The sequence below is a fragment of the Harmonia axyridis genome, chromosome 1 (assembly GCF_914767665.1).
Source record: "Harmonia axyridis chromosome 1, icHarAxyr1.1, whole genome shotgun sequence".
Lineage (NCBI taxonomy): Eukaryota > Metazoa > Arthropoda > Insecta > Coleoptera > Coccinellidae > Harmonia > Harmonia axyridis.
This window is the reverse complement of record NC_059501.1, coordinates 5,806,522-5,878,610: the sequence shown is the minus strand read 5'-3', so window position 1 is coordinate 5,878,610 and position 72,089 is coordinate 5,806,522. Positions and strand designations below refer to the sequence as shown.

General features: G+C 34.9%; 1 long non-coding RNA gene and 1 other non-coding gene across 2 annotated transcripts; one reads left to right on the top strand and one right to left on the bottom strand.

Annotated features, from left to right (window-relative positions):
- Positions 1-24,261: 24,261 nt before the first annotated feature.
- Positions 24,262-67,010, bottom strand: LOC123670735. Its single transcript, XR_006745978.1, has 3 exons — positions 66,897-67,010; positions 59,061-59,112; positions 24,262-24,445 (listed from the first exon to the last, which is right to left on the bottom strand). It is a non-coding gene; the product is annotated as an uncharacterized LOC123670735 (long non-coding RNA).
- Positions 32,720-32,792, top strand: Trnar-ccu. Its single transcript has one exon. It is a non-coding gene; the product is annotated as a tRNA-Arg (tRNA).
- Positions 67,011-72,089: the final 5,079 nt, after the last annotated feature.

Genomic DNA, 72,089 nt, shown 5'->3' with positions numbered 1-72,089 from the left:
TTTCCGACTCCAAATCACTCAAAGAATAATACCCTGAATTTGTTCGCAGTATAATGAGAAGTCCCATTCACGCAAAAATAATTCGAATTGAGGTTTTCACAAACCAACGCGACAAATGCGAATTTTCGTACGCATCTGAGTCTAGATCCTACGAATTTATTATCGATTGATAATTTCATAATAGGTAGCACCTAATATCAATCGATAATTTGACAATCGATTGATTATCGATTGATAATTCTTTAGATATCAATCGGAAGTACCGATTATCGATTGATATTATCAATCTACAGCTTGATAATCGATTGATTATGATTGCATATCTATTGATAGTTTGATAATCTGTAGTACTCACGATCAAACTATCAATCGATAATAAATTAGTAGGATCCAGACTTCGCATTGGCCGCGTTGGTATGTGGAAGCCTTCATTGCACGATTTTGCGTCACCCCGTCGACCACCCATGGGTCTGGTCGTTTTCGCCTCGTTCTGCCGGCGAACGACCTTGCGTCGATCGTCGCTGAACATTTCATGCCCGGCATGCTTGTCCGTACAAATTAATTTATGCTGATTGGGTAGACCGCTCTTGTCGATACATTTCTCAATTATGTCGTTGGGACTTTTCATTTGGCGGGCCGCCGGCTCCGCGCGTTTGGGGTTCCGCGACAGATTGGATGCGGATCATGGCTTCCGTTTGGTGGTAGGGGATAGTGGAAAAATCGGTGGGAAAATATAGACCTTGCGGGTTTTGAAAACGATTATCGGGTTTTTATATGTAATCGGTCGTTTTTTCGTATCCTCGTGGGATACACGGTTGGAATGGAGTTTGCGTTATTCGAAGTTTTTCAAGTGCAATTTTTATTGTATTTAATAAAAATTGCATCAAGTACTGTAACGAAATCAAATCTGATTAATTGAGTTCAATTAGCGTTTGATTTGATGAAATGATAATCGAAAGAAGCAATATTGTATTAGGCAAAAATTGCCCCAGACAAAAATTGCACTAGGCAAAAATTGCAAATTGAGTTGAATTTTGAATACCTACCATACGAAATGAGATCTTTACTAGACAAAAAAAATTGCACTGGGTATATTTTGTACTAATTCAAATTTGCGGAGGGAAAATGAATCACATAACTACTAATTGATGGAATAAAATTTGTCTTAACTGATATTTTACGGAATTAAAATTGAATTCACTTAACTAAATCCTTATAAACATCTTCGCTTCCAATATTTTCAAATCTGCAATTTAAAATAGAATTCAAATCGAGAAGATAGATTTAAATCGACTGTCCAATGAAGATATTATTACTTTACTCTTACGTTATTGAGGATTTTAATCCAACGATCATTCAATCTTTCATGTTCAGAGAAATATAATTTAGATTAGTTGCACTAAGAAAAGAAAAAATTGCACTGATCTGGACGATAAGAACATGGTATGGAATGGAAATAAAAAAAAATCATAAATGATGCTTATCGAATTGATTTCTGTCAAGATATTCTCCGAAATATACTTTGGTAACAAGAAAAAAATTCCCCCACACATGCTCATTATCGGATTTTCAGTTATTAAATTGTAAATAGGATTTGCATTTTCTGAAACGAGAAACACCATTCTCAATAATGTAATTGCACTAGATCAAAATTATAAGTAGATATCAAATAAAAGAAGAACTTTATTCATCAATTCGCCAATTGCACCCTTGCATACCACTGTATATAGTTGTAAATAAGGTCTTCTAGGGCACAATTAGTGCTCAAAAGCTCCTGACATTACGTGAGTGCTTTCCCCATTTCGGTATCGATATTCTGCTTGAATTTTTTATGTGCGAATCTAATCGAAATCTACAATCATAACTTTTTGCAACAGAACAGGATAAACAAGCCGTCAACGCGGCAGATGACAAGAGCATACCTATATCTACAGAGTTCGAGGATGCAAAATAAGATGGCTTACTAAAGTTGTCCGTAACGTTGCTAAGGCAGGTTCAAGATTGTTCCTCGAATTGTGGCCTTCTCTTGAATGCGGAGGCGACCGGTATATTTATGTTCCGGAATGGACTGAAAAATATGGGAGCGTCATCCACAATACAGTTGGTCGATTGTTAGAAGAGACCGTGTAGGACTGCAGAATGCAGTACTATGAGCGTTTCTGCAGATGGAATGCAGATATTATTGAGTTTACATTATTGAGTTACATTGATGCAAGTTGTACCGATTTTAGGTTTTGAAGATATAAGATACATTGTTGAATATTACAAATGAATTATTTTATCTATACGACTGCCTCATTTTGAGCTATTTGACCACTGAATTTGGTCCATTTGCGTTAAGTAAGAAAACTTAAATATCAGTTGGTACGTAACGCATTTTTTCGGAGAAGAATTCAAACTCTATGAACTTATACTTTAACAATAATCGGCACTCTTTCTTCTATATAAAGAAATCACTCATTTCGACCAAACACATCAAATACCAACCGAAAAATTCACTTGAAAAAAATAGTTTATAAACCAACTGGATAGAAGTCAAGTGGTTATTAATGTATTAAACATATTTCGATGGTATTGAGGCAATTCATATCAACTAGGATATTTTCAGTTTAGTTTCACAAAATTTAATCACAGCATTGTGTTCATTCTGTGTCTCTTCGTTGAGAACAAGCTGTATTAGGTACATTTTACATTTTCCCCAAAAAGAAAATATTTCCAAGACCAGAGCATGGTCACTTCAGCTTCAAATTGTAACACCGAGCCCACACAATAATTTCAGTATCCTTATAGAATTCAAGGTAGAGAGAAGAACGTCGAGGAGTCTTTGCTGATTTGTGACGTAATACTGTTACATCCTCCTCAGAGGAGACTAAGTGATCTTCAAAATGATTCGATGGATCTGAGCCCATTTTTGGGCTTGAGAAAGAACATTAGAAAGTATCAGTTCAGAAATGCAAGCTTAGGAATACTCTAGTTGAGAAGGTACACCTGAACTTGCACAAACGAAAAAATCCGTGGAATCTCCTTTGTCCTATCTAAAGAAGCTCATCAAACCTCCACGAGCTGAGCTCGCAGGTTTATTGCAGGAATGCAACAGCACCCTGCCGATACCTTCTGTACACCAGATGAAATTTTCATACGCTACAAATAGGAGAAAGCTGAACATTATGTACACTGTGCAAATGTCCAAAATTGGCCATCCTAAGAAACAGAATTCTTGGCAAGCCAGTTGTTATACCTCTTGAAGCACAGTATATACCTATGTACAATTAACAAAATCTAATTCAATCTAGGAATAAGGAAAGGTCTATCTCCAGGAGTGGACGAATAGAGGCTGACGGAGAAGAGATGAAGAGAATTCAATCTAAAGCCTCCTTTGAAGATGTAACAAAATACTATAATTATACTGAATTCATCCTCTGAACTTGCTCACCATGTATCTCCATTTCTGAACAACCTTTATTACATTTTCCCCAAAATAAGAGAACTACAACCTCAAGTTGTATCACCCTGCGGCTTATATATACCGAATTTCTATCAATCCAAGAGTACCCAATATACATACCCTCCACCACACAATAACAGGAATATTCCCGCACATATCGTTCCAATTCCTGCAAACATACCCTTCGACAAATCCCCATCCTGCGCCGGCAAGGTCTCCTTCTTGCATCTTTCAGTACGTCGTAACGTGTACGTAATAAAAAGTTTCCATATATTTCTGACAAACCGTTCCAAAGTTCCGCACGACTTTATATATGTTGCATGTGTTCACCCCCCCTCCCCCCTTTTTCCGCTGCATTTGCCGCCGCCCCCCCGGAAAAACTGCGGAAAATTCGAGTGCGCGATAATTTCGCCCGGCTCCCTCAGATCCGACAAGTCGGCGAGAACAAACAAGATAAGGAGGGGGGGCAGGAGGTGCGGAGAGGGGGGAAAGGCGAGATGAGTTCTCTCGCGTATAAAACGGAGATGTGCTTTCCGGCGAATGTATTTTGTCTGAGGGAAAATGAAGACATTTCCAGTCTGAGCCGTTCGGTGGCTTATCGCTCCCGCCGAAACCGAGGGAATTTTCCCCGAGGAAAATTCGTCGGAGGAAAAAGCTCGGATGGGAGAGGTCTTATACACGGTCTGGTTTTTCCACGGTTTCGTCGTTTTTTGGACGGGACGACGATGGCTGATGGTCTTGTGTTTTATCTGTATATATGTCTGTGTAGTTTTGTTGAATTTTTACTTTGTATTTTATTATCTGTTGGTCTTTTTGTTTTTGGTTGATTTTGTTTTGACTTCCTTTATTGGTTTCTTATCATCATCGTTCTTAGCGAATTTATGTCTTCCCTTGCTTTGGAGATAAAACCGTTATTATTTCGTCCAAAGAACAAAAATTTTCGTTTCTTCAACGCAAGTTGTTTTGTATGGTTAGGTTTGACATTTCTATGAAATGTTTTTCATTATATTCAATTTTGAACAACGGACAAAACTTGACAACTAAAAACATTTCAGGGTAGCTTGAGACATAAATGCAAGTTATGGGAAATTTGGAGAGATATCCAAGTAACACATCCAGAAATCCTTTTTTTTATATTTTCTGGTTATTTTTTCCAAATTTTCAATATTTGACAAAACTTTGCAACAACGAACGTGTTGTGATTTTTGGCAAAATACTTATAACGTGACTGAAGATCGTGGAATTTTGTTTAAGAGTTACCTTTGAAGGCCTGGAACTTTTGAATTTTGATAACATATGATATGTACCTGTTATCTGAACTGATCTCTATAATTTCGTCATAATGTCTGTAGTTTTCGGAGCTTCGAGTTTTCCAAGCTTCGTACAAAAATTAGCAGCGCCCGAACCATGGAAAATTTATGCAGAATACACAAAACTGTAGATTGCCCATTTTTTTTATGATTTAACTACTGAAAGTCTGTCATTTCGACATACAAAAAAGAAGAAGCCTTCGTGGAAAAACAGGAGGCAATAGCAAAAAAGTTTTTGCCTGAACACTAAAAGCTCGAATGCTCCTGCAGGGGAGAAACAAAAATATAAGAATCATGCCATTCGAAAGCGAAGGTTGTGTGTTTTCAGCATCCTCTTATCTGAAACATTCTTTATGATACCACAGAAAGGAATGGTGAGGATCGAGCCTTATCAGCTCACGTATTTTTTATTTCCGTGTGATTTTTCTTCCCTTAGAAATATTTTTAACAATGAGTTAGAAATCATTCAATATTAAATCGGTAATATCAATATTCAGACTCCTTCATTGTGAAACAAGAAAAAACCCATAGAAAAGAACTATAGGTTATATAAATTGAAATTATTTTATATAGCAAACATTAAATAAAATGTTTGTAAATAAAAAAAAACTCTTATAGGCTGAATCTTTCCATTTAGTTGTGTAGTCAAACGTGTTAATAAAGTGCTTTTGGAAAGCCTCGAAAACGCATCAAGAACGTCCATCTGTTACTTGCATACATAACCTATTTCGAAAAAATAATCATCAGTAAGCCTCTATATCCGGTTCATCATTGAATAAAAACGTTAATTAATGGTAACCATCATGGTGTGCCATAAACAAGACCGTCAAACAAAAAAAACGTGTACACGCGTATCGCCCAATCGGATCGACGCGATAACTTCAATTTTTTTGTCTCAGTACGCGGACCGGCCTGTCCCGTAAAAAAAATTAATAGAGTCCGTAGTCGGGTCAATTAAAACCGGAGTCCGGAGGCCTAATTCGACTAATTAAACGACGAACGACGGTCGATCGTACGTCCTGCCGACGTGTTTTACCGTTCGACATTTCGTTTTTTACGATCGCTTTATCTTGTACTCGACGACCGGGTACACCTTCGCGATTTTTGACGCGCGCCCGCCGTTTTTGGGTCATTGCCGTCCCGCCAACCCAACGAATTAATTGTAGAGCTCATTGCCGATCTTAATTAGGCACTCGAGATTGCAAGCTTTAATGGTATTGCGAATTTTTTGATATGTGGGTTTATTCGTAGAAATTGCACTAGGTGTAGTGGAATTTGCACGAAGTATAGGGGAATTTGCACGAAGTATATGGGAATTTGCACGAAGTATATGGGAATTTGCACGGAGTATAGGGGAATTTACACGGAGTATATGGGAATTTGTACGAAGTACATGGGAATTTGCACGAAGTTTATGGGAACTTGCACGAAGTAAAGCGGAATTTGCACGGAGTATATGGGAATTTTCACGGAGCAAATGGGAATTTGCACGAAGTACAGTAAAATTTTCACTAGGTATAGTGGAATTCGCCCAAGGTTCAGTGGAATTTCCACTAAGTATAGTGGAAATTGCACTAAGTATAGTGGAAATTGCATTAGGTATAGTAAATTGCACTGTGTAAATTGGAATATACAAGACAGCGAAATTTTCACAAAATGAACTCAATAGAATTCGTTAAGAATATAGTGAATTAAAAATTAATATAGAGGTTTTGTAAATAGGTCCTTTTGAAATTTCCTTTTCCTGAGAAGTTGCAAATTTAATTAATTAGAATTCAAGTCATCAAAAATTTCATGTAAATTACATCATCAGGGTTTTTGCACCAAACTACTTCGTAACTTTGAATTTTTCATCTAGAATTTTGTCAAATTTAATAATAGTGATTAAAAAAGCTGTTACACGTTGTTGGACCTGTTGTACCAAACTGCAGCGTAATTTAAATTTATTCGTAAAGTGCAAAATGAAAATTTGCTGAGAAGCTGATATTTATCTTTGTGAATTGCATATTTTGAGAGGAATTTATGATAAGTTTCAAGAATATATGATTAATTCATGAAATCATCTAAAATCTCAACATGATAAGATGTACCTAATCAAGGAAAATTGAATATTTCTTTTTAAAAATCTGAATTTTCTATAATTGTGATGACGCGGTCGATATAAAACTTTTCATATGATCAATTACTTTATATTTGCTCGCCAAAATCTCAACTCAGTCTATCTTTAGTCACTGAAATACTGAGTTTTTATTTTTCGATATCCTGCATGAATTATCTATGGTTACGATAACGCAATCGGCTATTCATATTTACGTATAATCTTGACTCCATCGAAGAATAATCTATGCCTAAAGCTATGAATCTATGAATTCAAGTAGGTATCATTTATATTAATTGTTGAGTAATTTTCATGTAGGTACAATAATTTTAAAACAGAAACTCTTCACGATCTCCTCTATCTTATTTCATTGAATTATTTAAGATAATATAACTATTTTTCTCGCCAAATTATGCTCAAAATATTTGAATAGCTTAAGCTATCACATTCATAACAAATAACGAAAGAATATTCATAGCAGCAATCCTATTACAAAGTCCAACCAAAAATAAAAGAAACAAAGAATCTGAACTCATCTTTCACTACAACCCCCCAAGATTAAATTTTCATTATTACAAACGAATGCAAATAGACCGCATTATATTCGAGGCGAAATTCCCATGCAAATCCCGCAACAGCGTAAACATATTTTCCTTAGGAAAACTGCTTTTCCCGTGTGTATAACAATAACCCCCCCAGTTACTAAAAAGCGGGAGCCCAAAATGTTCTTCCACCACTTTGGCCTATTCCAACATGGAGGAAATATCATATCCCGCCGAGTTTTTCGGATGCTCCCATCAATGTACGCCATACAATGTAGGCCGTTTTATTGTACAATTTTTCTCCATGTCTGGGATTCACGAGAGTGACGCGTGTAATGGCGTAAAGGAAGTCAAGCGGAAAAGTATACGAGGGGAAAATGTCCTGTATAATTTATGGATTGAACAGAGTTTCGATGTAAGTTTTAATAAGGACTCATGTGTTTTTTATCCTCTTATACATTTTATGGAGTGGACTAAGGGAGAAAATATAGGCGGATTTTACTGTTTCCGCTGGTTGAAGAACTAAAACCGTGAAATTATATTAATTGGAACTAATGCAACGCTACAAGTTTATATATGAAGAAAATTTGAAAGAAGTAAGCTGATTTTCTAAAAAAAAATTGTATCAATAAGGAAAATACACTATTTGGGGATTTATTTCTCGAAAATAATAACGGCTAAACGTCTACCCTTTGAGCTCACAACACTCAATAAGTTCAAGAGGGATTACCACCACGTGGTTTTTCCCGTACTTATCTGTCAAACTTTGGTATCCATTCATTTCGTCTTGGGCGCTCCAGCAACGAACAAACTTTGTACGGTGTACGAAGTTGTGCATTCACTTCATTTTCTTTCTTTTTTCGAAGCAAATATGTAGAGGGTAGCACTGTACGACGACTTTCAAGAAATTATAGTTTTACCTCTTTCGTAATGAATTTTGATAGTTTTTTTTTCAATATTATTTTTGATAATATTCCAAAAATATATTAGTGTTTTGTACAAAGTATCTATAATCAATATTTTTGCGGTTAACGAAGTTACCAATTTTTTTTTTCAATTCGCAAATAAAAAATATTTACTTTTTTCAATGTAGATTATATTGTTTGCGGTAATTATGTGAAAACCCCATAAAAATTGGTGATTTGTAAGAAGGAATAATTTTAATTTTGTTTTGAACTCAGCAGCCACGTCGTGGTATTCAAATAATTCTCAATATTTCAATAACAATAGATCAGATCTTGTTGATATTTCGTTTGGTGATATAAAACCACAATATTGAACTTTTTATTTTATTTTTTTATTACTTCATTAACCATTGAACATTCAAGCAAAATATCGAAAAATTATGAAATGAGAAGGAACCTTGCAAAAAAAAATTATTTATTGAAGTCATTGTATGAAAGAACAGAAAATATCAACTTTTTTGAAATAAATTAAATTACTATAAATCATAACAAAATAAAAAATAATGTTTCTTAATATTGAGAAACCTCCAGGATTTGTTTGATTTCATAATTTTCCATCCAGGATCTAAGACACATGAGGCATCTTATAGATTTGTTGCCTAACCTGTTGCAGGTTTTTGTAACATTAAGAGCAGCTCTGGAAAATTATCTTTAAACAGGTGCTGAAGATGATGGCGTTGATGAAAAATCCTTGGACATTTTGGCCAAGTTTACAAAGATATTTCTGAAACTACCAAAATCTACCATAGATTTCATACAAATGTGACAACACTACTAAGTCACACTGGTCCATGCTTCAGTCTCTCTGCATTCGGGGAATCCCCTTATTTAGTCGAAGCTTGCACGAGATTGGAGAAATAATGCCGTGCGACACGTGAATATCAAGCTCAAGTAATATAAAGTAGCTTGATATCGAGTTAACAATAAATATCTAAAATCAATTTAAGTTAAGCTCAAGTATGTAATTTTTTACGAGCTTGATTTTCAAGTCAAGTAGTTGGTTAAAATGTCAAGCTACTTGGCTTGATGAATCCCTAGTTTATTCTGAATTTCAGGAGAATGGTATCATCAAAACTTTCCATCTCATATAAGAGTTCTGTGGTCTCCTTTAGAAGTATGAATCAAAAGCTCGTTATATCAAGTCAGTAATTCTCTAGAATTTTCAACAAAAGGATTTATTTCATTGTTAATTATTCAAGTCCCATAGGAAATTATTAAGAATTTTTATCTCGTAGGTATAACCATTGAAGTGTGTCAATCAACATGTGTATACAACACCCAAAATCAACGGAGGTCGTACAAAATACCAATCTCGATATTTCCGGTTATCATACACTCTTAACTCAACGGCATTATTTGTACGATATCTAGAGAGGGTTAAAACCATCAAGAATAAACCATTCTAATCCGGCAGACAGAGCGATACGCCCGAATCGTCCATTTATCCATATCTTACATTTCCTACAATCCCGTCATTCTATCTATAATCCGTTTCCCAGTTATAATTTCTATAGCGGGCCCGACCCCGGTCTGAACCCTGGGTAACCCCGTCCGTCGGATGGAATTGTCATAAGCTCGTCGGATGTCTCCCATCGCTTGCCGAAAGTTTGCTCTATACGGTTTATTGCATCCGAAGCAATTCTCTTTCGGGGATTCGCTTTGGTTGCTTCACCACGATTCGGGTAAACTATGGAGTTGAAGAGGAGATTAAGCATTCGGGCAAAGTTTAAGTCGAATTGCTGGATAATTCTCTGGCAACTGACATGGACCGTCGAAGTTGGATGTCTGCGAGGATATTCGTCTGGTTTTTATGTGCAGATTTCGCAAGATTAACATGATTTGTTCGTTATGTGGGGAGTGTTCGTTTAGGTTGAAAGTTGCTTTATCGCTACAAAGAACAAAGAATTCAAACAATTACATAAAGCAGAATAATAAAAAATGAACTGACTTACATCAATAAATATTCTAGTGGTTACTTTACTTATACCTGTACAAATTTCACCCTAGTCGAAATTGCTGTTTTTTTTTGTTTCGATATTTTGCTTGAATTTTCTGTAGTCTAGTTCTGATATGATGTTCAACAACTTTAATCGAGCATAAGTAATTGAATTGCTTTGTTGGTTTTATGATCACGGTTTTTTGGTTCGGGTGAACATGAAATTTTGCATGGAGCTTTAAATTATTATTAAACATATTCCCATTTCATTTCGAGCTTTGAAATCATAACGAAACATAATTTCGAATATTCACGGAACTCCTAGTATGATTTTTCCCATTATCAAACCGGGGCATACGAACATACCTTGAACATTTCAATTACTAGGTTCAAGACTCATCGTGTTTACAGACGGTTGAATAAAATTGATTCGTTTTCAGTGATTCTAACCTTATCGTTCGTTTGAGATCAACTCCGGCTCAAGATTTCAGAGCAATCACTTTGGAGAACGACTGTTCAAAAAGTTATGCAAAGTCACAAAAAAAACTCTAACAGAAAGGAAAATGAACAAAATCCCATACAATTGAATTATTGATACCTAATTATTGAGTCGATCGATTCCAAAAGTGATTGAAACATGAACCATCTGAAAACAATGAAAAATTATCAGAAATACAAAATATGTGCCATATATTTACAAAAACTCCAGGTTTTTCTTTACAGATAATTATTGTATTTCTGAATTGAAATTTTTTAACAATTCATTGATAGAATTTTTGTTTTTTTCAATTCTATTCAGATTATATGAATTTGATATTCAATTTCTAGAATGCTAATTGAGTTCAAAAAATGAATAACGAAATTGATATCAAACAGGCTATTGAAGAAATGAGCCAGAAATTTGCCATAATTCGACAGAGTCTATTTAAAAAAATGAATCCATTGTTGTCTGCACTTCTGTAATTTTTTAAATGTAAATTACCCTTTACTCATCGTAAAATAAAAACAATTTGATAATTTCACAATATTATGATAATTTCACAATAATTTTCATATTTGTTTGCATTTGAGAATGTTGGAATATACACTAATAGCGTGGGAATAAGGCAAAAAGCGTGTTAACCACGTCAACGGCGTGGGAATTGCCCCAAAAGCGTGGTAATCACGCCGACGGCGTGACGTATGGAGACCTTTAGCAACCCTTATCGGTTTTTCACGGAACAAAACGTCGCCTTCCCGTCAAGTTGAATTTCCTCAATCTCGCAAACGTTCGGCTTGTGAAAATAACCGGAAACTTAAGGAGGTATCGAGTTTTTCCTCACGTGCGAAAATATCGTTGCATCAGTGCTGTCGAACACGTAAAGGTCAATCTGACGGAGGAATGGCCCTGGGGCAAGCTACAACAATGCACGGCTTGTGCCACTCCCCAAAGTGGCATGGCGCCTTTTCAATCTTCGCGAGCCACATTGAATCCTTATCGAACAATGGGACTATAGGAGGGGTTAGTGCAGGCCTGGAATGCCGTGCTCGAAACGTGGGTTCAAATGCGTCAGGGATAAGGAAGGGCAGGTTTATGGGATGCAGTCTTGCGTTTTTACCATACCATGCATGATACCAGGTATACAAGGTGGTTCATATTGAACAGTCCCGTCAGTTATTATGAAATTTTCCGTAGAACAGGTCAATTTTTAATTATGGGGGCTGCGGATGGTGGGCACGACATCTTGTGAGTGCAAAACCCTCTGAGAATTGTAAATATACTGGGTTTTTCCAAATTAGAAGTGAACTTTCAAGAAGGTGTTAGTAACGCTCATTTGCTGTCGATTGAGTCATATTCATTGATAACCGAAAATAAACAGTTTCCGAGATATCTGAGTTCTTGCATTTTTAAAAAATTTCTCACCTCACTTAATTTTTCGTCCATTTTCTACGTTGAATAAGTTTGATTCAAATTTTGGAGTATTTCTATCAGGAAAAGATATGATATGTATAAAAAAGTAAAACCATACTGTATTAAATGTTGGATGAGAATTAGTATGATTTGAAAATTGGTATATGAAGAAAAGAATACCTAGTAAATTTCTAATAACGGGTTTTTTTTTCGAGGTATATAACCGAGTATATAACTTTAAATTGGCATTACTGTTCAAGATGGCGACCGATTCAACAGCTGTCAAGTGATATTCTCAGTTTGGTTTGGCAATTCATCATGAATAGACTCACGCCTGAACAACGCTTGCAAATAGTGCAATTTCATTTCGAAAATAATGGTTCTCTGCGGAGTAAGTATCGCGCACTACGACCATTTTATTTTGTTTAGCGATGAAGCGCACTTCTGGTTGAATGGCTACGTCAACAAACAAAACTGCCGCATTTGGAGTGAAGCTAATCCTCAAGTGTATGTCGAAACACCGTTACATCCAGAAAAACTGACTGTTTGGTGCGCTTTATGGGCTGGTGGAATCATTGGTCCGTACTTCTCCAAAAACGATGATGGCCAGAACGTTACAGTCAATGGTGATCGTTATAGAGCCATGATTACTAACTTTTTCATTCCTGAATTGAACAACCATGATGTCCAGGAGCTGTGGTTCCAACAAGACGGCGCAACATGTCAAACAGCTCGTGCCACAATCGATTTATTGAAAGACACGTTTGGTGACCGCCTAATTTCACGTTTTGGACCTATGAATTGGCCTCCAAGATCTTGTGATTTAACACCGCTAGACTACTTTCTGTGGAGCTATGTAAAGTCATTGGTCTATGCGGATAAGCCACAAACCCTTGACCATTTGGAAGACAACATTCGCCGTGTTATTGCCGATATACGGCCACAAATGTTGGACAAAGTCATCGAAAATTGGACATCCAGACTGGACTACATCATAAGCCAGAAATCATATTTAAAATGTAATGCCACAAGATTATCTCGCGGATAAATAAAATTCATCTCAATCGAATAATCCATCGTTGTTTTATTGCAAGTTAAAGTTCTATAGCTCTAAAAAAGATACCCTTTATAAATTTGCCTGCAACTTTCGGATTCCACAATTTTTGTATCACAAAATTATTTTAAAAACTTGCCAAATTCCTTCTTCATCTTCCAAAAAAGTTATTGTCAGAATGCAAGCTCTTGTTTTGTTTCAGCAGATTTTGATTGGAAAGGGGAAAGAAGCAAAGAAAGGAAAGTAACGAATTTAATATTTTTTATTGCAATTAAACTCAAAATGTGAATAGAGAATGTATTCATAAATTATGTTTGAAATGATCTCCACCATTCCTCATACAAGCATGTGCCCTCTTTCTTATTTCTTCAGTTGTTACTTTGCACCTGAAATTTACTTTCAATCTTCTCGCTGCTTCGTTTATTCTAAAGGTTTTAGATCCGGACATCTCGATGGTCACGGAAATGAAAATTATAATCGAATTTGGTCAACGAAGAAAAAATTGACGAAAAATGAAGTGAAGTGAGAAATCTTCTCACTCGGATATCTCGTAAACTGTTGATTTTCCACTAAATATGGCTCAAACGACCGCAAATGATTCATGCTAACACGTCCTCCAAAGTTCACGTCTAATTCAGAAACACTCTGTCTTTGTACAACATTTCCTATCACATTCTGTATATTTATGTTGATAAGTTTGTTGTTATTTTTCGAACAAAATAATGAAATTATTGTACAAAAATTCAAATAATGCCTAGAAGCAAGGCCGTACCCAGAGGGGTTCAGAGATCTTGAAACCCCCTGAAATTATGCGGAAATAAGTATGTATCTACAAACGCATGTTATCATTTATCGAAGAAAATGAAATTTACTACCAGTAAGTGAAGTCATTCAGAATTTAATTTATCAATTGAACTGGAATCTGGCCTTGCTAATGTATCACAAGAAACATCTGTGGAAACAGTAAGCCTACTACGGCCTAGGCCAACAGCATAGCTCTGGCTTACGTATTCTCATCAATGGCTTGTAGAATAATTCACTGAAACGAGCAGATTAGATGAGCCATCGCAAAACAGCTGTTGAGCTCACGTCATTGCTGTTTTCGGATATTCGAATCGTCTTCGATATCTATAAGCAACATAAACAAAGTACCTACCTAATATCCACATTACATCAGTTGTTGATAAAACGTGGTGAAAGTTGATGACACAATCGTTGGCAGACCTCGTTGAAAAATTAATGAAAGAAAGCCGCTCCAACTTCTGTATATCCAGTATGATGAAATTCGAAAAAAAAAACGCTGTTTCAATATTACCCCACCTAATTGTCTACGGCTCGACCCGCTCCCACGCAAACAATTGGGCTCTTCAGCTGTCACGAGTCAGTGACGTATAAATTCGTTCTGTATATTTACCTTAATAACTGACATAATCCACACCTATTTGGAGAGTGGCGTGTTGTTTGCTCCTTCTGTTTGTCGGAGACGTTCGCCATTAACCTTTCCAAATAAGGGTTGATTGGTGTCTTTCTGGGTGGGTGAATTGGGCGTAAATTGTATTATTCGCACGTTCGGTCGACATGCGATGGAGGAGACTAGATCTATTTATTTTGATTCGGCAGAAATTTCTCCATGCAATTTTGAAGAGAAAACATGGTTTTACGGCGAGTGAAAGAAGCATATTACGCAAGACTAGAAAAACTTAAATAAATCGAAAGAGCATTAAGATCAAAACACCAAGCACAAGAGTGCAGGGCTTCAGTAACAATTTTTGAAGAAGATAGGAATTCACGGCTTGGCCTGATTTTGAAGCTACTTAGTTTCTTAATCTAAAGTCAAGTCAAATATTTATTTATCAAGTACTTGAATCATATCAAGCTACTTGATTTTGAACAGTTTGAGCATGATGAAATGAAAAGTAACCTTGCATAAAACACTTTTATTTATTAAACTTATTTCATAAAAGAACAGAAAATATCAACTTTTTTTGAAATAGAAACATAAATTAAATCAATATAAATCATAACAAAATAGAAAAATCAGTTTCTTAATATTGAGAAACCTCCAGGATCTAAGACACATGAGGCATGTTATAGATTTGTCGCCTAACCTATAGCGGGTTTTTGTAACTGTGAGAGCAGCTCTGGAAAATTGTCTTTCAGCAGGAGCTGAAGATGCTGGCGTTGATGAAAAATCCTTGGCCATTTTGACCAAGTTTGGAAAGATATTTCTGAAACTACCAAAATCTTCCAATAGATTTCATAGAAATGTGAGAAAACTACTGATAAAGTCACACTGGCGAATGCTTCAGTCTCTCGGCTCTCGAGGAATTCCCTTATTTCATCTAAGCGCGCACGAGATTGCCGTGCAAGGTGTCCATATCAAGTTCAAGTAATATCAAGTAGCTTGATATCAAGTCAAGCAATAATTATCTAAAATCAAGTCAAGCTCAAGTATGTAATTTTTCACGAGCTGGATTTTCAAGTCAAGTAGTTTGTTAAAAATGTAAAGCTACATGGCTTAATGAATACCTAAAAGGAATGCTTACTTTCCTTTCAACCTTCAGTGATTGACAAAAACTATATCAAACCAGTTTACAAATCGAAGCAAAACTGTGACTAGTACCTACTAAGAAAGTGAAGGAAAAAAATCTACCCGTTTTCATGGCTAGCATTTATAGGACACCTAGATATGACAAATGACACTATGTTATACATATCCATCACATTGGTAGTAAAATCATTATAGGTTCCCGCATCGAACCCTGTGGGACACCACACAAAACAGGGAAGAAACCGGATGATCCGCCTCTCACCAGAACTCTCTGGAACCTATAACTCTAATGTAGGGTCCAAAGAAGATTGAAGCAATTGAGTCAAAGCATAATAAGATAATTCAGAACATAATAATTCCTGAACAAGAGTATCAAATCCCTTAGCAAAACAATATGTCTATGAGTATCGTAGTTTGTTTATATAATATTAGTTTAGTATGTTGTTCACATAACGTTTCGTCTACAGCAAACTACTGAACTCATGCTAAAAATTACGGGATTTATAGCATTAGTATAGTAGGTTTTGCACATAATTTTTCGTCTGCAATAAACTATAGAGTAGAGTTAATGCAGTGGGATAATATAACTATTTCGTTTTTAAGGGACCAATTTCCAATTTCTTCATATTGCCTACGATGTGAAAGTTGCTCCAAAATATTCAGTGTGGACAGAATTGTGTGTAATCACACAAAGAACGTTTTAGCAGGACTTTTCTCGTTCGAATTGCAGCAGCAATAAATCTCCACGTATCATCGCTCGGAAGGTCGATCTTACGAAGTCAACGACTCGCATCCCAAAATAACCAATTAGCAAATGCACCGATCAAGACGTCCGAGCTCGAAATACCCCATCAATACCCACAAATATACCCAGCCACGAACGACAACAACAATATCCACACACATCAGCTCCGCAAATCCAAACTGATATCTAACTTAATCCTTTTACCGCTAGCGTCGGGATTGTTTATCCTCTCGCGAAATTGAATTAATCCTCCTCCAGACGTACCCGCCCCCTGCCACCCCTGGCCCCCCGCTCGTGTCTCCGTTGCACGTCCGCGTGCATCGAAAAATCCCAAGTCCCACGCTTATTTAAATCGGCTTAAGTAAATTGTCCGGTTTATAACGTTATTTGCCCAGTTGGCTCTCCCCGCGCGTCTCTGTCATACGACTGCAGGGGCGTACGAGAAAGTGGTGAAATTTCAATCATTCAGTTCGTGAAATCCTAAATAATATCTTCCTTTCAAATGCATGGGTCCGAGTTGGTAGAAGTTCAAAACGATTAAAATGAGGACTGTAACAAATAGGACTAACAAGCGCCAATTTATATTCAACACAATAAAATATTGGTGAATTGCAAGAAGTTTCTGACTTTTCTGCATTTTAGATACACTAAGCAACGTCATTTTTGGCAACGTCGCTATTTTTTGAGAGAATATCTATTTTGTTCAGTAATCATTTAGCTATAGCGACGAGAATTTACAGTTTGAGTGACATCTTCTTCATTTTCAGAGAAATAGAGACCAATCATCCGACCAGACCAAATTGCACACCATACATTACAGTTAATTTTTGTGGATGTGATGCTCTCAGCAGTCACATGATGATTGCCCCTACCCTTACGAAAATTTTGCTTGTTTATACAGCCACCGAGTGAAAAATGAGCTTCGTCACTGAAGATGCAAAATATGCCATAGCTTGCCGAGAGAGAGGTCCGAATTTTGGGCGCGCCAAAACGCCAAGTGCTGTGAAATCTGGACTGCGACATGGGTAACCCAGTATAATTATTATGACGGCGTCGATAAGTAGATAATATTGGAGGTGGTAGAATCTTTAAGCGAGGCCTTAGTCTCAACAACCACTAACCAGTAAACAAGACCTAATTCCTTGGCAACAAATACCGTAAGTAATCCAAAAAATCTGGATCAATCAAAAATGTGTTCTGAAATAAAAAGAGATTTCAGTATCGTTATGAGTTCATTACTCTGCTGAAAACAATGCTGTAATGAGTTTATTGCAGCATTATTTTCAGTTATATTTTTCGTTTTGTGGTTGTCTACACTGACTTCCGATCCTATCAAATTTCAAGACATTTCACTTGTCAATGTAATTTAATTTGGATATAGTTAGCGAAATGATTCACAACATTATTCGCAATTTTCATCAATTCTGGTTGTGTAAATCGTTCTCGTCAGACATAATTCACGAATTTAATGCGTAATTATAAATTATTTCAAAATTTGAAACGTACGATTCAAATTCAAATTCCGTGATCTGTCAATTATCGTAACAGTCACACCAACTGCCAAGATACAATACAAAAGCACTGGGATGTATAATTTGAATTTTGCATCGAATTTCGACAATATTTCACAAAACTTGAATGAAATTATAAAATATCGTCTAATACTCGTTGGAGAAGACAATTCCAACACTCATGCGTTCGAATTTCGCATTCGTGTTGAAATAGGAGCCAATTCTGCAACTTGTTTTAGAATATGCTATTATATGAGACAGATTATACTTAATGAAAGCTATCGTTGAATAGAAAGTTGTCAGGAAAAAAAGGTTCAAATTTTTTTCTCACTTTTTCAAAATCGAGAAAAAAAATTGTTTGTTCGAATTTCGCCGCACGCCACTGTACAGGAGACACAATAACTCCTCCATTTTATTTCCTGCATAAACATGCAACCATTCCCGGTCCACGTAAGTTCGGTTTTCTGGTGCCAATTTGCTGTGTTTGCGATGGGATTCCGTATGTTGGTTAATGCCAGCATTTTCGGCGGTTGACCCTGTCCGCGGACGAGATATGGGCTCGTTTGAAGCTGGACGACTTCGACACTAGGAGTTATTGGACGGAGCCGGACGGAGAATTTGGATTAATCTTAATTCCGACGACGTTGTTTGAGTTTACGACAGTCCGAGCTGTATAACTCTGCAAACATCTTAGTAGAAATGCACAACGGCGCACCGCAAAACCCCCAATACCCTGCACTGACCCAAGAACATGATGGTATATCTGTAGAAGTTACTGGTGGACTTACACTCAAAATTATTCAGGAACAAGATCGACTACTTTCGAAAATCGAAAAACTAGTTCTCGAGAACTTTCAAGAATCGAATGATCACTCGAGAGTTCATTGAAATTGTCCGAAGCAGTTAATGTAAGACTTAATACATCTAATGAAAAAAGTTACATTTGTCTAGCATAATTTAGCGACGTTCATAGTACTTACACTTCCTGCCAAATATCAAAATAATACGTCGAATAGTTTTAGTGTAGTGTAGTGAATATTTGTATATTCATCTCACTTCCGACGTCGAAGTCGAAAATATTCCTACGCCTTTGATGGCGGCTTCTGAATAAAGATTTGAGGCATGCCTCGATCCACGATCATCTCCTCGAGAAGGCCAAAGGGCGAACTGCAATTATTTTGCACTATTTGGGTTAATCGGGAAGCTGGAATAGTTTTGGCTTTGTTGTGATTTAGTGGTCGCGTGTACTGTATCCCGACTGTCTCGTGTAAGTTTGTCTTCGTGTTCGTATAAACTTTTTTCGGAAAGCCTTTCCAATTTGTTTATCGACTTAATAACAACCAGAAGGCGAAATGTATTTAGCGGGACCGAGTGAGTCGTCTCAAATTCCTGAGGTAAATGAAAATATTCGAAGTACTTGTAACATTTTAAATTTTTTAATAAGTCAGCAACCTTTTTTCGAGTCATTCCTATGAGGATAAATTAAACATAAACAATGTTACTAGCCGTCACTGGTTCTAAACTAACTGTCCTTTTAGAGTGGTATTTAAATTAATTCAATTCACGTGAGATCAACGTTTTCAATTCTGTCTAGAAAGACAGACCAAAGTGCTTCAACACCTCTAACGTCATTCGGTGCCACCCAATTAACAGCTCCCTTGTTTAGACGACATCGCGGGCATCTTCATCAACGAAACATGGAACAGCGCCAAACGTAAACACCATCTCCATCAGACCCAAAGATTTAATTCGACATCAACAGTCCTGTCTAAACTAAATCCGTCGGCGACCAAAAACATCTCGGGTCGAAAATAATTCCAAGAAGCGTATGCAGATTGGTCGTCGTTTTAAGATGACGTAAGGATATACGAGATGTAGGTGCTTGGTGAGCGGAGTGAATTGGTCCAGCAGCGGTCTTGCAGTCGATGTGTAATATGTAAATGTAAAACGTTGATGAGGTTGGGTTGGTTTGTAATAGGACTCGATGGGTGATAAATCAATTTAGATATGACAATTGGACGAACACTTTGTATGCCGAATTACGCTCGTTTATTTAGTGCTCTGACGCGTTTCGACGACGCTGCGATTTCATTGGTGTAAATTACACAGTTGTTCCATAATTGTCGATATAAAGCAGTGGCTTTTTTTCGTAGACCCCTTACATAGCTCTACTGGTTTTTGTGGACCCTCGCAATAAATACTAACTGACAAAGAAACTGCAGGAGCTGTTCAAATTTAAATTTATTTTTGGTGGAACATAGATAGTACAGCAAGGATTAAATGATTGTAATTTGGAAGAAAAAACGAAGGATTTACATTCTTTTTAATAAATTTGTTAATAATGTGTTTGTCCACTGCGATCGTCTATACACTTCCCAACACGTTGATGCAATAAGATGGTCTATTTCTTCTTGAGAGATACTATCTCAAACTACCTGTACTTCATGTCTCAGAGCCGCCAGAGTCCGTGGGGGATGGGGTAAATTTCCATGCGTTTTACCCATGATGTCCCGAACATGCTCTATGGGCGAAAAATCGGGGAATTTGGGCGGCCATGGCGAAATAATGACATGGGTCGCTTCAAAAAAGTTCAAACTAACTGTGGCAACATGCGGTCGGGCATTATCTTGCTGAATTAATGGATTATAAGCTGGTTAAGGTTAGGGAGAATATATGTCTCCACTATTTCTTGAAGGTCCGCTGTCATGTTACCCCGAATAAAGACTCAAGGTAACCTACTTGCATGTGCAATAGCACCCCATACCATAACGCCTAGTGTCCGGTGTACATGCCGCTCAACATCAAACTGAGGTTCACGTCTTTCCCCCCCGACGTCGTCTAACCCTTCTTCGGCCATCATGTTCACCCAAGAAAAATTGAGATTCATCAAAAAAGACGACCTGATGCCATTCCACATTTCAATGCTGACGTTCTCTGAACCACTGTAATCGTTGCCGGCGATGCTCAACGGTCAGAGGTAACACAAGATGGGGTCGATAATGCTGCAGTCCAAAAGTCCAAAAAAAAACCTTATCCGGCGATGAACCGTTCGGACAGTTACAGGATGGCCTTGTTCTCCTAACCACCCATCAGCCAAAGATCGAATTGTCGCGAATTGGTCTCTTATGACCATAAGTCTTAGACGTCGATCTTGTCGATCGATTTGTTCCCCTTCGACGTCCGGTGCCTACTCTTCTTCGATTTTGGGCATTATCAAACCAAGCTTGACAAAATTTCATAACAGTTGTTGGATTTTTGTCATATATAATGTTATGGGATATAATCCTTTTCTGGGAGAATAAACAATATTGCGTCGCAAAATGTTTAAAAAGTACTGCTCCAGCTATCTAACTGGGTTTTCCTGAGATTTCAAGCAAGTATCAAGTTAAATATTTCTCGAAAAAATAGCACACATCCTCCTCCTATTCGAGCAATTGTACCAACAAAAGTGGCTATTCTTTAAATGCCCACCATTAAAAGCAAGATCCTCTCAACGCAAAAATGAAAATAACCGGACTAAACAAGACAATTCCCATTTTCTCATTCCTACAGCAATTCCCGTCTATACAGACCGAAACATTCTGTACGTACCGAGTCTCTCAATCTAAATTATCATCGTAACGGACGAATTATGCAAAATGGATGCAATGAAATTAAATGAAGGAATAATTCAATCACGAGACCGTATCCAGCTCTAATCGAATTAATGAGTCGCCGGCTTTTTTTTAGCAGTGTATAAAATAATGATAATCTTTCGAACTGAACTGTTATCCTTGAGAAGAGTTACTTTCATGAAATCGACTTTTATGCCGCAATAAGTATGTCTCATTTTATGATTTTGGAATTATTCCAGAGACGAAATGTCTACCCTATACTAATTCATATTTGTGTAGTGCAATTTCTATTGTATGTTTACTACGTCGAAATTCTCGAAGAAAATTCAAACCCCATAAGACGCCAATGTTTTCGATTTGGAAAATTTACTTTTCCGGCATGAGTAAGTCATCAAAATTCATTCATATTGGTTTTTGAAATAGTTAGTTACACTTTAGGTCGTACCTAGGTAAATTCAGGCTTAAAATCGACATACACCCTTTAAATCAATCAAATTTACTCCAGCATTGACCAGAATTGTTGCAGATTTCGGAAAAAATCATAGGTATTATTCATATTCAAAAATTGCAACAATATGCGGAATTTTCCCAACATTTCCCAGTTCAATATTTAAAGAAATAGCGACAATTTTCAAAATGTTCCTAAACAGTGTTCCTGGGCACTGGGATTGCATTCGAAAAATGTTATTAATAGAAAAAACATCCTTAACTTTTGATATTGGTTGCAATTTCAGAAAAAATAGTATATGTGAATTACATTCTCGAACGCCAACAATTTACATCACCGAAAAAGTATTGCTTTTACTACTAGATATGCAATATACTATTTTTTCATAGTATTATTTCTGAAAACGAATCTGATGTGAGCTATAGCCCCTACTGTGGTATAATTTGAAATGTTTTATATCAGTACTTACATAATGATATCATTTCTTGTCGTAAGTGCACTATTTTTAAAAAACATACAGACTTGCGGACAGTATATGCTCCAGTTGTTTGAATATGCCATTGAAAATACTGTGAGATAATTATTATGCACCCTGAACACCTGATATTGGTTCTGAAACTTCCTGGATGTAGGCACAAATTGTGATTCACTGAAATAATTCTACTGAACGTCAAAATAATCAAATTTGACGTCTGTCTAAAAACTTTATGACACGGTTAGATCTGTTGTCACTGAATTTCAATATTTTTTGTTCTCATATTCTTTTTTTATTTTCTTTGGTTTTCGTGAAACGATCAGAATGATTTATCAAATATTCCTTGGAATTATTATTTCATTCATTATAAGCAGAATTTCATTTAAATCCAAACGATAGTCTTGTAATTTTGAAAACAGCCTCTAAAAAGACAATTCAAGTCACTAGGATTTACCGATCGGAAGTTATCGTGTTTGAGGACGAACGGACGGACAGTTCTGAATTCGACCATTAACGAATAAAAATTTGACAATGAACACGTCAAAATTCAACTGGGAATTAATTTTAAACGGTCAATATTTATGTTGAAAATGAAACCTTCCACGAATAAGTCGAAAAATGATATTTATTCATGATAAATTCATTGATTTCGCAGGGAAATAGATAGATATCCACATTTATATAAACATCGTAATAATATAAGTATAAACATTCAAATCAAAAATTACCCAAAAAGGAAAAATTTAGATGGAATATAAACGCTAATAATTAATAATAATGAACTTTCTCAGCAACCTTTCAAACATATTTGAACCAGCTCATTTTTAATAAAAACAACAAATCCCTGAATTATTTCGAAGAAATGCAAATTACCCATTTTGGACTTTATATATATATATTTATTTATATATATCATAATTATAGAAAGTAGATAATGTTGCTGAAGTATCAAATTAATCTTAAAAAATATTCCTCTTTATTGGGAAACGAGATCTAATTTGAAGATATAACAATAGCTTCTACTAGAAATTTGTATGAATGATGCGAATAAAAAAATTCAAATACAATTTATTTCAGTATTAATACAAACAAATAGTACCTACTTGCTGAATCGAAATATTCCTATGAATATTGAATTTTTTCATTCAAAATCATTATATTCCCAATATTACGGTGATAAGTCCAATAGAAAATTGATGATAATAATTGAATAAATGATGAAGTAGTATAAATAGATAATAAATAATAATAATAAGTTTATTCGTTCGAAAATTACAAATAAACTTATATAACATAGTATATAATACTGAGCAATATAAATTATTGTAAAACAAAATTAATAACATATTTAAATCATAAATAGGTATAATAAATGAATGTATAATAAAGAAGTATAAAATAAAACACCTGGAATAAATATTTCCCAAAAATACTAATTAATTCATCCAATAAATGAAGCAATAAATAAATAAAATAATTCAACCGGATAAAAAATAATAGAGTAACTTTTCCAAAGTTAAGGGGAAAATCAATAAAAATTTTGAGCCCCCCTGCGGGTTGTAGGCTCAGCCGACCCTGATTCCATCAAAATTCCATCCCAAATTGTATACAGCGTGCGCACACTCGAATCTATTCAAAGTGCAGCGTGAAAAATAAATGAAACAACTCACCTCTCTCCGTTGCCTCGAAAACGGCGGCGACCGGAACCCCCACGTGGAGCTCGACGGCCCGAACGACGGAGACGACGCCCTGAGGACGACGTCGACGACGCGTCTGTTCAACTGCGCGGACCTGTCCGTCCCAGCGCGACACTGAACGCACTCCCGAAAACAACCGCACTTTCCGAAAAACGTCCAACACCTGAAAAAGGAAAAAAGTATTAGTTTTCATTTATAAATTTCAATAAGAATTGAATTAAAAGAGCATAACAAATATACGGATTGTCAGAAAATAGTAATTATGAAAATTCATGAATTGAATAAATTTTATGTTATATTAAAAAATATAGAAACTACAGAATTGGAATATAATTAATTACAAATAATTACTCCAGGGGGATAAATAAGGAACATTAATTTTCGCAGAAGGTGAAAAAGGTATAAATAAAATAGAAAAACTTAACAAATACAAAGGTTAAAAACAGTATGAAAATTCAATGAATGAATTGAAGAAAATAGATCTCACCAAATAGGTTAAAAATCTAAATATTTAAATAAATATAATCATTAAAATAAATATAATAAATTATTTCAGAGTCTGGCGGTGAACCTTTTTTTTGGCCTATTAACACAGCCAGATAATTCACGTAAATATGAGTTTTTCTGGGAAAGGCCGAGAAAGGTCAATTTTTATTAAGGTGATTACAAATTGTTAAATCTTAAATAGCAATATGGTTCGAGTGGCTCATATTATTTTGAGAGTTTTGCAACTACATTTAAAATAATCCAAAAAATATATACAGGGTGTATATAAATATTTGCGAAAAAAATTAGGGGATGATTCCTTGTGAAAAAAATAGGGTGGAACTTTTTTCTTGATCCTCCCCTTGATCAGCCCCTTAAGGGTGGCGCCCGAAAAATAGTTTTTAATTTCGGAAAAGTTCATAAAAACGGTGAAATTTAGCGAGAGATTACAACAGACCTTATTTGTTAAGATTGAATCAGTCTTTCCAAATTGAATTTTCTCATTGAAAAATATGAATGCAGAAAAAGTTGTCGCAAAACAAGTTTGAGGGGTGGCTTTTTCCAGCCCTTAGAATTCCAGCAGCACCACCAAAAGTTTTTTTCAATGCCTTCTCGCTATGGGTTCCAAGGCTTGTCTTGATTTTCAAGCTACTTGGTTTTTCAATCTCAAGTCAAGTCAAGTATTTATTTATCATGTACTTGAATCATATCTAGCTACTTGATTTTTGGATTGATTTTTAGTTGAGTAGTGTCATATCAATAAAAAAAATAATGAAATGAGAAGGAACCTTGCAAACAACACTTTTCTTTACTAAACTTAACATATAAAAGTTCCGAAAATATCAACTATTAAAATATACACATGAATTCAATCATAACAAAAAATAAAAAAATAAAGTTTCTCCATATTGAAAAACCTCCAGGTTTGTTTGATTTCATAATTTTCCATCCAGGATCTAAGACACATGAGGCATCTTATAGATTTATCGCCTAACCTATTGCAGGTTTTTGTAACTGTAAAAGCAGCTCTGGAAAATTGTCTTTCAACAGCAGCTGAAGATGAGGACGTTGATAAAAAATCCTTGGCCAGTTTGGAAAGATATTTCTGAAAATACCAAAATCTTCCAATAGATTTCATAGAAATGTAAGAAAACTACTAATAAAGTCACACTGGCGAATGCTTCAGTTTCTCGGCGCTCGAGGAATCCCCATATTTAGTCTGAGCGCTCAGGTTATTGCAGAAATATATGCCCTGCGATGCGTGCATATCCAGCTCAAGTAATATCAAGTAGCTTGATATCAAGTCAAGCAATAAATATTTAAAATCAAGTGAAGCTCAAGTAATTTTTCACGAGAATGATTTTCAAGTCAAGCTACTTGGCTTATTATCATTTTTGTGAATAATTATATTATTCATTTCCAATATAATTTTCACAATTTAATTTTTTTTTTTCATAAATAAACAAACAAAAATAATGTTTTAACGCTTTCAACATCAGCTTCAAACGTTCCAAGTGGAGGGTCGACAAATTAATTAACGTATCCAGCTAGCATCCCATCTCTCGAAAATAATTTAATCTGTCTGAACGTTTTATAAAACTTGCGAAGCGCGAAATTTGTCGAATTAAAATGCAGACAGTATAAATCCCGAACTGCATGTTCTGACGGTATGGCCACTTAAAAATGTTTCGTTTATGTTTTAGTTTCATCAACTCTATCTTTTACGTCCGGTTTATTTGAGCGAATCTCTCGACGGTCTCCGGGAATGGTTCAATTTTGTTTTGCTTTGGGATACGCGAAGTTCAGTAGTCTACTTGATAAATTGCATCTACTGGGAAAATGGGTTTGATGCATTCGGATGCAAAATGACGGATTTGAATTTGGCCTGATGCTCTCCTCTTTTTATAAGGTCACTTAATAATTTTATTTCTTGTCCTTGATGGAATATGATATTAGAGACGTTTAAGAAGAGGTTGTAATCCTTGCAAAAGTGCATTTCGTGAAGATGCTTTAATTTATTTGAGACGATTGTCCTGACTGCGGTAGTTTTGTATTTATTTAGACGACTTCATTCATGTTTTATTTACATATTTTTATTTTTATTTCAATATACTAAGACACCCAAAATGTAACTACTACTATTATACAGTAAAGAATTTTTTACAATCCTTTATCGTTATTTTGTCTTAACTGCTACTGATTTGGAGAAAAAATTCCAAATAATTCTCTAGTAATCCTCAGAAAATCCAAGTTACTATGAAAAGATATATTTAGTAAGCTGCGATCAATAAATTATTTATAAGTTTTGATTCTTTTTTACCCAATCTGTAGCGAAGATTAAAGATTCGATAAACTGGTAAAATCATCACAAAAAAATATTTAGTTTTGCGAAATGTGACTACAAAATTCTCCCTATTTTTGTAGTGAATTTCAACAATTTCAATGTGTTTTTAAGCGTGTATTGTTCCATTTTTGGTAATTCGGTAGTTTTTACTTGTCAAATGTCAAAAGACGACAGCTTCAAAAAATTACAGATGCCTGATAGCGGTTTAGATATTCAAAATGAAACCTCTTATTGGAAAATTATTTCTCTATTTCAGTATCGTAATGAGTTCATTACAGTTCCAGAAACAGTGCTGTAATGAACCCATTACAGCATTGTTTTCAGTTATATTTTTCGTTTTGTGGTTGTCTTCACAGACTTCCAATCCTATCAAATTTCAACACACATCAATTGTCAATATGATATAATTTGGATAAAGTGAAATTATTTGAGACATTATTCGCAATTTCTCTTGATTCTGTTGGTGTTTAATCGATTTCGGCAGAAATAATTCACGAATTTAATGCGTAATTGTAAATTATTGCAAAATTCGAAACTTACGATTCATATTCAGATTCCGTAATCTGTCAATTTTCGTAACAGTCACACCAACTGTCAAGATACAATACAAAAGTTACCAGGATGTATACCTAATCTGAATTTTTCATTGAATTTCGACAATTTTCCACAAAACTTGACTGAAATAGAGAAAATATCGTCTAATACTCGTTGCAGAAGGCAATTCCAACACTCACGCGTTCGAATTTCGCATTCGTGTTGGAATAGGAGCCCATTCTACAACTTGTTTTAGAATATACTATTTCGAATCTAATTTGATGGAAACTCTCTGCACAATCTCTGAGTGCTGAATATGCAGTATCCAGCCACTCAACGGCGCCAAAGACGATCTCCTTTGGCAGTTCAAGAAAAACACAAAGTTCAGTACAGGTTCGGCGTCAGTTGAAATCAGCGATTACGATGCTAATGTCAGATCGTATGGTCAGGGATCGGTTGTAAAATACGAAATGTATGCGTTTTCAGCGGGCGTTGAGGGCGTTTGAACGTTCCGGATCTGGCCCAACGGGCGGATGCCGTTTGCAATTGGCGAGGAGAAAAAAAAAGATCGTTCAGATCGGGCAAATATCGGCGGGGCAAAGCAGGATCGGGGCATTTATCGGATTGAAGAACCGAAAGACGTTCCACTATTTTAACGTGGTCTGTTACTTGAAAATGGACTGCATTAGCTGATTGGACTCTTGTAGGGATTGCTTCGTATCACGTTAGCTGATTTGGTGAATTTAGTTTTCCAATTCGTTTCTGATATTTTGCAGAGGTTCAATTTTGTTTATTATCACTAAGGCATATTTCGGTTCGTCGAAGAAATGGCCAAAATTAGTCGCCACCATTTTCCAAATAATAGTTACTTAGCTAGTTAGTTAGCTGAAGTTGGATGAAGACATTATTACTATATGAGTGTGTAAGTTGCAAATTGTTTAAATTTACAGCATTATTTTCAGTTATATTGTTCGTTTTGTGGTTGTCTACACAGACTTCCGATCCAATCAGAATTCAACACACGTCAAGTGTCAATATAATATAATTTGGAATTAGTGAAATGATTTTCGACATTATTCCCAATTTCTTTCAATTATTTTGGTTATAAATCGACTTCGTCAGACATAATTCACGAATTTAATGCGTAATTATGAATTATTTCGAAATACAAAACGTACGATTAAATTCAAATTCCATAATCTGTCAATTTTCGTAACAGTCACACCAACTGCCAAGATACAATACAAAAGTCACTAGGATATATAATCTGAATTTTTCATTGAATTTCGACAATATTTCACCAAACATGACTGAAATAGAGAAAATATCGTATAATACTCGTTGCAGAAGGGCCATTCTGCAACGAGTATTATACGATATTTTCTCTATTTCAGTCATGTTTGGTGAAATATTGTCGAAATTCAATGCAAAATTCAAATTATATATCCTAGTGACTTTTGTATTGTATAGAATAATATATTATTAACGAACTTATGTCATTAAACGATTCGGAGTAAGTACGTTAATAATATCTATATTCTATACTTGTTACGTAAATAACTATTTGGTACCACAAATTTCCTCTATTTCGCTCTTAGTTTCAATGTGACGCATTTTCGAATATATTTTTCGGTATCATTTTCATGATCACACATTATTTTAACATAACCTAACCTAACCTAACCATTGTCCAAAGATATACGCTCGAACCTTTGATGCGGATCACCTGAGTTCGAGTCCAACGTTTTCCGATAGTTTTTCATTTTGATGGTAAACGTTTTTTTAACAATTCACGAGAAAATTAATTAATCATAGTGCAAAATTGTATGTTTTTCTTTGGCCGTGGTACCTTACCGTCCGGTCTCGAACGATATCGATCCCGTCTGGCGTCAGTCAGAATGCACTCGCCTGCCTACACAAGACTTGCATAACAACGTCGTTTCGGAAATTCATTCCAATCTCTAGAATTTGTGTGCGCGCAACGTTTTACGATCCGGTTAGCGGAATTCTTCCGAATTGGGGTCGTGCGCGGGTTGAAGGGTTGGGATTGAAGGATTTCAGCCAAAGAAAACTTCAGTGTAGCTTTGCTGATACGGAATATTTGGTAGCTGAAAAAATCTCCATTTGAAGCTGATATCATTGGATAAGCAAGAGAAGGAGGTCATATGGAACTGCTCAGTCTCTAAACCCAAAGATTTTAATATCGGAGTACCACAGGGTTCTATACTGTCACCAATAATATTATACGCTGCACACAATGCGATATTCCATAATGCCAACTCAGATAAGACCTCCTAAGTCGCGACCTAAATAGATTTTGGGGACGAAGATGACTTCGTGAGAGCCTTCCCAAGTTGATGTTATTCATACAGATTTTTCCAAAGTGAACAGAAAACTTCGAGTTCACTTTTTTGGTTTCACATTGACTTGGTTCATGGTACTCTCTGGTGTTCCACAGGGGTTTCTACTTGGTCCAAAGCTACTCATCATTTTCATAAACGATATTTGTTTTAATTGTCATGTTTTTTCCTCCATTATGTAGATTACTATAAATTGTTTCATCGAATTAGATCTGTTAGGATTGTTCGGATCTTCAGGGTGATATTCATAGATTGAATGGTTGGTGTTCTGAAATCTCATCATCTCTAAATGTCTCTGGTTTCCCAAATTCGGCAGTTGTTTCAGAAAAAAACAAAAAATACCATGAAATGGATTTGAGCTTTTGAAAATTGAAATTGTGTGAGATAACTGTGGAGTTGAAGAAGGCAGTGTATTCACAATATTGGTTGACCAAGGCATCTTCGATGCCGAACGCTATTTAAGCGGAGTGAACAGAATTTTTAGCTTGGATATGTGACAATGGATGGAAAATAAATTCACTACAATCCTAGTTCAAAAAGAGCGTTAGCTGAGTAGTCGGAGAAAGCTGTCCAAGGTGACCAAAATTATAGAAATCAGTTGGAAAGGATAGGACATCCGTATATTGCTTATTGACTATCTTGAAAAAGGGATATTCGGTAATACATAACGTTATTGGATCGATTGAGTGCAGGAATTAAGGAAAAACCTCCTCAAATGCAAATGAACAAAATTTATAATCATTCATAAAGATAATACTTTGTGTCACAAATCGACGAAAAGTGTTGTCAAATCAAAACGAATTGCACTTCTAACTACATAACCACCAAGCTTATTCTCGCAGTAAATATGTGGATAATCACTTTTTGGAGACCTCAAAAGAATGCTCCAGGAAAGAAATTTGCTCTAATGAAGGAGGGATTGGTCGCAGTTCTAAAATCTACTTTTAGGGGTGACTTAGTGGTCACATAGGAACGAGGAAGAATCTTCTAACAATTGATGTGTAGTAGTTGAGTTAAAATATTGATAAGATTGCTGTGGATCTGCCTGCAATCCAAATCTCTCCTGAAATATGATGGTTTCGTAGAAACTCGAACTTATAGGAAGTGATAAAAAAGAAGTATATTCTGGCAATTCTAAGTTTTCAGAGAATTATTCCTTCTCGTCATCACCCTGATTCCAGACAATTCGGACAGAGACTTACACTCTTTAAAATCCGATCTATTATATGTGACACAGTTGCGAAAATTGAACCAATTTCATCTTGCACAGCATCCAGAATAACTCTCATCAACTAACGAAAATTGAAACAGTCCTATCCCGGATCCTTCCTCATCTCCTCCAGCATCCGAAAGTAGGTTCATCGTCACGGAATCGCCATGATCTCATCTTCTAATCGGAAATTCTCGTAAGGCCATATCCTTCAGCATCTATAAGTCAGGAGAAACGCCTGCCGAATTCTTATCTCGTCCTTCCACGATCTTCTATCCTGGCCCCCGGAAATACTGGCAGTAATCCTTTATTAGCTCTGTTCCGAAAGTTGAGGTCCAATTTCCTCATTGTCCACGAACCAGGTCATAATCCTTGGACTAATATCGGTATGTCTGGATTATCTAATCTACTTAGGTATATAAGACGCGGCCGGGTTCCGTAAATAAGGAAGAGAGGGGGGATACGGGGGTTTATTGGTATTGGGGAAGTAGAATGGGAGGGAAGAGCAGCACCTTTTGTGTTATTTATTCAGGACACGCAGGTCGAGGGGTAAAGGGTGGATTAATAATAACTATGAGAAAGAAGATGGCGAAGGGAGCTTTTTGTTTATTATTTTTATTAATGAATTTTTAGGGTGGGTTTGAATGAAGAGAACATAACAGAAAAGTACTTAGACGATGAAGAAGTTTTTGTGAATTTTTCAGTAGTAATATCCCTAGGTCATTGATGATTTTATTTGATCGGAATTGGAAGATATTGATGTGAACGAAATTTATTTTCAACAAGATGAAACTATCGTAATTCTACAAGAAAAGATCGGAAATGAATTTCGTTAGTGTAAATGTTCGAAACAGATAGTATGAATAAACCTACCTACCTCTACCTTGGGTAGACTTGAAATGAATTCGCAAAACTTAGAGAAACTAATTGATTATTAGCTAATCATCATCAATATTAAACCTTCAACCAACAAAATGCAACTATAAAAACTATATAAAAATATAAAACCGCACAGATCCGATAAAATACCTAGTTATTTTATCACAATGAGCTTTCTTGTTGAGAAAGTAAGGTCCAGAAATATATCATTTTCTAAATACAGGATGATCAAAAATGGGAATGAAAACCATCTGAATATTCCTGACAGCGGCAAAGCTAGGGGACAGGAGAGGCCCGCCCCCCCCTAATATTTTGCTGCCTCCCCACCTGAAATTTGACATACTAAGGCTAAAATAATCACAAAATCAGCAGAACTATAATTTGACTCAATTTTTCAATCAAAATATTTATTGAAAATACGGAATGGATTATTATGTAATAAGGAACAATATAAATATGTTCCAACGGGCCACAATAAAAAAAACTCAGGCCCCCCTGTTTTTGAAAGCTGTCGACGCCACTGATTAGGTACTGATATTCACGAGGTATATAGATACTACGAACAACCGATTGTAGTTTATTACACGCAGAATGAATACATGAACATCAACCGTAATATCCATCGCCCCAGTGGCCTAATGGATAAGGCATCGGCCTCCTAAGCCGGGGATTGTGGGTTCGAGTCCCATCTGGGGTACACAATTTTTTTAACATATTCATTCTCAATTTTTTTATGTGTTCGTTATTAAAATTTGCGACTTTTCTAATTAATGAAAACATCTGAGACAAGTATGGAGCATCTTGAAGCAAAGCACTAGCTCTATTGACTGAGGAATATTCAACATTTTTTTTCAGAATTGGGAGCACTATTTTATTTTGTCTTTAATTTGTAATTTTTACATAAACATTGTTGGAAAAATTATATTTCTGAAGAAACATTAATAAGGATGTTCCTAAATTGAAGATACAAAAAAACTGACAGATTCCTCAGGTCAATTTGAGAAAAAAGAGTCCTGTAAACATGTGCCCGTAAACAATTTGTTTTCAAGATACCTAAAGTTAATTTTTCGATTTCTCATGGCACCTTCCTTTCACAAGATATTCAATATTTAACATTTAGCATAGATAATCCTAATTCAATTTGAAATTTTAATCATTTGATTGTGATCAATCTACAGAGTGATATTTTTTTGGAACAGTATATCCGCTTCTTTCAACTAGAACTTTTTTTTTTGGTGGACCACTGGTAGTTTGGAAAAATGTGAAGAGAAACTTTGGTTCAGTACTACAGATTTTAGTGTCTTGTAGTTTCATCGTATCTGCTACCGATTTCGAGAAAAAAATGTCGAACAATTCTCTCGTAATCTTCAGAAAAATCAAAATTATTATAAAGATACAGTTAGTAATCTGCGATGAAAAAATTAATTATAAGTTTCAGTACTATTTTACCCAATCTGTAGCGAAGATTAATAAACTACGATTCGATAAACTGGTATGTAATCATCACAAAAAAGTAAGACTACAAGAAACACCGTGTATTTCCAAAACAAAGTGTTTGCGGGCCCTTGTTTTTTCTAAATTATACAGGAATTCTCTCACTTTTATTTGTACCACCAATTGAGGAACACCCTGTATGAATAAATATATCAAATAAAATGCTTAAAAAATTGACAGTTTAATTATATTTCTTCTTTGCAATTCCATAAATAACAATTGCTTCGCTACACAGTAGCTTCTTCAGATTCCACATTTTATAACTGCAAGTGCATAACTGATTTTGATAATTCAATATTTGTACCTATTGCAAAAACTTCAACAATTATAAACCCTCCCACATTCAAAATCACCCTGTATAATAATCAAAACTAAGTAGATATTCAATCCAATTAATTCCGACGAAACCCATCAACTCGCAAACGTCATCCGAAATTGCAAAAATAAACTACCACAATCCCACACTCCATCCAAACAAGAAAAAAAAACCGGACCACACACGCTCTCGACCGGTCACCACCACCGTATTACCCAAATCGAAAATTTCGAAATATCAGCCCGAACGATCGTAGCGCAATCGTCGAAAATCGCGTCCCCGCATTTCAACGCGATATTCGCGCTTATTCCAATCGGCAAAATCCGCAGATTACAGCGGTCTTTACGACCTAATGAGAAAATCTTAATTAAACCGACGGGATTTTTACAGTCGATTCTCGCGAGGTATTCGACGAGTCGTCCGATTATCGTAAAGTCGGGTACTTTATTGCTGCGAGGTTCTCGGGTATACGCGGTGGACGGAGGTGGTACCTGGGAGAAGAGAGATCATGATGTCGACAATTACTATGCTAATGCGCGAGATGCTGGCGGTACCAATCGTATAAGGGATTAGATCTCGGATTGAGATTTAAAACGATTGGGTTTGGCATTTGCTTCGCGAGGTGTCGCAGAAATGGTTCGTTCCATTAGGGATTCACGGATTGGCTTGATTTTCAAGCTACTTGGCTTGACTTGATTTCGAGTCAAGCAAAATTCAAGTAGTAATTTTTCAATCACAAGTCAAAAACATAAACTTACTCTGCCATATAATAGAATGAAGAAGACACAGCAAGGTCCAAACTATATATGTATAAAATTATACAATAAACTACCCGATGATTTCATACAGCTGAACGAGAGAAATTTCCACAAACGTGTGAAGGGACTACTCCTAGAGAGGACAATATACAGCCTCAATGAATTTTTAAATTGTTGTTGATTCGTGATGTTCTAATTTATTGAATTGTGAACGTACGTATATTAGGATTTAAGAAATAGTTTGTTTTTTTTGACGAACCGTGTAATTTTATTGATGGTGAACATTTATAATATACACACTTGATTATCATCTTTATGTACATGTATAAATAAATTATTATTATTATTATTAAGTATTCATTTATCGAGATACTTGATTTGTAGCAGTTTTAATGTGTAGTGTCCCATCAATAAAAAAATTATGAAATGAAGAAGAACCTTGCTAAAAACACTCCACATTTATTAAACTTATTGTATAAAAGAACCTATAATATGAATTTTTTCAAAAGGAAACATAAATTAAATCACTATAAATCATATAAATTTAATTTTGACGGTATTTTCCACCAATTCCAAATTCAAATTTTCCTTGAACTGTATACCTTAAAAAAATTTTAAAAAATTCAAAGTTCCTTCTTAGGCATAATATACCACTTTCAGAAATTATAGGTTATAAACTCACATTTTCGAAAAAAAAATCAGATAATTTCCACGCAAATAATTTTAAATTCAATTGTGCATGGTTCTATGCACCGAACGTACAATTATCGCCAATGATGAGATAACTATGGTAACAACATGCAGAAATATGTCTGTTATTCATGTGTAGGTATATGAATAATAATAACTTATTTCTTAAAATAGCATCAGTAACAATCTCTTAAAATTTTAAAAGTTATTCTGTAACACGCTGTACCTCTACACCCTCCTAATCTCAACCCGATCAGATCTAAAATTACTGATATATTGGGTATTTCTTCCCCAATATTCCATACAAGTACAATATTCCATTATATTCAAACAACAACCATCTTTAATTCCATTAAAGCTATGTATGAAGTGAAAATATTCAAAAGGTGACGTTTTTAATAATATAATGACAGTAGATCGTTATTCTTCATTTCTCAAGAAGAACACTGGCTACTCTGAATTATTTTCTAGAAATAACAACCTTAAAGCCACCGACAAGCAACCGTCAAACCATAGCAACATCGTCAAACGAACAAGCGTAAAAAAATCTGACACATCATACGCACCAACCTCACCTCCTAGCGCGCCAAATCACAGTAGGCATGCGCGCTCTTACCTCCGTACATCCCCCAAGGTCGACGCACATACAGTCCAGCCAAACGCCGGACCAAAGAACGCTACACTCCAAAAACTATCTATCCGGCTCGAAGGACCAAGTTCCTCACTTTTTACCCCAGAAGATGGACAACAACAGTCTGCGGAAACGTCAAATCGTCTCGGCGGCTGATAGACGGAAACTAACCACCGGAAGACTGGCACACCGGAGGAGAGGAACCGTCTGTCCGTCCGTCCGTTTCGACATATCCGCAAACTGCATCATCGCATGGGTTTATGGGTGAATAAAGGTATAGACGACGACGAGAGGTGTATCTACACGTCTCCAGTCGTACAGTCATTCCACAACAGTTTATGCCGCGTTGTGCCGCCGCCTAGGGGATGAGAGCTGTGTGAATGGGACTTTTTAGGGCCCGGGAGCCATCCCGACGTCGGGTAGCATACACGGCATAGGTGAGGCGGCCATGAGAGAAGAGGCCTCCTTCGATGGTGCAGTAGTTCGCGACGTTCGTAAACGTGGTTTACGTTCGGGTTATGGGTGAAGGGATGGTCGCGTTTCGGGGTTTATGGGATTGAATTAGGCGAATTGGGGGGGTGGGATGATTAGCGGATTAGCCCCCCGGTCGGGGGGAGAGAGGGGGTTGAGGGAGATGTGCGATGTACGATGCACAGGCTAGTCGTATTGTTGACGTACCGTCGGTAATGGTTATATGCATACATTACTATTAGGTGCCCTCTTGCGGATGTTTGGTATTACTGAACGAAGGCATAGAATGATAAAAATCATTATTTATAGTTGTGTCATATTTTAACTTCTGTACTCGAAAAGTTTGACGTCATCATGTACGACACATTGGAAAAGTCGAATTGAAGCTCTAGAAAAAGCTTATGGTGCCTTATGTTCGATATATTTTGATCCCCGTAAAGATACCGAGACCGACAGAAGACGCAGCTAATTCTTTATTATCTAAATTGAAATAATACAAATGCAACTGCTTCTTAGTTATTTGGTATGACATATTATCCAAAGTGAATATTGCCAGCATAGTCTCACGTTGTTCTTCCAAAAGGTGTTTAAATGATTAAACAAGATTATTCTACTATGTATTATGATTAATCGATAAGTCGATTGACAAACCCTTAGATGCCGAGACATATTTTTCACGTTAATTTCGATACAATGTCTGTATTTTGAGCTGAAAATGGTCATAAACGATTGAACTCAGCCCACTTATGACGTCCCTAAATTCGATTCTGCCTGTCAGTTTGTAAACACGATTGGTGTAGATTCACATTCGAATACAACAATTGAGTTCGTTAGAGGTTCCGTAAACATTGCTCTCGAAATATTGTGTTTATGTTAATTTGAAAATTCCAAATTCGATGGAGAAGATAATTTGCATTTAGATATAGGTAGAATTACTATAAAACTTCGTCCAAAATTTCATGTTATTGCTTCAATATCGAAAAATTTCCCAATAATCTTAATTTCAAAAGCTGATCACATCTTTAGAAATATACAAAATTCAATGAGAATATTGGAAAAAAATAAGATAGGTATACTGAATATTTCGTGATTACAGATCTGATCGTGTTGAGATTTTGCGTATTCATATTGAATAACAATTTGAAGAATACCTATTTAAAATTTCATGCAAAATTTGTGAGGATAGCATAACCAGAACCATAGAAAATTAAAAAAGAATATCGAAAAAAATAACCAATATCTCTGTGACCACATAACCGACAGAGTTCAGATTTTTTGTTTTTACATATATGTTTTAACGATATCAAGTATAATAAACCATAGAAAATTCAAGAAGAATATTGCAGAATAAATATACCAAATACAAAATATTCCAGAAAATTCAGAATATGATGACTAAAAAATCTGATATTTTAGTGACAACATATTCGACCAAATGCAAAAAAGCACTTAAGTCGGTAGCGTTTTATTATTGGTTACTGTAATCGACAATGAATTAGGGGAAAATTTCAGTAAAGGAATTAAACCAAAATCTCCTTAGAGAAATATAATTGTTTGAAGACTTTCGAAAATAAAATATTACTGGTGTACTGAATTCAGTATGTTATTATTGAAATGTTGATACCAAAGTCAATGTTTCAACCTACAATATCAGACAGAAAAAAAAAAATTCGCACTTGTTACGAATAATATGATAGAAAAAGAAATGAATAAATGAAAAATTTTGAAGATAATAATATTGAAAATAAGGAATAAGTACTAGGTGGTTAGTTATTTCAGTTCAGTATACCAAAAATCACTATACGATAAAAAAAATTTTATTATGTTTTCCTTTAATCCTCATCAGTTGGAAAAATCATAAAATTATTCCCTGATTTGATTAATTAGTTGAAATAATTATAATAATATTTCATTGATTTCTTGGGTTTACTATCTCACGAAGCACAAGTACACAAAACAACTTCAAAATTTCAAATGTTCTTTTCCTGAGTTATTCGATCATATCAAGAAAGCAGCAATCAGTCATCACACATCTCCCCTAATGTTGCCGTGCCGTCGGCGGCATTTATCAACTTCTGAATAAATATGGCGCCCTCTTGCGGCAGTTTGCTATAAGTAGTTGATAGGATATTTTTATGCGACGGCTAATGACTGCAATATTTGATGGTATAGAAAAAAAAACATATTATAGGTAAAGGATGGTTAAATATATGGAAAACTTGATGTACGATATCTTTGCTACCTATATAATATGTAGGTTATTTATCTAGGTAGGTATTAGGCGATAAACTGGACAATTAGATTTTTAATCCATTTTTGAAAAATATTCATGAACAATTTCAAAGAAAGAGACATTTTGTCTATGACGAATAAATAATAATAAAATATTATTCAGGATGTTATCATGAGTAATTGGATTTCATCCATAGAATCTTGAGACAAAAATTTGAAGATTAAACCAACGTAACCTAGGTAGGTACCTATATGAAATGTGTCTCCTGTCAGAGATACATGAGGGTTATTTTTCAAACTTACTATATAGATAAATACATCTAAAATTATTTACGTATTATTTTCATATTCATCAGAAAGTGTATACCTAATTGTAATAGCTAGCAGCAATATGCTTTTGACTATCTTCAAAAATTTGCTTTCCATCACATTGAAAGTTTTTCAGCAATGAAGAGGAGAAAAATTGATGGGGTAAAGCCCAGCAAATATATTTTCAATATAATTGTAAAATTTCTTTATTGAAGAATTTTGATATGTCCATCTAGATAACTACATAATTCAATAATTTTTGTTTCAGGAATGACGTCTGCAGAAGCATGTACAACGGTATTGTCAATACATCAATTTTTGTATACAATAGAAGCAGATTCAAAAACCACCGAATATCGAGAATCCAATTTTTTATTGCATAGCAATCTTATTATTAAAAGACATTTGAATCTGATTTTTAAACTAATTCATGGATAGTTCAAAGGAATTTTCCATTTAGAATTTGAAATTTAATGGTTGATCATCAAAAATATTCAATTGTTATTGATATCCAACATTTTAATACCGATTTCAGAGAAATGAATGCAGAAAAATTTAACGCAACTGTAAAAACGCCTACAAGTAGTAGGTACTTATTATGTACAAGCAGTTTGGCTTTTATTGATTTTATTTTCCATCCTAAAGATTTTCTTTCATTGTGAAAATGTTATTGTGAGCAACTGGTACCTATATAGATGTCTGAATAAATATGTTTGTTTCTGGTAGTTTTATTGATATCCTTGAAAACAAGAAAACTAATAAGTAGATGTAACGAATTGAAAATAGCAGGTAATCTATCAACAGTATAATATTGTGCGGTTGTTGAAATATTCATGAAGGAATAATTATAAGAAATTTTTTCAAAGGCCCAAAACACAAAATCATATCATTTTGAGATAAGTTATAATAGTAATATACTTTTGTAAAAAAAACTATTAGTCCCAAATCAATAATTCAATTAACAAATTCTTATACCATTAGGTTAGACACAACCAATTGGTGATTTCTTTCGATTTAGATTAGATAGAAATCTTAAAACAAAAAGATCCACTACTTAAGTCATTGGCACATGAAGGTAGGTACAAAAAAAACTATAAATATCAGAACAACTAGGTATAAGGCATAAATAGGAAAAAATAGAGGTAATCAGGTATATTCCACATAATAGTTTGCCAAATAGCCTAGTTACAATGATGTGTCTAAGCAATTTCTAGATCAGAAATAATTTCAAATTCAATTAGCAATACATTATTCCTATAACTGCTATGTAAACCACAATAGGTTAATGAAATAAGAATTCAACAAGACATAGTATCATTAAACCTAAGACTATATGGTGCTTGGGAAACGAATGAGAATATCTCCGACGGATCTGAATAAGTTACGAAATACATTTCAAACTGATAGGCCACTTGTAGGCAGATATACCTATCAATAATAACTGAAAACTATTTATGAATTTTCACAAACCAAACCTCCATCAATATAGGTATAAGTAGTTAATCTAAGACTTAATCACCTGATACACCAGTGCTGCTCAACAACGTGAATAAACCAAACTAAAAACCCAAAGTCAACATAAAACATAATAACCTACTCACTCTAAACGTTATATAAATTAGCCGAAAATTATTCAGTTTTCATAAAGCACCAAACTACACAAAACTACGTTTAAACAACGTAACACATAGTTAACGACGCTTCTCTACTAAATTTTGCAACAGCAAACTTTGAACGTTTCAGTACCTAGTACACTAACCCCTGGCAAGCTGTGGGGTCATACGATAGGTTACATTACGCGTCACAATTTACAAGCAGGGGACATATCGCTAAGCGTCGTTTAGACTGTGAATTAGTGTATTGTTACATTGTGACCTATTTCATTGTTGGACCAATACGGTAGTCGCAATGATCCCCTAGTCAGGTAGAAAAGATTTCAGAGCATCTGCTGAAAAACTCCCATAATATAAGTGTCAAGAAAGACAGGAAAAAAGTAGCGCTGAAAGCTCGAAGTACACGAGCAGACTTTGAAGAACCCACTTATCTCTTGGTTCAATGTGGCTCCAATCAACTCCAAGTAGTCACTTTCGAATATAAATATAAAGCTGAAAACCTATAAACCTCATCCGATTCCATCGTGCACAAGCTACCCACGAGGAATCCAAAGACGAAATAACCATCGAAGCGGCTTAGAACTTGAGTTGGAGCCGTACGTGACAGCCTTCGATGAGAGCGGATCACAAATTCAACCATGATGGATCCCAACGGTCACGTGACCATGGCAACGGCGTCAGCGCCAATCTTCGTCATGGCAACGATCGATATCGCCATGGCAACGGCGTAGTTCCCGCCCAAACGAGAGAGACGGGTGTATAGCGTGCGAGACGAGTGAGAGAGACGTGATTCGGAGTCGTAAATATCCCATTGGATGGTAAATAATAAAAATTTTACGATTTTAGGCTTGAATTTTACTTAGGGGATTCTCTACTAGATGTAGGTAGAGGTCTCGATTTCGAAGTGCTGGTCGGCAATTCCGTTCGGTAAAACATAGATGGACCCATCAGCACGACTGTGTGAGTTGTCAGAACGTTGAACCTGCTCGGGATGAATTGAGCTTTCCAGCTGACTTGGCGTGGTGTTAGACCGAAACTTTTGAATGGGGTATTCGGGAGAATTCGAACTTTCGTCTGGATTATAGAAGTTGATTCTGTAAAAAGGAGCATGAAAGAAAAAAAAACACCATCAAACTTAGTACATCAACTAGAATCGAATAGATGAGTAGGGGGCAGGCTTCTAAGAATAATCACATGATTTTGCTATAAGGATAGGTAGTTCAAGAAGGCATAGTTTTCGGAAAAATTGATCGAACAAAAATATACCTATAGTTGAATTATAATGATAACCTATTCACTACTGAGAAGTGTATATTAGCTACAAATACACTGCGCAAAAAAATTAACGCACATTCTGAAAATCTCAATTTTAATGAAAGTTAACTCTACATTGAACGTCGATCACAATGGTAGAGGCAGAATCTAGACTCATCTGTGAAGAGAACTCTTTCCCAATCAGCCTCTTCCCAATGGATATGCTCTCTCGCAAAATCCAAACGCGCCCTTCGATGGGCTGGGGTAAGAGCTGGGCCTCTTGCCGCGACACGAGGCCTTAAATCATATTCTCTGAGGCGATTTCTTTTCGTCTTAGTGCTAATTTGCACCCCATCAGTTTGCTCAAGCTGATTTTGAAGGAGGCGAGCGGTTGCAAACCGTTGTCTCAACGAAGAAACTCTCAAGTAACGTTCTTGAATGTCAGTTGTTACCTGTGGTCTACCCTGTCCTGCTCTTCGGACATTCAAACCTGCTCCCTGAATCCCTGCAACATTCTGGACACATTTGTATGGGAAACTCCAAACCTTTCTGCAATTATTGTGTATGTCCACCCTTCTTCTCGCAAAACTACCGCTTGGGCACATTCCTCTTGGGTCAAATTGCGTGTTTCGCGTTGCATAGCGATCGAGTGTAGAAAATCAAACGAAAGAAAAACTATTGATCACTAGAATTGATCGAGAACAACTGATTTCAGAATGGAGCCAATACATTCAAAATCTGATAATCTCATCTTTTTTTATTCCTGCTGGGAAAAAACATCTGTATTGAAGAAAAACGTTGAAAGTGGATAATATAGGTATGCATGCATAATTCTGATAAAAATAATTATCATTGAGAACACCTTCAGTTGTAGAATAAATTTGAGATTTCCATATGTGCGTGAATTTTTTTGCGCAGTGTATATACAAAAATTGATCAATGATTGCAGTTTGAACCAAAAATCCATCTCACTAATCTATATCTATATAAGTGAGATGGCACAACTTTGTGGGTACCTTACTTAATAATTCCCGAGCCTGGCGTACAGATGGCACTACCAGCACCACACCATTTTTTCCTCCTTATAGTATCAATCTTCAAAAGATACGGGGCAAAATTTCGAAAAAAAGAGTTGAGTCTGCGAGACATTGAAGTGTTGTTGTTTTTTATGAAACACTATTTTTCACTGAAAATACACTGCGTAAGCAAAGCAATGGCTTGGTTAGTGTCTACTCCATCGAGAACAATAGTTGAAAGGTGGTGTGCTGACTTTACACATGGTCCAGGAACCACAGACGCTTCTGAAAGCTATGGTTACCGGAATTCGGCAGTTCCAGAAAACATAAAAAAAGTTCACGAAATGGTTTTGAGCAATCGAAAATTGAAGTTGAGTGAGATAGCGGTGGAGGCTAAGATATGTGAAGGCATTGTAGGTATTCAATATTCTACGTGAAAATTTTTCTATGAGGAAGCTTTACTCGGAAGTCAAAGGAAGCACGCTCTGGCTCTCTGCTGATCAAAAGCAACAAAATATCGTCTATTTCGAATGCTGTTTACAGCTAGCTGGTCTACAGTCTTGGTTCCTGGTCACTTTGTAATAAGAATTATAAAGAGGCCAACATACTTGCCAGAAAAGAAGCACAAACTCCTTTCATTAGCCTAGAACATTTATGTGGTATAGGTTAATGTAGGTACCTACAAAAAAGAGAAAAACTCTGGCGGAATCTTCTTGAGTTGGATCATTCCAAATAGTTTCTTCGAAACTTTGATACTGCAAGATCTTAAAAATATCTGGATCTTAGCAAGAACATGCTATACCTCCTCACTGGACTCCTTGCAGGTCATTGTCGCCTCAGGAAGACCTTTTAAGAAAGAATGTAGTAGAAAAAGAATGCAGATTCTGCAAGGAGGAAGTAGAAAGTCCGGCTCACCTGGTGACGGAATGCCTCGCCATCGCTAACCAACGCAAAACATGCTTTGAAATCATCCCAGATATGACTAGAGTTTATTATAACTCTAGAACTGGAGAGTAGAATAAAACGATTAATGACAAAAGACCAACTCTGATGGGGTTGCAATGTAAATCCTCCCCAAATCTACAATCCACAATCTAGGTACCTACCTTTAGAATTAATACAATCCACCAGACTAAAACAGGGTAACTGATAATTTCTTTCACGGTTTTCTAATTCCAATTCCACGCAATATCTAATTGTCTATATAGGTCTATCTCTGTAACTGCTATATTTATATGATGAATTGACCACACTGAAAACAGTGACATCCGAATAAAATATTGATGCTTTTATCCCAATAACAGATTATGCCAACTCTTTTATTTGCTACTCAAATTCGAGTGAACAAACTCTGAAACATTGTATATAGGTATTACGTGTTATTTATGTTCAAACCAGTCTATTTGTATGCCCATCAATTTTCAAATAACAACTTTCTCATTTACAACTCAATTCTTGGGGAATAAAAACAACTGGCGTTCGTATAAAATCCGGTAAGAGTTTGAATATTTTAATATGTAGAAAAATCAGTTATATGTTGGACCACCTTGATCGGAAAACACATCGGGGCATAGCATACCTATACTGAAGTAGGTAAGTAATCAAGTAGTCTAGATGAATCATCGAGTAGTATTTCTGCTAGGAGGGCTAGGTTACGCAGGAACAGTAAAATACAAAAGCTATCACTTGTATGCCCTATAGTGGAAAAATGTTCTTGACCCCAAAAATGTTCAGCAGGATGGCATTACTTGCCTGCCCCTTTGTCGTGAGAGACAAATGAGTATGCTCAAGTCATAGGTAATCCCAACTACTAAGATAATGTTGTGTACGGAAATTTTTAAAATCAAGAGTTATTGAGGGTTTGATTAGTGTAGAGGTGATCAGATAATGATTGCGATTATCCACTATCATTTATTGGATATAAAACAGGAAAATGTATGAAGCAAACTATTGCTTAGAATACCATAGGTAGTGTTGCAAGATTTATTGTCCATTTTCTGCATTTGTCTAATCCGAAGGAATATACTGGGCATTGTGTTCGAAGGTATTCAATCTCTCTCTTGGTTTATTGTGGAGCTGATTTTTCAAACCGTGAAAAGACATATAAGCTGGTAATCTAAGTCGGTCGCTGAAGGCTACATTGAAACTTTTAGTGAAAACGATAACTCAACTGCTATCACAATTCTAGGTGCTAACAGTGGAAAATATTGTCTCAACATCTGAATATATCTATCCAACAACATCCACAAAGGACGTTTACACTCACAACATATCTAGAAATGTGTTAGGCATGTCAGCAAACCATGTTTTCTTCTGAACACTAAGGGACATTTGGACTAAATTCTGACAAGCTTTCTCTCCTAGTGACTCTGTGCTTGTCCGAGAGATGGCGTCGTGGGCTGAACGTCACTCTCGTCAACCGCTGGTTGAATAAGGCCAAAGCACCATACTGCACGATAGAGAAAGACGGTGTATTTGGCAAAGATAACTCTATGCCAAACTGATGATTCCATCATTGATCTCGGGATGAAACACAGCAATCCACAGAAAGAGGGTGCACCTTCGGAATTGGCTCGAGAACGCCCCACCAAGCACTAGTATCGGCTGTCCCAAATCCGTGACTTCCGGATTTAACACTGTTAGATGTTTTCAATATTTCTTTATTCAGTAGAAATAACTTGTTCTTCAAATGTGACCAAAGAAAAAAATCTAACGGTGTAAAATCCGGAGACCTTGCTGTCCTACGGATAAGTATATTGATTATCCGAAATTCACAGATTATCATAGATAGCCACCTGGTTGATTTGCCGTGTGAAACTGAAACTTTTGATGACCTTTATAGTTTGATAAGAAATTTCTATATCACGTTAAAATTTTTTCTAGCTCAAAAGGATTCTGAGATCCCCTTACTAGAAAAAAAAATTGAGAAAAAAAAGGAATGGTATTCAGGTCAAAATCAAGCAGATTGTTTGTTTCGATGTAGCCTTCAGCGACCGACTTAGCTTACCAGCTAATATGTCTTTTCATGGTTTGAAAAATCAGCTCCACAATAAACCAAGAGAGAGATTGAATACCTTCGAAAACAATGCCCAGTATATTCCTTCGGATTAGACAAATGCAGAAAATGGACAATAAATCTTGCAACACTACCTATGGTATTCTAAGCAATAGTTTGCTTCATACATTTTCCTGTTTTATATCCAATAAATGATAGTGGATAATCGCAATCATTATCTGATCACCTCTACACTAATCAAACCCTCAATAACTCTTGATTTCAAAAATTTCCGTACACAACATTATCTTACTAGTTGGGATTACCTATGACTTGAGCATACTCATTTGTCTCTCACGACAAAGGGGCAGGCAAGTAATGCCATCCTGCTAAACATTTTTGGGGTCAAGAACATTTTTCCACTATAGGGCATACAAGTGATAGCTTTTGTATTTTACTGTTCCTGCGTAACCTGGCCCTCCTAGCAGAAAAACTACTCGATGATTCATCTAGACTACAATCAAGCAGATTTTCTTTACTTTTCAACATCTCAATACCACCCATTGTGCCTAAATAATTTTTATTTACCTACAAAGCAGCTAGGCTAGTCTACGTAGACGATATTTTCGCGATTGTCAATGAAAATTTTCACGTAGAAAAGTTTATTGATTTCTGAATGGAAAATGCCTTTTTATGAAGTTCACGTTCGAACTGGAAATAGTTTATTTCTAATATATGAAACCCAAAAATCCTCATATCCTGAAACTACAATTTCCCAAAAATCATCTCAACTCCTATAGAACTCAGCATTTCCGAAAATTTCCACCTTCCACGAATTCCATCAAAGCTCCAAAACCTCCCCCTTCTATAATTTTCAACTCACAACAACAAAATCAGGACAAACTGGCAATTCCCGTACAATTTAAGCATAATAGAGATAAGAAAAAGGCGAAATAATGATGGTTGGCATAGCTTTCAGAGGGAGAGGGCGATAATGACGTGCATTGAATACACCAGGGATGGCGTTGAGGGGAAAGGTTCCTTCAAAAAGGAGCGCAATGAATAAATAAACATGCCTACATCTTCAATGGAGGACTTACAAAGAGATGCCGGAGCCGGAAGGAGGAATATTTAAAACTTACCACAACCCCTCAACACATCAGGCGTTTAAATAAATATTTTTCAGCTTTTTGGTGAAGCTTCATTGAATTTTGGATGAGGAAGCAAAGAAAAAATGGTTGTTTAGGTAAGACGTGATGTAGAACTACTGAAAGTGACACCTAAAGTTGCACATAGCATATATGGGTGAAACAGGCATAAACTGGAATTTTTTATGTGACTTATTAGATACTAAACTTCATGATGAACTTCAAGAGGAAAGTCAGAAGGTTGCTTTTGGAAATGTTTATAATTTTATAATTGTTTTTTTTTTCTTTTGTACATTCATTTTATATTTGTAGGTACCAATTCTCAATGAAAATAGCGTTTTGACATCCGCCTATTTGATAAATTTAAGGTAGAAAATAGTTCCAGCCTTCACAATTCAGGCGTATTGTCTATAGGTAGATAGATATTTTTAATCTCAAAAACCATGAATTTTAGCAGACCAAAATGAATACTTTTTATTTGTAAAATATGAATATGGATGAAGTTATTGCGAAACAAGTTTGAAGGGAGGCTTTTTTTACCCCTTTGAAATCATAGAGGAACACCACCAAAAAATTTTTTGAATGCTACGTGGAAAATGAACATTTCTCATTCCCCAGTTGCGTATGGAATATTATTTATTAAGTTCTAGGAGGATAAACACTCAGCTAGGAATTTAAAGAAAATAGGAAATGAAAAATTGATTAGCGTGATAGTTTGAAAAAATTAAAAATGCTAATGCTATGGAAAATGTTACAACTTCTCCTTTTAACTAACAAAGAACTCGGTTGTTATTCTTAAACCTCAAATATTATAATACTCGAATGTATGAAAAAATAATAAGGCTACTCGATTTATCTTCTGAAAATATCAGAAAGGTATATCAGGTATGTCTCATATATTTTGTTTGGAGTATAAATAAGTATTTTTTTATATTGTTTATGAATATTTATTCGCTTTTATCAATATTAATAATGCCTACTTCACAAAAAATTATGCGTTCCCTTGAATTGAGGTATGCATACTACGATTTTATGTAAACACAGTTTACACAGTTTTGAGAAGATTGCACATTAATCTATTCCTTCATATTAATTTTTGAATCAGAAAAAGTAGACACATTGGATAGTTCTGCTACAGATTATTTTATGGATTGATTGTATAACAATATTATTCCAAAGGAAGAAAGCTCTCATATTATTAGTTCATTTTCGTGAAAAAATCAAATAAGAACTCTTTAAAGATGAATTTTCTATGAAAAATCAATTACTGTAATCTTTAGCTTCTTCCTGTATAGTTCACGTGAAATTAAAGGTTATACGAATTCTCTTTAAGTACATTTAAAAATTCAGTAATAGGTATATTAATATCAACCGTTCCAAAAAACGAGATCATCCAGAATCATACATTTGACATTATCTACTACAAAGATCCAAAAGAGTACATAAATTCAATGGAAAAATTCATTGTATGAATTCATTCCTTATTTTTAACAAAATGCAAATTTATTCATCATACTGATGCATTTTTTCATTGCATCAAGGGCCAACTTCCATTCAACCAATAAAATGTTCATAAAACATTATAATGTAACAAAAATAATGTGCGGTGTTAGCAGACTGATTGAATGATCAGTAGAAGTTAGGAATATTACAATAATTCCAGCTTTCACTGAAAGGAAGTACTCTACGAGTCTTTTCATGAATTTTCACAAAATTAGATTTTTGCCTCTTCTGTAATGATGTAAAAATACATCATTGCTTTGTAGGAATTCCATATCATCAATTATATTGCGAAAAACAAAAAGTTACCGAAATTATATTTTTTTTCCATCCGAAAATATATTGAAATACTACAAGGTAGATTATTATTTCAGGAAATTTTGTGAAAATCGCAAAAAATTGGTGATTTGTAATTATTTCGTTTTGAACAGAGCAGTCGTGTGGTGGTCTTCCGTTTCAAGTAAATAAATTTCAGTCTATTGAAGAAAAGTAGTATACCTATTGTATCAATGAAATCAAGTTGATGATTGCCATTCTTTAATACAATGAAAAAATTTATTTTTTATTGTTCGAATTTTTTCATTTCATTATATATTTTTTTAACTATATTATGTGATTTCATAGCTACAAAAGCTCTTGTATTGTAACTTGCAAAGTTATCGAATAAGAAAACTTTTAAAAGCTATAACATGAAAAAATGGACGGTAAAATATTCCTAATTTTTATGAAAAATCAATTACTGAAATCTTTCGGATAAATTTGGAAACACTAGGTTAAGTTGACACGAACTCTCTTCAGAACATTATACAGGGTGATTCACCGGGATTACCTATTAGACGTTTATGGAAAACTAATCATAATTTTGAGCTGAAAATTTGCATATTGGGGTTTGAGGCAATGATCTTTCTCCCTCGAATATTTTCAGATCTTTACAACTTCCAGTTATACCGGAAACAGACTACTATTTCAAATGACACATTCAGTATATTATTGCATCATTAGATAGCTTTTTTGATGGAAATTTCGGCAATATGCCATACCTTGGGTAAAATACCAACGGTTTATGAGTTATTGGAATTATAAAAAAAATAGTGGCGAAGAGGACTCACAATATTTCAGCAGAAAAAATTCCAAAAATTCTCTCTATTTTTCGATTCTACAAATACGTATTATTATAAGACTGTTTGCGGCTTGGACCAAAAATGTACAGGGTGTTTATAAGAAGATCATGAACTTGGATAACTAAAATTCATCAAAATCAAAAGATTTTCAGATTATAGCCTATATTTTTTATTTTTTCAGTCGATTCTACGTACAAAATAGTGGGGGTTACTTCAGCAAACCCTCTACCTAAAATAAGTACTTCAAGAGTTATGGAGGAAGAACTTTAAATGAGGAAAAACCGCTAATTATAACTGTCTGAATAACAATCTGTGACTTCCGTAAAACACAGAGAGAAACTAAAATTCGATTTTTGGATGAATAAATTTCACATTGATGGATTTTAATTAATTTTTTATTGGGTTTGTTGAGAAATCCATAAACCAATACAATTTTCAATTACAAATAATTCATTACAATTCTTGATATGTAAAATTTAGTTATGGAAACATCGAATTTTAGTTTCTTTTTGTGTTTTTCGGAAGACACAGACTATTATTACGTAGTTGCAGAAACGAAAAAAAAATTTTTTTCAAAATAAGCTTTTTCTGCTAAAATATTCCAAAAAATGTGAGTCCACGTCGCCACCCTTTTTTTATTAGAATCCCAATAACTCATGAACCGTTGATTTTCTACCCAAGGTATGGCATATTGCCGAAATTTCCAGTTGTAGAGATTTGAAAATATTTTAGGGAGGAAGATCATTGTCTCAAACCCCAATATCCAAATTTTCAGCTCAAAATTATGATAAGTTTTTCATAAACGTCTAAAAGGCCATCCCGGTGAATCACCCTGTATAATTTAGAAATAGATTTCAACTATTTAAAAAAAGAGATCATCCAAACTAATTTTTACTGATCATTTCACAACACCCTGTACATAACAACGAATAAAACCAACTATCGTTCTCCTTCAATAATCCACAATCCTATACACAGCATACACAATCTCTGAACCCTTCAATTTCTCCAATAAACTTAAACACCTTTCTTCACCCCGACCGAAGCAAAAAAAAAATTGACCACAACCTTTTCGGATATCCCCCGCACCCCTTCTCTATATACCGTCTGTATATTCAAAACGGACGGACCTAGACAAAGGTATCGCAGAAAAAAATGGCCTACTTTCTAGCGATCCTGAATGAAGAACGAGAGAAACTTTCCTCAATACAATGAACAAATTTATTTTTCAATTTTTTCAATTCATTAAATATTTTTTTACCTATATTAGGTATGTGATTTCGTAGTTACAAAAGCTGTTGTAGGTATTGTAACTTGCAAAGTTATCAAATAAGAAAACTGTCAAAAGCTATAACTTGAAGAAATGGACGGTAAAATATTCCTAGTTTTCTAATAAAAATCAATCACTAAAATCTTTCGCATCAATTTGGAAACGCCCAGTATAGTTAACACGAACTCTCTTCCGAACATTGTGAAATTCAGTAATGAATAGGTATCAACCGTTTCAAATAAAATAGATCATCTAGAAATAAGACAATCAACATTACTACTCCTAATTTTTACTGATCATTTCACAACACCCTGTACATAACAACGAAATAAAACCAACTCACATACAACTATCGTTCTCCTTCAATAATCCACAATCCTATACACAGCATACACAATCTCTAAACCCTTCCATTTCTCCAATAAACTTAAACACCTTTCTTCATCCCGACCGAAGCAAAAAAAAATTGACCACAACCTTTTCGGATATCCCCCGCACCCCTTCTCTCTATACAGTCTATACCGTCCGTATATTCAAAACGGACGGGCCTAGACAAAGGTATCGCAGAAAAAATGGCCTACTTTCTAGCGATCCTGAATGAAGAACACGAGAGAAACTTTCTACGAAATTATAGACAAGCAGTTTTGAGACTAACCAGTTCGTTTGAGACGCGTTTGGTGTAAAGTGATGGTTGTCTAATGCGATCATTTTGAAATTTGCCTGAATGTTTAGAAGAAGTGATACGGAATTTTCAATTAACGACCAATCTGGATGTGTAGTTTTGATTAAGGTTGGTGTTGAAAGTCGCCGATGTAGTTTGTTGGTAGGAGTCTTAAAATAGAGGTGTTACATCACTGTAGTTCGGTTATGTAGATTTGATTTTCTTTTGAGATGGCTGTGGATTGAATTAGGATGGTTTAAGATTCGTGAATTGATTTTAAATGGGTTAGGATAAGACAGAAATCCATGTGAGTATCGAGCAATACAAAAACAGTAGATTAAATCCATATTTTATTACCTATATGATGTTCTATGGATTCTAATTTCTCAGCCAATAGGTCTACAGATTCTTATGAAGCTCAACAATTGCAACATTTATAAAAATCTACAAGGCAAATAAAAATTTCGAACACTGAACAAATACCTATGTGTTCATTGTATTGAAGAATGGCTAATTCTGAGATAAATATAGACACGTGTGGAAAAGTGTGATTTTTCTTAGAAACTACCTCAAGAAATCTGACCAATTCTACTGGTTACATAATTTGAATCCAGCCTATATCTATTCGATTCCTACAATGAAAAAAACTTCTTCATTTTATCGAGGAATGGTAATCATCAACTTAATTTCATTGATACAATATAATGAAATTTTATTCCTTAACGTATGCCCTAATGCATTGATATTATGAATCTCAGTTCATCAATATTACGATCCTTAGTTGATGTTGAGTGTTCGTTTTTTTGATGAAATATTCATTGGATGGAAAAACTGTTTTCATCAAATGCAAAAAGTCGTTTATTAACTGCTTCGGATAATTTGAATGAACAATAATAAATTATAGATCCATAATACAAAATAAATCATTATAATAATGAATATTTCATTGGTTTAATGGCAGTTGTTCCTTGCTAGAAAAAAATTCATCAATATATATGAAAGACATTTCATTGCATTAATGTTTCTGTTCCTCATTCGAAACTGATGACTGAATTCTTCAATACAATGAACTGTATTTCAACGAATTAAGTACACTTTTTGTTCATTTTATTGATTCTTACCCTGTTCTGAAATTGATGTTGATTGTTCGTTGTTTCGATTGTTTCATTGGATAGAAAAAAAATTTTCAGAAGGATGTATAAGTACATTAACTGCTTCTAGCGATTTCAATGAGTAATACCTAATATATTATATTATTGATACAAAGTTAAACCGATCGAATAATGAACCAAATATTGTCATAATGAACATTTCATTGATTTAATGAAAGTTGTTCCTTGATACAATGAAAAAAAATCATGAATATGATTAACGATTTTTCGTTGAGTTTTGTGTTTCTGTTCATCGGTTGAAATCTAATAACCGAATCGTCACTACAATGAACTTTTTCATTGAATTGCGCCCTTGAAGACCACGAATATATTTATAAAGGTTTTTTTTTAGAGCTATAGAACTTTAAATTGCAATAAAACAACGATGGATTATTCGATTGACATGAATTTTATTTATACGCAAGATAATCTTGTGGCATTACATTTTAATATGATTTCTGGCATATGACCGCCACGTCTGGCTCGGATGTAGTCCAATCTGGACGTCCAATTTTCGATGACTTTTTCTAACATATATATGGCCATATATCGGCAATAACACGGCGAATGTTGTCTTCCAAATGGTCAAGGGTTTGTGGCTTATCCGCATAGAGTAATGACTCTACATAGTCCCACAGAAAGTAGTCTAGCGGTGTTAAATCACAAGATCTTGGAGGCCAATTCACAGGTCCAAAACGTGAAATTAGGCGGTCACCAAACGAGTCTTTCAATAAATCGATTGTGGCACGAGCTGTGTGACATGTTGCGCCGTCTTGTTGGAATCACAAATCCTGGACATCATGGTTGTTCAATTCAGGAATGAAAAAGTAAGTAATCATGGCTCTATACCGATCACCATTGACTGTAACGTTCTGGCCATCATCGTTTTTGAAGAAGTACGGACCAATGATTCCACCAGCCCATAAAGCGCACCAAAGAGTCAGTTTTTCTGGATGTAACGGTGTTTCGACATACACTTGAGGATTAGCTTCACTCCAAATGCGGCAGTTTTGTTTGTTGACGTAGCCATTCAATCAGAAGTGCGCTTCATTGCTAATCGCGATACGTTTTCCGCGCAGAACCATTATTTTCGAAATGAAATTGTACTATTTGCAAGCGTTGTTCAGGCGTGAGTCTATTCATGATGAATTGCCAAACCAAACTGAGAATAAATCACTTGACAGCTGTTAAATCGGTCGCCATCTTGAACAGTTATGCCAATTCAAAGTTATATACCTCGAAAAAAAAAACACCCGTTAGGTATACAGTTATGTGGTGTCCAAGGCTGCAATTGGCACATCCATTGACAAATTATTTGCTTTAGCTTGTTTTTTTTTCAATATTCTTTTCGAATTCGCAATGGCTATGAATCGGTTGAAATTTCCGCACAAAGCTCAAAATATGAACTCTGTCCCAGAAATAAAGTGTTAAAAAAGATAAAATTTTTGGAGGGGTAGGTGTCGGAGAGAAATCTATTGAAACAGTTCGGGAAAGTTCCTTGTTCAAAGACAAATACGAAATAGAGGATTAGCATATTGTTGCCGGAATATACCCACTCCGAAAAAATATAGGCAATCTCAAAAATTTCAGAAAAAAAAACCCTCTGTATAACCTTACAAGCTCTATTTTCAAACTAAATCTATCGAAATGATTTTTCCGCTCTCTGTATATACTCAAGTATAGATGCAACTATCGCCATTTCAAAATCTCCCCCAAGACTAAGAGAGCAACAGAAAAACTGCATCTGTATTCCTTACCCCAACGCAGCCTCCCGCCAATATATTTCTACCCAGACATCGGCATGCTTTCAGCTTAATTGAAGCCCAATTGTTTTATTGACGTTTCATTATTGGTCGCCTGATCCCTGCCAGGCTCCGTCTGATTGATTCCTGGGATGGAAGACCGTATCGCCAAACTCCAAAACAATTCAATCTTCTCTCATCTAGATCCCTTCGGATTAAATTGGACCGCGCCGTCAGATAAACAACCATCTTCGGTCTAATTGAAATGAATTGTTCCTTTCTTACTCTTTCTTTTTCCTTCAGAGGAGTTCTTAATGTGATGTTATTGGTTTCATATGGTGAAGGCGTATGGTTACTTATTTGAAAGATCATTTCGTTGATTATTAGGGATTCACGGCTTGACTTGATCTTCAAGCTACTTCACTTGATATTCAAGCTATTTGACTTGAGTTTTACTCGGAAATAACTCAAGTTCAAGTGAAAAAGTAGTTTTTCAATGTCAAGTATTTATTTATTAGTACTTGACTTAATATTGAAAAACTACTACTTCACTCGAACTTGAGTTGATTTCAAGTCAAGTAGCTTGAATATCAAGTCAAGCCGTGAATCCCTATTGATTATTCGAATTTATTTTGTGTTCATTGAAATGAGAAAAATTGCAACTATTTGCTGTTAATTTTGAAGCCAGCTTTGCCGAAATCCGAATTGAATCTACAATAATTATTTATAATTTCGAAACTATTGAGGATATCCATTTCCGATAAGAAGAAATAATTTCGTCAGCGATTGTTTTTGATTTGATGTATTCTGAAATTAATATTCAGAAATGCCATTGATTTTCAGCTTTAATTGTTGATAGATCGACATTTCGAGCTGAAAAAAAAATCAATAGGAGTATTTGAAATGAAATTCATCTAGGTATACGGTTCTAAAAAAATGGCAAAAAATGTATCGTACAAGAAAGAGATATAATAACCAAAACTTTTCAAATTGAAAGAGATATAGATAATAATAATAATGTTTCATTAGAACTTAATGTGAAATTTTTTAGAGGCGAGATTAACATTCTATAATTTGAGTCGAGCTAGAAAAAGTGCTATTATATGAATACAACACGTAATATATCTACAAAAGACATTAAATTCAGAAAATGACAGATGAAGAAAAATGAGAAACACACAAACGAAATATATATAAGATGTCATTCATTGATCACGTATATATGTCTATATACAGTTATGTGGTCTCCAAAAGTGCAATTGGCGCATGAGTGACTAGGGCTCAAAAGCTCCTGACATCGCGTCAGTGTTTGTTCCTTGATATTTTTTCGATATTATGGTTCAGTTCTTTATAATTCAGATGACGATATCAACAAAAAATGTTGCACGAAGTGGTTTTTCTATAAATAAACGCAGAATCCCCATCACGGAAATGAGAAAGTAGCCTCCTTGAAGCCATCCCAGATACTGAAGTTCATCAGAACTCTGGAACTAGAAGGCGAACTGTAGATGACGTAATGACGAGAATAGCTCTGGAACCCCCTCAAATATACCTAATCTAAATCTAATCCAATCTATCTATCTATCTATCTTCGGTTTTGGAAAGGCTATCAGAACAAACTTTGATGAAATGCTTGATATTTTTATTATCTATACATCAGGTTGCCAAATAAGTGTAAACAAGTTGCTTTTAGACTTTTACTTGAGAAGTATATGAAGCTTCCAATAATGAGATTATTTTAAATTTTTTTCTCAGAATTACTGAATAGTTGAGAGAATAGCATTTTGTGCGAATATCTACCAATGAAAAGGCTACCTTTGAAGATTTTTCAATTTCACGAAACTAAACTTCTCAATCATCAATTCATCACGAAAATTTTTAACTCTTGTGTTGAGTTCACTAAAGCAATAGTTTCCTAATAAAAAATAAAATACAACATTGGTCATAAACGAATCTCCTGTAGGTAGATCTTGAATCAAAAAATCCAGAAGGTGGCTGTCCCGTTTTTGTTTTGTATTTGTTAAAACATGATCACAAAATACCATTAATAATTTTGTTCTCATTTTTGAGAAAATTTGTAGCTTCAATAAAGAAGCTAAAGGACCCCCTTTAATATTCGATTTACCCCTAAAAACTTTCACACTTTCTTGGTTACTGTGTTCACAGAAATATTAGATAATTTTTCTCCAATATTCTTCTTCAGTTTTCTATTATACTCTTATTTCGTAACCATCATCAAATTTCCGATGGCACGAGGCTTTCAATTGTATTTCTACATCTGAATTAAAGTTTTCGACTCGATCCAGACTACAGTTTCGAAATTAATAGGCATACAAAATGTAGAACGGACGAATAGAATCAAATTTGAGGATGTATTCGCCGAACCTTATCGTTTTTGACCATTTCAGGCTCAAAATTCAAAATATTCATACAATGTAACAAAATAAAGAATCATCCCCACGCACAAACTTCACAAGGGATGATTTCAATTCAATCCGAAAACTACCCTCATTTCCAATTCCAACCATACCCAAAAAAAAAAACTACCTGACGGTCCCAACATCAACCCCTATTATACCCTCGCACCAAGATGGCCGTCCCACCCCGCGTCCGAGATATGTCAGCGGCGGTTGACGGGGCTCCGTACACTCAGTGATCCTAGGGGTGGGGGTTGTCGAGGGTTGCCTGTACTGGCTGTTCGGTTCTTTCGCAAGGCATTGATCTGCCCTCATTTCTCCCTACAAACGTCATATAGACGTCTGGGACAGTTCGCGCCCTCCCCTCTATCGTTCGTACACCGATAGACGTACGCCACTGTTCCCGAGGACGGATATATTATCGCGCCGTTGAAGATGTCTGAAGATTTCTGTTATCTCTCGGTGTTTTCGCTTGACCTACGACGTTTAGCAGAGGTCGCGGGTTGATTTGAATGTTTTACGACCGTTGGAGGTTTGACAGTTGACAGTTCGAGAGGCGATGATGAATAATTTTCGCTTGTAAAGGGTACGAAATTGATGTTAAGGGGGTTGTTACGCTGTCCAGACGTGTGTTTTGAGTAGATCTTGGATATTTCACCAGACAAAATTGAGAAGACATCGTTTATTAGGTTTATACCTATGTCTTCTGAACGAATGACATAATTTCGATACATTTTTCTTATATCTACGGTTTTATCGTATAAGTTTGATTATTATTTTCAATGTAAATATCAATATTAAATCATTGGAATAATCAAGAATTTCATTTTTTCTATAAACATTCAGCAAAAATTATGAAAATAACTAATATCTATATGATTACTATGGTGGGCTATCGAAATGTGCTTGTGCTTTTTAATTTCATTTAACCAAAATTATTCGAAAAATGATAGATTCTCATTGTCCTTCTTTGCAATGAAGGAGATAATCAGGAAATTTCTCTTTTCCTTCGTGACAAAATATTTATGATATCATCCCTTCAATAACTGATTTTTCGATGTCCTAAAGATATGTTGGAAAAAAATTCAGGGTGTCCCAATGAAAATTTGAACCACACCTCCCTCCCAGAACTCAGAAACAAAAATTTGTAGAAGATTCAAAAAACAGATTAATTTCTGTATTGACGTGGATGAATTTCCATCATGAGTTTGTTCCGAAAAAAACCCCCATGGAGGTGAAATTAACCCTCAACATTTTTGAATAGGGGGTTGAATGATGGGGTTAATGCCACCTTCATGGAGGTGATTTTTTCGGAACAATCTCAAGAAGGAAATTCGTGAATCTTCGGAAATTCTTCGTTTCTGAGTTCTGTGGGTTGAATTTTCCTTGGGACATCCCATATAGTCGAATGTGTTATGTAATTTTTTGAAGCGAGCGTTTCAAAAACATTCATTACTATGTTTTACTCGAATGATCTTCTACGAGTGAACTCTTATTTTATTGTTCAACAACTTATTGTTGAATTTTATTCAGTATTTATTTGAATTTTTGAGAAAATAAAATAGTTCAAGATAAAAACAGAGCAAAGGACCGAGTCCGAAAATAGTTATTCTATTTGTTTTAGTAGGCAGCAAAGTAGTAGATTGACTGCCGAGGCTGATAGAGAATTCAGCCAAGGCGGTCAATTTACTTTGCTTCCGAGTTAAACATATAATTTTTCTTCGATTGTTTAAAATGATTCACGTAGGATATTATATTTACAAATTATTACAATTCCCACAATATTCTCATTTTTCCTGTAGTGATAAATTAAAACGAAATTTGAAAATTGAAATCGCAATTGTTGGAATAGTTGGTTGCTATGGAAATGTATGAGTCCATTATAATTATAGTCACACAACCAATGAAATATCTGACAGTTTTTTGGAAAAATATCGGATATATTTATATTTTGGACAGTGATAACGACTTAGAAGTACCTACTTACTCCTCCAGAAATAAGTATAAGGTGACAAAAAATATTGATTTTCAGAAAATGTCGAAAGTTTTATTCGCAATGAGAATAATCACTTTGCTGCCTAGGCAGGAAAAGTAATATTTTGCTGATTAATATCAGATCAAAATCAATATTTGCTGTCAATCAGAGAAAAACAATTATATTTGAGTAAAAACTCACCATTTTAATCCTGAAGAACAGAAAGCACATAATGGAATTTTTGTTGATATATCTGAAAAGAAACAAATTATCATTTTGGAATATTCGATCCTGAAGGTGTTTTGAAAAGCAAAATAAATGTTAATATATAAGAAACATCTGAATTTCAATTCGGAATTTTCAACTACATATTTTGATTATTAAAAGTAAAACTAGCAGCCTGAAAAATTTTACAATTTATATGGGTATTATGATATTTATTTGATTCCATCTGATTCGAATGTTTCCTGCTTCAATAATATTGCACCATTCCAGTTTTTCAAGTCAAGGATGTCTACTCGAAGAATGACTACTAAGAAATAAAAATTGAACGGTATCTGAGATTAACCAGCTATAAATTCATTTCGACACTTGGTCCACAAATAGCCCACTGGAGAAACGTTAAATATCTCCCAATATTTCTTTCCTTAAACGTACAGGTGGATCAATAAAAAATAACCCCTCCAACGTGTAAATTATTGTACATGAGAAAGTGAGTTCGATCATAGTACCTACTCGTTCAAAATATCACTAGTTTCACTTGAAACATGTTCCACTTTTACTTACAGAGTTATTATTGTCACCATTGTAATGAGAACCGGTGTATATAAATTAGGTAACTCTATTTTTTTATTGGAAAACTTTATTGAGTATATTGAGATGTACCTATAAAATACAATGGGAAGAATGGGTTTAAAATACATATCGTCGGCTAAGAGTGTAAATCTGCTATATCCATAATGAACAATTTTACAGGAGACTAAAAAAACCGTACAGTAAGTGAAATTATAATAATAAGAGACTTTATTCATGAAAATACATTCAATAGAGTTTATTGAATGTATTTTCATGAATAAACTCTCTAATTACACTTACTGTACGGTTTTTTTGGTCTCCTGTAAAATTGTTCATTATGGATATAGCAGATTTACACTCTTAGCCGACGATATGTATTTTAAACCCATTCTTCCCATTGTATTTTATAGGTACATCTCAATATACTCAATAAAGTTTCCCAATAAAAAAATACATCTGCTATGTCCAGCAGATTTACACTCTTAGCCGACGATATATCAGATAAATTTCGATTGATCAGAATTTCAAATAAATTTCATAAATGACAACTCATTAGAAAAACAAGGTAAAAGTAGGCAATAGTTATTTGTTTTAGTAGGCAGCAAAGTATTAGATTGACTGCCGCGGTTGATAGTTCATCATGAATTCACCCAAGGCAGTCAATCTACTTCGCGTACTTGTCCGTAAGTTATATATGTATATTATACAATAATAATTCTTTTTCCAATGTGCCTCAGCATAATCAATAATACCATCAGCAATACTCTTGAAATAACGCTCTGATTGATAGGTATTTCAGATAACATGATTGCTCTTTTTTCATATTTTTATTTTATTGAAAATCTCATCAATCTGAATGATTAAATTGAAAGAAAATCATACTCAAAGTAATAAACATAGATAGAGGGAGCAAATTTATTTTTCAGTTAGCACATTTTGTCCCCAACAAATCGAATTTGACATGAAACGCGCGGAATTGAAAACATATCAGTGAAACGATATTCCACTAAATTTGCGAGTTTCTCCACAAGGAACGCAATTCTTATGTGCCATAGTTGATCAACGTTTCACATCAACTCAAAATATATTGAAATAAATACCTAAATATATCAGAAATTCAGAAAACAAATTTCAAGCGAGCCAAACGACGTGAAACAACCGATGACACTAGGAAATCAAAATTTGCTGAACCTTGGATTTCAGCAGGTAGATACAGAAAATAATAAATATCTGCTTATTATTAATTCGACAATTAGGAGAAATATCGGATTCCAAATATTCAAATTTGCATATTCAATTGGGAATCACTCAAATAAATATATTTCATACAATATAATATACATTCATAATGTGGATTTGAAAATATATAACAATCTGACAACGTATTCTGAACATGTTGGGGATATGTAAAAATTGCGTGTACTCTATCTATGTTTATTACTCTATGATTTCATATTACATATAAAATTCTCAGTTCTTAGATTATCTACAACTGTCACCTATCCTACTGTATACGGAAAAATATCTCCTCACCCTATCCACGAGCCGCCAATGACTTCCACAGAAAAATACCATTGAGAAATACCCGAACAGTCAAAACCGCAAAACCACCCACCACAAATCAGCATCAGAATCTTGCCCAACTCGCGTATACCGAACTCGATGATCCTCTTCCCAAACGGTCCATTCCGCAATCTAAACAGCCTGAGAGAGAAACTGGTTTTCGCCAAGGCGCCATATTCCACTAATGCCTGGGTCAGTTAATAAGATATAAAAACCGATGGCCGTCCGTCCGGACGAGAAATGAAAGTTCCCAAAGCGTATATATACGCTCCTTCTTCATCTTTCCCTTCGTACGTCAAATAATATCGAATGTCGATATGTCGGCATACATCTGCCTTGATGTGTCCATATGGTGGAAAGTTTTTCCAATAAATGACCAGGATTTTGGGCGAGGGTGGACGAAGAGAGGCTTTTACCAAATTGGGATGAATATTGGCTGGGTTGTTTGGTTGGTTATTGATCAGGAGGAAAGAAGACGTATGAGATTATTAGATTAAAAGTTTCTGAGTGGAATTGACGTGAATGACAAGATGGGGTGAATTTATCATTTTCTGAAAGTTATTTACCTCATTTTGCAGTACTTCAACCATGAAAAAAGGGAAGAAAGGAAGATCAAATAGAGAACAACCAAAACCAATTGTCATTGCGAATGAAATAAATAAAATAAGCAATCAGAGTCGGAATAACAACAACATAACAAAGGGTTGATAACACAAACTTTAGAATTTTCTTAGTTTTGTGAGAGTTGTCAAGTTGACATATCTAATTTACCATTCGTAACATCATTTCATGTCCAAAATAAATATTCAGTCGTTATAACCGAGTGCTTGCCATATACTCGAATATTCGATATTTTGGCAAGCACGGGGGTATACGAAATACTAACTGTAATTTGAATAAATAAAATCTTTTTGACAATCATCTCTAATGTTTTAGATGGTTTAAAACGTCACAAAATATTCACCTGAAGCACACGTGCAAAAACTCGGATATTTTCACATCGCATTGATATTCAGTAGATATATTCCGAGTGCTTGACAAATAATCGAATATTCGATAACATGGCAAGCACGGGGGGTACATGAAGCATATTTCTCGAAAAAAATTTCACTCAGTTTTAATTGTTCAAATGCTAATTGTATTCCAAATAGATAAAATCTTTTTGAAAATCATCCCGAATATTTCCGATGCTTTTGAACGTCACAAAAATATTTAGCCAAAGCACATGTGCAATTCTTTTGTTTGAAGTAATCATAACTCAATTAAATCAATATGAAGATTAATTGATAAGAGTAGTTTTTCCTCCACGATTTCGTGCCAAAAATTACCGAGATATTTTCACACCGCATTGATATTCAATTGTTATATCCCGAGTGCTTGACAAATACTCGAATATTCGATAATATGGTTAACACGAGAGGTATACGAAGGCATATTTCCTGAAAAAAATGTCACTCAGTTCTAAGTGTTCAATTGCTAATCTTCCCGGCGTCACAAAAATATTCAGCCAAAGCACACGTGTAAATTCCGGGATAATTGCACGCTGCATTGATATTCAAAATTATTGGTTCGTTGCTAAGTTATTTGTATCATATTGGTTGAAATTTTTTGAGGGTAATAATCTTTAGTATTGATTGATATTTTCATTTTAACGGATGTGTATTATTTTTTGACATTCCCTATAGGTATCATTTGAATTCAGTAGGTTAGGTAATTCAATTATGGAAAGATAAATGCTTCAAAAATGTTTAGAAATTGTTGAAGTGTTTTATCAAAATCAGTGGTGAATTATTTTCAACTTTGGTAAACAGAATTTGGAGAGATGAAAATCCATACAAATTTGTTGAGATATAATTCACTCAAGATAAAGTCAGTGTGTAGTGTGCAATTCATGCTGGTGTCATAAATTATATTTTCCTTCTGTTGTTGAGAGTAATTTGGAGAGTATGTAGATTCAACAAGACGGTGCCAAGTGCCACATAGCGTGTGCATCCTAACAATCGATTCATTGAAAACAAAATTTGGTAATAAAATCATCTCAAGAAATGGTTCACTTCTAGGTCGTGTGACTTTATGATTTCTTCCTTTGGGGATATGTTATATGATAATACAACAGTTGAACGATTAAAAATCAACATTGAACGTTCTTCAGATGAATTACATCCTAATTTATGTGAAAAATTGGGAAAAAAATTGCTTGACAGAATGCAATACGGAAAAATCGCGGATGTCATTTGAATTATTCTCCTTCTTCCCTTTTAACAACGATAGTGGAATCTATGGGTTGAGAGTTATTATATTTTAGGACGCACCGTAATCAATTTGACCAATTCGAACCTCTTCTCAGAAACTTCATGATAAAAAAGAACGAAATCGAGAATATACTTCGCTACTACTACGGTGATACTGATGAATATGATATTTTAAATGACAAAATTGCTGGACCTATTTTTCCATGAGTGTTCATTAGAATACTTTGCGATGAAGATCAGTGTTAAATTTACAGTTATTTTACTTCATCTATTCAGAATTAATGTTAGGGTTCAAAAATATTTAATCAGACGTTCAATAGAAGGCTTTCACAATACTTTTCGTAAAACTTCAATTTAAAGTACCTACGAATATTAAACGTTGTTAATATTGGTATTCTTTCACATCAAAAACGAAACTTGACTGAAAAACACTTACACGATAAAAAATAAACAAGCTCTTAATCCTATAAAATTTCATATGCGCAATCTGAAATATGGCAAATAATATTTACTCGATAACTGCCTACACAATAAAATGTCAGATAATGTATATATGTACGCTATAAATAAAACATGAATGTTATAAGGTTACGTGCGGGGACAAAAAAGATTGCAAAAAATAAAATATCGGTTTTAAGAATTAAGTAGCGTTTTCATTGGAGTACCCCTAACAAACATTTTGAGTTATTGATTTGTCCCTGCTAGTAACCTTATAGCATTTATAAAGGCATATAAGCGTGTGATAACGTTTTTTATTTTAAGCCTAAGCGGATATTAGACTAGAAACAGTGCCTGACGAAATTTTTTTTATCTCAAATAATTAAGTTTTCTGAAAATTCGATTTATTGCAATTTAAATTGAAGAACACATTTCTCAATTAGGTAACGATGAGTGGAAATGAATCTGAACGTTGAAATAAATGAAAAAAAAAAATAATAAAAAAAAATGAATAAAATAACGAATACCTTATTGTAATCATTTTCGATGTTTCGATAATTCAATGGGGAAAAAGTTGTACAATAACTAGATGAAATAATAGATCCCAGGAGTGGGATGCTGTAAAGCCATAGCTAAGCGATAACGAAAAGCTTCTTGTTCTTAGTCACGATATTGGTCGATAAAACCTGCGATGTAGGAATAAATTCATTCATTTGCATTTGAAAAAACCGGTCCTAAGAAAAGTGAAACCATCAAGAGTGAATATTGCATATCGTTGTTGGAAGAGAATTGAATATAATGAAAATTCAAAATTGAAAAGAATCGTAAGTCTTTACATATATTCAAACTCTGGAATTTAGACGATGTGTGAGCCATGTAATAGAAATTAATTAATATTCTGGAAATATAAGTCAGAATAATCTTCCACAAAACTCAGAATTGGTAAAATTTTAAAAATTTTCAGAAGTCAATTGATAATCAAATAGTACTTAATCATTCGGTATATGACATGGATAAGGTATTTGGATACATCCTTGATATTTCCATTTGTAATTCATATGAGGTATGAAGAATTTTCCTACAATCCGTTGAGAATGGCATAGAACATATTTTCAGAAAATTATTTGCATGTTACTTTTTAACGGAAATGGATAAAAATATCTTGCTTGAATGAACCCAAAATATAACGGGTAATCATTGATTTCATGGTTTCAGGCGCTTTGAGCGCTTATTCATTCATGAAATGTATAGTGTTATAATAAGTTATAAGTAGAATAATTTATTATAATGAACTTATATATACCAATTCTAATCTCACGACGTATTTTCGAATCTCCAGTTGTTTGTTTTTTATATAATTTCTCGAAGTATCGAAATGATATATAGGTAGGTATTGCCTAAGTATCCATATTTTTTATTGTATTCATATTATTATAGACAAATTGTCAATTTTTGCGAACGAGGCAGTGTAGGCAGAATTATTCTCTACTATAATTTTGAAACATACATTGTATATCAGCTATTTTGCAGGTGATGCCTATGTTCAAACCACATTTTCTATATTAGAGATAATATAATAGTACCTAGATATAAAATTTAAACATTTTTATTGAATATTCTAATTAAGTTCTTTATGGTTTTGGTGACAAGATTAATATGAAGTTCCGCAACAAGCTTAAAATTCATTTTATACATTCACAAGCAGAATATAAAATCGGTCAGATCAGTTTCCATATTGAATATATGTTTAATTTAATTAATATCAGTTACTAGGAGAGGTGAAATAATGAAAAAATATTTTACTGACATGTAATCTTTTGGTACATGAGTAATTTCGTAAATTAGGTTTTCTCATTTTCTGGAATAGAATAATCAATACGGTGGATAAAAAGTGTTGGACTCGATTGCTGTTGTATTTTACGCAAAAAATATTTTCAATGAATTAGACACACAGTTGGACAATATTTTAGATAAATTAATCAAAATGCTTTTTATTGGAACTTGAAAAACAAATGGTTACAAATGTGATAGAAAAATTGGATACAAGTTTTAATCTTACATTCGAGAGAAAATACTGATTTGATTGATGCAATATTCGAATATTTCGCTGGTAGAATAATTGAGACTTTATTCTTCACTGACCTCTATTGAAAATATAACAAAATATTATCAGTTTTGATCGAGGTCAGTGAAGAATGATGAAGTAACTATTATTCTTGCAAAATTGCAAAGATTCTAAAAGTGGTTCGAACGTTAAAAAAAGTAAACTGATCTGCAGAATCTATAAAAGCTGCTTCTATCACTATAAGATCGATTATACAGAATAAATACAGTAAACTTCATACGATATTTTAAACTTGTTGGTAACAATAGAAAATAAGAATCACCTAACCTAACCTAACCAAACAAATGCAAATTTCGAGTTAAATGATTTTTCACGACTATCCTTCGCTTGAAAATTGACTAGAGATATTCACAATACAAAAATTGGCTATATCAACCAGTCTTCACTACAAACAAACAACCAACATAAAGCACACCAGAAAACAATTACCAAAATAGCCGAATGTTACAATAGGTTAGGTATTACGTCCAAGAATTGAGGTTAGGCTCGACAACATCGAATTACCGCTTCGTTCACGTATCGATCCAACCGATAATTGCATATCAACCTTAAACCTTTGCGACAATCGCAAAACCAACTAGTAGAGTCGATAGAAACGCAAGGTTAACAAGCAGAAACGAAAGCCCGACGAAAAAGCCGGCCTGACACCGGTAGGCAGCGTCCGGGTGGGGTACACAACAATGTAATCATCGGACAATGGGTCAGAGGCATAGATGGACACGCTCGCGCGTTGCATGCATGCAAGATAAGGCTGTCGTCTGAAGCAACAAGCAGCTGAAAGCCTAGCGCGCCGCCGATCGTGACGCGGGGTAGCGCTCTTAAGTTAGGGGCCCTAATTAGCTAAATGTAGGTTAGGTTGCTCACCTCTTCAAAAGCAGCCCGGGGCTGTCGAACACGACAAATGACTGTCACATCACCCTGCACCCGTAGCCGGGCTATAACCATAGGTATATGCGGATTGCATACAGCATATAGGAGGGGCACCAGCGCAGACGTATACATCTTAGTGTTATGGCCGCTACTCACATTGGAAGATGGGCCATCAAGCAAGCCGTGTACCGCCGCACACAGTCGGCTCGATGCTGTAGCGATTGTAAAAGTTTTAGGACACTCTTTGAACGAGCGGCGGAGCGAACCCCCTATCGGTCGATACAGGGGCGGCGACTACGGTGGTGCAGTGGCGGCATGTGCATACGATGTGGCGTTGCAGGACGACGACGGCGGCGGCGGACGGACGTCGTTGAAGGTCATGAGGGGGGGTGGTTGATTGGATTTGGGGGATTTTGTAATTCTTTTTGGTGTTAATGGGATATGAGTGGTTGTCTTGATCGGCATTATTCGTAGAGGGTTGGATTTCGTTCAATACTATCGATTGAGAACTTCTGTTATGAAGGATGAAACGCTTTATGTAGATGTTATTTCCAAAACCGGAAAAACTAGAATTTTTTTAACTAAACTGATATATTGAGATCCTTATTACAGCATATACTGTACACTCTTAGAATATTCAAATATCGTTCATTAACGCATGCACCAATGAAACCAATATCGATGGTGAGATTCTCCAAGAGATTCAGAGGAGGATTTTCAATTCTTTGAATTGGTGGAAGCATGTTAGAAATCGAAATTGTCCATAAAATAAATCAGTGGCGACGCCAGCTCTCAAAAACAGGTGTGGCCAAGAGGTGACCGGATTTTTTTTTGAGGGGACAAAGTAAAGGGAAATTATAGTTCTGCTAATATTTTAGTCTTGGTATGTCAAATTTTGGCATCACCACTGAAATAGGTAGTAACATATTCCATGAAGAAAACATGTTCCTTCAGCTGAAAAGAATACTGAGAAAATTTTTGCACGTTATAGAATCAATTTGATTCCTTCGGTTCTGACCTCACAGTAATAAAAGAGAGCTTATGTCATTTTCAGAAAACAAATCTTGTCCCCAACATGAACTATCAAATTTGACATGAAGCGCGCGGAAATGAAAACATTATTGTACGATATTTCACCCAATCCGCGAGTTTCTCCACGAAGAACACACTTCTCATGTCCCATATGGTGAATCAACGTTTCATATTAACTCAAAATATGTTGAAATAAATACCTTGATATATCAGAAATTCAAAAAACAAACTTCAAACGCGCCAAACGACGTGATATCACCGATGACAGTAGGAGAGCAAAAGTTGCCAAAACTTGGATTTCAGCAGGTAGATACAGAATATATATAAAATCCTTAGTTCTTGTATTATCTACTACAGTAATCTAGCCTACTGTAAGGAAAAATATCTCCTCACTCTATCCACGAGCCGCCAATTATTTCCACAGAAAAATACCATCGAGAAATACCCGAACAGTCCAAAACCGCAAAACCACCCACCACAAATCAGCATCAGAATCTTGACAATTCGCGTTTACCGAAGGCAGAAAAAAAAATTGAAATGAATACCTAAATATATCAGAAATTTAGAAAACAAACTTCAAGCGCGCCAAACGACGTGATATCACCGATGACACTAGGAGAGCAAAAGTTGCCAAACCTTGGATTTCAGCAGATAGATACAGAAAATAATGAATATTCTAGGTACTTATTATAAATTCGACAATTAGGAATTATATCGGATTCCAAATATTCAAATTTGCATATATAATCGAGAATCACTCATGTGAATATGTCTCATTCAATATAATAAACATTCATAACGATATAGTAAAATTGTGGATTTGAAAATATATCACAATCCGATAACGTAATCTAACCATGTTGAGGACATTTAAAAATTACGTTTACTTCCTTTATCTATGTTTATTATTCTATGGATTTTCCTGAGGATTTCTAGAGAATTGTTTGAAATTCTTATCTCAAAATCGGTAGCACATACGACAAAACTACAAAAAACCAAAAAGTGTAGTACTGGACCATAGTTTCATTTTACTTTTTTCTAAACTAGAAGTGATTCATAAAAAATGTTCTGCAGAAAAGCAGCAGGTACCGTTCCAGAGAAAAAATCACCCTGTATTACTGTTATTACTCTATGGTTCTGAAGATGCTATCAACACGAAGCTTGTAATTGTTAATCTATACAGGGTTTTCTATAAGCTCTATGACAGACTTTGATGTGCTCCTTCTGACATTTTTTCTTATAAATGTACAAATAAGAATTTGAAATGATTTAATTCCATCTTTGAGTTAAAAAATTCCGACTAACAATATATAATTCATATTACCTGTGAAAAATGACTACTACGTTGTCAAGTTGTTGAAATTATGATAAAAACCAAAAGTTAATAATTTCGGAACATAGGTTTTATAGAAAAATTTCTGCTTATAATCACCCAAGAATGAACGCTCTTAAGTAAAATTATCTTATTCTGAAAAACCTTGTATAGACTTCGTTTGAGTAGAAAGAGCATTCAAAAACAACTTGTTAAATTATAGCATTGGGCTGTAGACAGAAATCTTTCAAGTATTGTCAATTTCAAAGTTTTGGGCAAATCCAGATTTCATAAAATATCGTAGAAACAATGGGATTTGCCTGTTCCTATGATTGATATTATCTAAATGCTCACCGATGGGATTATTCCTTAATGTGAAAGAGCTTCTCCTCATTATAAACTTCGATTCATTTATATTCAATATTTTCCTAAAACTTCGTTTTCTTTCATTTTCATCATCTCTGTTAGCACTTGACTGATGAGACATCATAAATCTATAACAGAGAAAATATTCAATATCATCACCAAAATTCGATAAAATAACTCAATATCATAACTGGTATGAAAAATGTGAATAAATACCTTAAAAACAACTATCTGGAGAATCTCGTGAATAATGACTTATTCACGTGAATCTCGTATTTTGCAAGTCAGTATCACAGACTAATAATAATTCAGTTCACCAACAATCATCGATTGGTAGGCGGGGTTTAGGAATTTCTTCAATCTATGATCAAGAGTAGGTAACTAGAATAGTGAAAATTCAATACTGTGGTTGGTTTTCTGTGCTATGTCATCGAATGATATAATCATCGAATCGAAGTATGAAATCAGGTTATCAGTATATCCGAATAGTAAGATCGCAATTGACTTGAATAAAAAGTGGAATTACTGATGTGTCCAAGCGATCTTGAAAAAGATTAAGAGGCTTTTTCAGTTATCAGACCTCCTGAGAGGGGAAATTAAATTTGATTTCAAGGAGATCGGACGATACAGTTATTGCATGACTTGATATACAGGGTGTATATTGAAAAATATTGGATGAAATACCACAGTAGGTATATGACAACTTGAATTTTTTCAATGGTTACTTCAACAACTTGCACAAAATAATAGAGTTATTTCGCTTGTTATGTGATCCCACTGGTTTATTTCACTGAGGACGGTATCAGCAAGAATCATAATGAATATGTATGGGCACTGGGATTAGAACAAGATGATGTTTTAGTGGTACTTTTGGGGTGGGATTTGCAACAATGATTTGATAACCGTAGATTCTAAAAATGATCGTTCAAATGACGATTTGTTTGAAGCACAATCTTTTTGACTCCATTGATGGTCAAGAGTTCAACATTATTGGAAATATGTGGTAACATTCCGATGATGCATCACCACAACTAGAGAGATAAGATGCTGCTTGGTTAAATGAACATTTCCAGAATAAATGGACAGGTCAAAGCCTTTAACTCTTTGACTCAAAGGGGACAAATTGACTAATGTCATGGCCACTTCGTTCACCGCATCTCAATCCGTTAGATTTTCATTTATAGGGACAGATGAAGCAGCTTGTAGATATATAATGTTGAAATCAGACCTCATCAGCAATTACTCGATAGTATTTCAAGAAGCATGAAAAAATTTTAAGAAATATCCCAAATCCGAGCCCAAATCTGATTTTCCGAGTAAAGGGATCGTCATTTCGCCGATGTGAGGCTCACTTACGTTCAAGCCGAAGGTTGACATTTCGAACAATTTTTATTGTTTACCTTTGAGGAAAGTTGAAACAATATTAGAAGTTCAATCATATTTTTGAATCATCAAAAAAATATTATTTTTCAAATTGGTGCAATTTTAAACGAAAACAAATCGAACCTATGTTCGTTGTAGTAAAAATATGTTCAAAATGAGTGCAGGTACCATATGTCAAAGTTTGTCCAATTTGTAGACCACCCTGTGGGGAATGAAAATGCAATGTTCGTGTTGGAACAATACCCTGTATATAAAGGTATCCATATCCACTGAAATATTAGGTTATTTTTTATATTCTTTTGGAAATTGCTAAGGATCATGACGCAACGATCAACATGTTGCACGAAGTTTAAAGTAGTTAGGTACATAGTTTCAAAAATTCTTTGAAATTTACAAATTTTTTGAAATTCCACGTAGGTTATGAAAATGTCATAATTTCGAAGAGAAAAATTATCCTCAATATCTCCCAACCTTACATAATTCAATTTCTTGGATGTTTGTATATACTAGCCTTCAAAGTTCATGGATATGATTCTTGAGTTATATATAATAAAGAACAGCCACTAACTTTCTACCTATAGCATTCTATAATTAAGCTTTCAGATTTCTGATTAAATCGTATGACAGATGGATGTTTGATCGAATGTATAGAATTTATCGAAACCAATAGCAAAAAGATCAAAACCTCCATTGTATCCCAATGAAGTTTCATCTCCTCCATTTCATTAACTTCAAAGAACCAACCACCACAAACCCCCCTCCCCACCCCAAAGAAAAACCACGAAACAAACCCCAATTTGTGAATTCATCACAAAAACAACAACAAAATTCTGCGTTTTCAATCTCCAGATAGATATGTCCATCTCACTCTCATTCCTAACAACCCTCCTTGTCGGACTCGTAAATCGCGAACATCCCCTTATGGCGCCCTTCCATCTGTGCCTATGCACACAGACGGAGAATTATTTACCCCAATGGAGTAACTCGAGGGGGCGATTTTGCAAAGTGAACTTGCGGGGCTTAGAATTTACGTAGTTGATTATTCCGTGTATTATTAAGTTCTACGCCCCTGAAATCTTGAGTTAACTTGAAGT